Raw genomic sequence first — 72,089 nt, 5'->3', positions numbered from 1 at the left:
GCTAATATGTTTCTCCAGAAAATACACTTGTAATAGCTACAGAAAATACACATGTCATTGCTCACTTATTCCAGTTGATGCTATGATAAAAAAAAAAAATCTTTCATGATTAGCAACCTGGGAATTTTAAAGCTCACCTTATCTCTGAACATTCCTAGGTTTACCTTTATTTTTTTCAACTTAAACCACATGACTTATTTTCTTAATTTTTGTCCCTGCTCCTTTTATTTTAGTTCTCTGCAGATATTCCTGTTTTTCAATACAGCGTCTTTAGAAGTTAAAAAAGTATTTTTTCCAAAATTTTTCAGAAAATAAACTGTATTTGTATTAGAATCTAGAAAGGAAGAAAATGATGCTAGTAGCTTATATAGGCATGAATAAATGCATGGTGGTGAATGGCTTCATTTGAGACATGGTGTGAAGGAAAAATGAAGTACAGCTTAACTTCCTTATCCTTAAAGTGTATGACAATTCTTTTTCATATCTGTATTGTAATAATTATAATGATAATCTTGATAATAATTGCTAATAATTACTTAGTGTTTACTATGTGCTAGTCACTCCTCTAGGTACTTTACTTATGTTAGCTAACAAACTGCATAACAACTCTAAGAAGTTGGTATTGATTATTCCCATTTTAAAGATAAAGAACTGAGGCACAGAGAGATTGAGAAACTTGTCCAAGGCTGCTTGTAATAGTATTATAACCCAGGGAGTTATGCTACAGGGTCTATTTTATATAAATGGAAAATAGAATTAGGAAACCCATTGTTTTATCTATAAGATACAAAATAATTTCAATCTGTGTTTTGTTTTAACTGAATTAAAGTATAAGTAAAATCTAAAAACCAGAGAGATCCAAATGGAGAGTGTTTAATACTACACCTTTGTAGTTTCTAACATATATTTATTCTAATAAAATGCTAAACTTTTTTGAATATTGTCCGATCATAATTTTCAATTAATTATGATGATAGAATATGTATTATATCCTGCAATGATGAGGCCTATTATTACTCTATCCTAGTGATATTCATAGTTATATCACGCTCTCTTATTTAAAAGTCATCTAATACTACAACTTTTGTGATCACAAGGACTAGCAGCTACATAGAGTTGTTCAGGAAAGCAATAGAGGATAGCTGTAAAAAGCATAGCTTCAGGAGTCACGCTGCCTTGGTTTAAACCTTAGATTCACCAAGATCCTAGGAAAGTTAATTTCTACGTGTTTCAGTTTCCACATTTGGAGAATTGCAACCATATTATATACTCCAAAGGGGTGTTCTGAGGAGAAAATAATGCAAACCTTGTAAAGTGCTTAGTTGATACTCACTGCCACAATCAAATGCTCAGTAAATGTTAGCCATTTTAATTATCATTGTGGTATTAGCTATGTGACTTTGGGTAAACTAACATCTCTGGATTACTCCTCCTCTGTAAAATGGGGATAATATCAATGTCCAATATGCAGGGTATTAGAGGAAATCAAGTGAATAGATACATGTAAAACATAAAGGATCTGACACTTAAGATGTCCTCAATAAATATTAGATATTATTTTTTAGAACAATTCACGGTAGGCAAAAGACCATAAATATGGAAATTACAAAGTAGTGAAATAAGATGCAATTAAGGTCAGCTAACATTTGCTGTACCTGTGTAGAAAGAAAGGCACATTGGAATGGATAGTTAAAGTGGTTTACAAAGCAGCCAGAAAAAAGGTTTGATTCCACAAGAATTGGTAGGTCATCCAATGCAGCAATGTTTGTTAGGTATGAAACCGCAGAAGATTGAAAGATCAGCAGGAAATTGTTTTTTATAGAATCTAAATTCTAGTAGAAGAGATAGACACATAAATACATAAATCTTTACTCTGCTATGGAAGATAATTTGGCTTTCAAGACTATGTAAGTACATGGTGTAGACTTGAATTGTGGTAGTGGTAATGGAAATACAGAGAAGTAAAGAAACTCAAGAGAAATTAAGTAGGCAAGATTTGCTCACCATTCAATGTAGGGTGCTGAGGTAGAATTCTGTTAGTAATAACTCCAAGATTTCCAGCTTTTGTGGATGATATAGATGCTGTTCATTAAGATAGTGGAATGAAATGAAGATTGAACACTTAAATTTAAGATATAGAGAGCCTTTATTGGGAACTAAGTTACTAATTCATTCAGACTTTCATTGTCTTTGTAAATAAATTCTATTAATAAGTAGAAATTATTATTCATTAAATCATTAAAATAGCAATACTTGCTTCTCATAGGCCTATTTCTCCATGGGGCATTTTTTTTTCCCTTTAAGAGTTTTATTATATAGTTGAATAAAATAAAATTCTTTTACAAAACAGTTCCTCTACAGGGTATATAAACATAATAAATTAAAAAAAAAATATTTTGATTTGTAACAAACACCAAGAATGGAAAACACTAATGTTTACTGAGAACTCACTACTTTCCAGGCACTATATGGGACGCTTTTAAGAACACACACAACATCTCAACTATCACAGCACAATTAGGGAAGCACAATTGTTATCTTCACTTGACAGATGAGGAAACCAAAGTTTACCAAGTTAAAGAACTTCACAAGGTCAGGTAACTAATAAGTATCAGAGGCAATATTTCAACTTAGATGACTCGTACTCCCACAGTATGTTCACTTAATCATTGTGAACTGCAGACTAATGTTTGAACATGATTTAGAAAAAAATCTGGTTACCTTGGTGAATAGAAAAGAGAAATTTGGTTTCTACAAAGAGAGAAGTTCAATTGCTTGTTCTCATCTCAGATACATTAGCCAGGGGTCACAGTTCTTTTGACAACTCTTTATCTGCAATGAGAATAAATCTAGAGTATCTTAGTACTGTCTGCTATTAAGTATCCATAGTACATTCTTCTGTATTAAGCCCTTGCAATGTACGTGTTTTAGAACTCATATTCCTGGTCAAATGGTATAATTTTGCAGTTTCTTCTTTGTTTAAATGCATCAGTTATGTCGACTGTAATTACTATGTGTAGTCAAGACAGCTACTTTTATATTTAAAAAAACTTTACTGCTCCTTGTGTGTATTTCTTTTAACAAACCGAATCAACGAATATACTAGTTTGAAGCCTAATTCAGATTATATTTCTACTAGGGTGTAATTTCAGGAGGTTTTTTCCTTTTAAAGCTTAGGACAGCAAGCTACTGATGCTAAACATTAAGATGAAAATGTGTAGTGTATTTTAAAGATAAGCATTGGAGAGACCTTCAAGATGGCAGAGGAGTAAGACGTGGAGATCACCTTCCTCCCCACAAATACATCAGAAATACATCTACATACGGAACAACTCCTACAGAAGACCTACTGACTGCTGGGAGAAGACCTCAGACTTCCCAAAAGGCAAGAAACTCACAACGTACCAGGGTAGGGCAAAAGAAAAAAAAAAAAAAACAGAGACAAAAGAATAGGGATGGGACCTGCACCTGTGGGAAGGAGCTGTGAAGGAGGAAAACTTTCCACACACTAGGAAGCCCCTTCACTGGTGGAGATGGCAGGTGTCGGAGGGGGGGAAGCTTCGGAGCCATGGAGGAGAGCGCAGCAACAGGGTTGCAGACAGCAAAGCAGAGAGATTCCCATACAGACAATCAGTGCCGACCAGCACTCACCAGCCCAAGAGGTTAGTCTGCTCACGTGCCAGGACGGGTGGGGGATGGGACCTGAGGCTCCGGCTTCTTTGGAGGAAAAGACCTACAATAACAAACCAAAAACAATTAAGAAAATCGTAATAGGAACATACATATCAATAATTACCTTAAATGTAAAGGGATTAAATGCTCCAACCAAAAGACATAGACTGGCTGAATGGATACAAAAACAAGACCCATATATATGCTGTCTACAAGAGACCCACTTCAGACCTAGGGACACATACAGACTGAAAGTGAGGGGATGGAAAAAGATATTCCATGCAAATGGAAATAAAAGAAAGCTGGAATAGCAGTTCTCATAGCATACAAAATAGATTTTAAAATAAAGACTATTACAAGACAGAAAGAAAGACACTACATAATGATGAAGGGATCAATCCAAGAAGAAGATATAACAATTGTAAATATTTATGCACCCAACATAGGAGCACTTCAATACATAAGGCAAATGCTAACAGCCATAAAAGGGGAAATCCACAGTAATACAATCATAGTAGGGGACTTTAATACCTCACTTTCACCGATGGACAGATCATCCAAAAGGAAAATAAATAAGGAAACACAGGCTTTAAATGATACATTATAAAAGATGGACTTAATTTATACTTATAGGACATTCCATCTAAAAATAACAGAATACACTTTCTTCTCAAGTGCCCATGGAACATTCTCCAGGAGAGATCATAACTTGGGTCACAAATCAAGCCTTGGTAAATTTAAGAAAATTGAAATCATATCAAGTATCTTTTCAGACCACAGTGCTATGAAAGTAGATATCAATTACAGGAAAAATCTGTAAAAAATACAAACACATGGAGGTTAAACAATATGCTACTTAACAACAAAGAGATCACTGAATAAATAAAGAGGAAATCAAAAAAAAAAACCATAGAAACAAATGACAATGAAAACACGACAAGCCAAAACCTATGGGATGCAGCCATATCAGTTCTAAGAGGAAGTTGAGAGCAATACAATCCTACCTCAAGAAACAAGAAACAGCTAAAATAAAAAACCTAACCTAATACCTAAAGCAATTAGAGAAAGAACAAAAAGCCCCCAAATTTAGCAGAAGGAAAGAAATCGTAAATATCAGATCTGAAATAATTGAAAAAGAAATGAAGGAAACAATAGCAAAGATCAATAAAGCTAAAAGCTGTTTCTTTGAGAAGATAAACAAAACTAATAAAGCATTAGCCAGACACATCAAGAAAAAAAAGGGAGAATACTCAAATCAATAGAATTAGAAATGAAAAGAAGAAACAATTGACACTGAAAGGATCATGAGAGATTACTTCAAGCAACAGTATGCCAATAAAATGGAAAACCTGGAAGAAATGGACAAATTCTTAGAAAAGAACAACCTTCCAAGACTGAACCAGGAAGAAATAGAAAATAAAAACACACCAATCACGGGCACTGAAATTGACACTCTGGTTAAAAGTCTTCCAACAAACAAAAGCCCAGGACCAGATAGCTTCACAGGCGAATTCTATCAAAAATTTAGAGAAGAGCTAACACCTATCCTTCTCAAACTCTTCCAAAATATAGCAGAGGGAGGAACACTCCCAACCTATTCTATGAGACCACCATCACCCTGATACCAAAACCAGACAAAGATGTCACAAAGAAAGAAAACTACAGGCCAATATCACTGATGAACATTGATGCAAAAATCCTCAACAAAATACTAGCAAACAGAATTCAATAGCACATTAAAAGCATTATACACAATGATTAAGTGAGGTTTATCCCAAGAAGGCAAGGATTCTTCAATATACGCAATCAATGTGATACATCATATTAACAAACTGAAGGATAAAAACCATACGATCATCTCAATAGATGCAGAAAAAGCTTTTCACAAAACTCAACACCGATTTATGTTAAAATCCCTCCAGAAAGTAGGCATAGAAGGAGCTTACCTCCACATAATAAAGGCCATATATGACAAACCCACAGCCAACATCGTTCTCAATGGTGACACACTGAAACCATTTCCACTAAGATCAGGAACAAGAAAAGTTTGCCCACTCTCACCACTGTTATTCAACATAGTTTTGGAAGTTTTGGCCAGAGCAATCAGAGAAGAAAAAGAAATAAAATTAACCCAAATCGGAAAAGAAGAAGTAAAGCTGCCACTTTTTGCAGATGACATGATACTATACGTAGAGAATCCAAAAGATTCCACCAGAAAACTAGTAGAGCTAATCAATGAATTTGGTAAAGTTGCAGAATACAAAATTAATACACACAAATCTCTTGCATTCCTATGCACTAATGATGAAAAATATGAAAGAGAAATTAAGGAAACACTCCCGTTTACCATTGCAACAAAAAGAATAAAATAACTAGGAATAAACTTACCTAAGGAAACAGAAGACCTTTATGCAGAAAGCAATAAGACATTGATGAAAGAAATTAATGATGATACAAACAGGTGGAGAGATATACCATATTGTTGGATTGGAAGAAACAATATTGTGAAAATGACTACACTACCCAAAGCAATCTACAGATTCAAGCAATGCCTATCAAACAGCTAATGACATTTTTCACAGAACTAGAACAAAAAATTTTACAATTTGTATGGAAACACAAGAGACCCCTAGTAGCCAAAGCAATTTTGAGAAAGAAAAACAGAGCTGTTGGAATCAGACTCTCTGACTTCAGACTATACTGCAAAGCTACAGTAATCAAGATAGTATAGTACTGGCACAAAAACAGAAATATAGATCACTGGAACAGGATAGAAAGTCCAGAAATAAACCCACACATATATGGTCACCTTATTTTTGATAAAGGAGGCAAGAATATACAATGGAGAACAGACAGCCTCTTCAATAAGTGGTGCTGGGAAATCTGGACAGCTACATTTAAAAGAATGAAATTAGAACACTCCCTAACACCATACACAAAATTTAAACCAAAACAGATTAAAGAGCTAAATGTAAGGCCAGAAACTATAAAACTCTTAGAGGAAAACATGGGCAGAACACTCTATGACATAAATCATAGTAAGATCCTATTTGACCCACCTCCTAGAGAAATGGAAATAAAAACAAAAGTAAACCAATGGGACCTAATGAAACTTAAAAGCTTTTGCACAGCAAAGGAAACTATAAACAAGACAAAAAGACAACCCTCAGAATAGGAGAAAATATTTGCAAATGAAGCAACTGGCAAAGGATTAATCTCCAAAATTTACAAGCAGCCCATGCAGCTCAATATCAAAAAAACAAACAACCCAATCCAAAAATGGGCAGAAGACCTAAATAGACATTTCTTCAAAGAAGATATATAGATTGCCAACAATCACATGGAAGATTTGTCAGTATCACTAATCATTAGAGAAATGCAAATCAAACTTTAATGAGGTATTACTTCACACCAGTCGGAATGGCCATCATCCAAAAATCTACAAACAATAAATGCTGGAGAGGGTGTGGAGAAAAGGGAACCCTCTTGCACTGTTGGTGGGAAAGTAAGTTGATAGAGCCACTATGGAGAATAGTATGGAGGTTCCTTAAAAATCTGAAAATAGAACGACCATCTGACCCAGCAATCCCACTACTGGGCATATATCCTGAGAAAACCATAGTTCAAAAAGACACATTCACCCCAGTGTTCATTGCAGCACTATTTACAATAGCCAGGACATGGAAGCAACCTAAATGCCCACTGACAGACGAAAGGATAAAGAAGATGTGGTACATGTATACAATTGAATATTACTCAGCCATAAAAAGAAACGAAATTGAGTTATTTGTAGTGAGGTGGTTGGACCTAGAGTCTGTCATAAAGAGTGAAGTAAGTCAGAAAGAGAAAAACAAATACCGTATGCTAACACATATATATGGAATATAAAAAAAGAAAAAAAATGGTTATAAGGAATCTAGGGGCAGGACAGTAATAAAAACACAGATGTACAGAATGGACTTGAGGACACGGGGAGGGGGAAGGGTAAGCTGGGACAAAGTGAGAGAGTGGCATGTACTTATATACACTACCAAAGGTAAAATAGATAGCTAGTGGGTTGCAGCTGCATGGTACAGGGAGATCAGCTCGGTGCTTTGTGACCACCTAGAGGAGTGGGATAGGGAGGGTGGGAGGGAGACACAAGAGGGAGGAGATATGGGGATATATGTATATGTATAGCTAATTCACTTTGTTATAAAGCAGAAACTAACACACCATTGTAAACCAATTATACTGCAATATAGATGTTAAAAAAAAGATAAGCATTATTTTAAGACTGATTTTAATACTATAAATGAACAGGTGGAATTTCTTACTTTCAGAATTTTTTTGATTCCAAAAGTGAAATATTTTCTGTTATTTCTTACTCTTCAGTTTGTGACAAGATAAAAATTTACTTTACTTTTTTCTTTTATTTATTTTTTTCTTATAGTAGGGGATTATTCCTGCCTAATCAAATGTAGTTCCTACTTAATCAGGTCCTAGGAAAACCAGAGCCATGTCAGTCTGCAATGTTCCTTGACTTTGTCAATAAGGTGGATCTTCCTAAATGACAAAGAGAAAAGGAACAATTAAATAGATTAAGGAAGTTTATATTATTATATGAATCATAGTGAAGTGAGAGAAGGGTGGAGTTAGTAGCCAGGCTGACTTGAAATCCTTACTCTCTATTTACTAACTGTACATACATGGATGAGATAATTTCTGATCCTCTGGTCTGTTATACTCAACATAGAGATAATAATAGTATCTTTTTCATAACGTTATTGTAAAAATAATTTATACAAACTGAATGTCAAATAGTAAGCACTAAGGTAGGGACAAAATATTTTTAATGCTTATGCATTTCTAAGCAGTGTTTATATACATACTACATATATTACTCTGAACCTTCAAATTTACCTCAAGCATGAAGTTGGAAAGCATAAAATTAAATTAAGTTAACCTAGAGCCTTAAGCCATTTCAAAATGCTAAAGATGAAATTCTTTTTTTTTTTTCTCCACCCCCACCCCTCCACCACTTTCCCCCCTTGGTTTCCACACGTTTGTTCTCTACATCTGTGTCTCAATTTCTGCCCTGCAAACTGGTTCATCTGTACCATTTTCTAGGTTCAACATATATGCATTAATATACACTATTTGTTTTTCTCTTTCTGACTTACTTCACTCTGTATGACAGTCTCTGGAACCATCCACATCTCAACAAATGACCCAATTTCGTTCCTTTTTATGGCTGAGTAATATTCCATTGTGTATATATACCACATCTTCTTTATCCATTCATCTGTCGATGGGCATTTAGTTTGCTTCCATGACCTGGCTATTGTAAATAGTGCTGCAATGAACATTGGGGTGCATGTGTCTTTTTGAATTATGATTTTTTCTGGGTATATGCCCAGTAGTGTGATTGCTGGATCATATGGTAAGTCTATTTTTAGTTTTTTAAGGAACCTCCATACTGTTCTCCATAGTGGCTTTATCAATTTACATTCCCACCAACAGTGCAAGAGGGTTCCCTTTTCTCCACACCCTCTCCAGCATTTGTTGTTTGTAGATTTTCTGATGATGCCCATTCTAACTGATGTGAGGTGATACCTCATTGTAGTTTTGATTTGCATTTCCTAATAATTAGTGATGTTGAGCAGCTTTTCATGTGCTTCTTGGCCATCTGTATGTCTTCTTTGGAGAAATGTCTATTTAGGTCTTCTGCCCATTTTTTGATCGGGGTGTTTGTTTTTTTTAAAATTGAGCTGCATGAACTGTTTATATATTTTGGAGATTAATCCTTTGTCTGATGATTCATTTGCAAATATTTTCTCTGATTCTGAGGGTTGTCTTTTCATCTTGTTTATGGTTTCCTTTGCTGTGCAAAAGCTTTTAAGTTTCATTAGGTGCCATTTGTTTATTTTCGTTTTAATTTTCATTACTCTAGGAGGTGGATCAAAAAAGATCTTGCTGTGATTTATGTCAAAGAGTGTTTTTACTATGTTTTCCTCTAAGAGTTTTATAGTGTCCAGTCTTACATTTAGGTCTCTAATCCATTTTGAGTTTATTTTTGTGTATGGTGTTAGGGAGTGTTCTAATTTCATTCTTTTACTTGTAGCTGTTCAGTTTTCCCAGCACCACTTATTGAAGAGGCTGCCTTTTCTCCATTGCATATCCTTACCTCCTTTGTCATAGATTAGATGACCATAGATGCGTGGGTTTATTTCTGGGCTTTCTATCTTGTTCCATTGATCTATGTTTCTGTTTTTGTGCCAGTACCATATTGTCTTGATTACTGTAGCTTTGTAGTATAGTTTGAAGTTAGGGTGTCTGATGCCTCCAGCTCCGTTTATTTCCCTCAAGACTGCTTTGGCTATTCGGGGTCTTTTGTGTCTCCATACAAATTTTAAGATTTTTTGTTCTAGTTCTGTAAAAAATGCCATTGGTAATTTGATAGAGATTGCATTCAATCTGTAGATTGCTTTGGGTAGTACAGTCATTTTCACAATATTGATTTTTCCAATCCAAGAACATGATATATCTCTCCATCTGTTGGTATCAACTTTAATTTCTTTCATCAGTGTCTTATAGTTTTCTGCATAAAGGTCTTTTGTCTCCCTAGGTAGGTTTATTCCTTGGTATTTTATTCTTTTTGTTGCAATGGTAAATGGGAGTGTTTCCTTAATTTCTCTTTCAGATTTTTCATCATTAGTGTATAGGAATTCAAGAGATTTCTGTGCATTAATTTTGTATCCTGCTACTTTACCAAATTCATTGATTAGCTCTAGGAGTTTTCTGGTAGCATCTTTAGGATTCTCTATGTATAGTATCATGTCATCTGCAAACAGTGACAGCTTTACTTCTTCTTTTCCGATTTGGCTTCCTTTTATTTCTTTGTCTTCTCTGATTGCTGTGGCTAATACTTCCAAAACTATGTTGAATAATAGTGGTGAGAGTGGGCATCCTTGTCTTTTTCCTGATCTTAGAGGAAATGCTTTCAATTTTTCACCATTGAGAATCATGTTTGCTGTGACTTTGTCATATATGGCCTTTATTATGTTGAGGTAGGTTCCCTCTATGCCCACTTTCTGATGAGTTTTTATCATAAATAGGTGCTGAATTTTGTCAAAAGCTTTTTCTGCATCTATTGAGATGATTGTATGGTTTTTATTCTTCAATTTGTTATTATGGTGTATCACATTGATTGATTTGCGTGTATTGAAGAATCCTTGCATCCCTGGGATAAACCCCACTTGATCATGGTGTATGATCCTTTTAATGTGTTGGATTCTGTTTGCTAGTATTTTGTTGTGGATTTTTGCATCTATATTCATCAGTGGTATTGGTCTGTAGTTTTCTTTTTTTGTAATATATTTGTCTGGTTTTGGTATCAGAATGATGGTGGCCTCATAGAATGAGTTTGTGAGTATTCCTTCCTTCATGATTTTTTGGAAGAGTTTGAGTAGGACGGGGAGTTAGCTGTTCTCTAAATGTAAATGATTCCCATTGTAGTTACCAAGACACAGACAGTAAAAATGATTTTGGCAGAGAAATATGAAATAATAGCTAACTTTAAAAGTAGAACCCCTATTTAAATTGGTTTTCTAATGAAGTAGGTAATAATCCGTAAGTCAAATTTTAATCCTTTAACTGACTTTTATCATAATCTGTACACTTTATGAAAAGTTTGTCCATAATGTGCTAATGAGTTCTAATAATTAAAGTACTTAAAGGAATAACTGACCTATAATATAAAAGCCCTGCACCCATTTTTCACTATTAGGGCAGAAGGCACAAGGGTTCTGCAATAGAACTTGAATTTTAGTGTATCTCTTGAATTAATTAAACCTTTATATTTCCATTTGGGTGAAAATGGAATATATATGAAATTTAAAATTTTCAATGTAGATACATATAAAATCATTCTACAACTAGTCTGTCAGAAGTTAAGACTTCCCTACTGTCGGGTCTGTCTCAGCTGGAAAAAAAAAAGAAAAAAATCTTTGGTTATCCATTTACCCAGCAACCTAAATGATGATCATATTCTCTTTGGCCTGATATTGTAGAAAGTTTATTGAGAAATACCTATGATCAAATGCTTTTAGAAAAGCTACCTCTTCATCTTATCTGACAATTCTTAATTTTTTTTTTGCTTTGGTAAGAAAATGCTGCTTCTAAGGTGGAGTAAAATTATCTTTCATCAATGAATATTACAATTCCCCTGAAAAGTTTCTATAACTTACCTTGATGACATTATAAGGTTGAAAGCAATCTTTACCATCTTTATTCTTTCAGTGGTAAAATAGACTGATATGTAATTTCCAATTTTCTTCTGTCAACTCCTTTAATGTTTACTCAAAGCTTTCATTTTCCATCTGAAATGGGCTATTAATTTAGAGCCTACCTGGAACCTGGTATCAGCAGGAGCCAAGTCACTATTTTCATATTTACAGGGCAATCTTGTTCATGGAAAATGTAGCAACTGTGTTCTTGCAAGGTATATAGTTGGTACCTCTCTCCAGGCACATGTACACCTGCAACTCAAAAGTAGCATTCATTGATGTCCTTGAGTGTATCAGTAGTACATTCTTTTTATTGTTGACTAGAATTCAATTATATAAATATCTAGCAATTTATTTATCCATTTTCCTAATGAGAGACATTAGATTACTTCCAGTTTTTGGCTACTTAACACAAAGTTTCCATGAACATTCCTGACAAATCTTCGTATAGACATATGTTTCTTTTTCTTTTTCTTTCTTTTTTTACTTTTTGGTAAATACTAAGGAGAATAATGGCTGAATAATATGGTAGGTGTATGCTTAACTTTTTAAGAAATTGTTGAACCATTTCCAAAGTGGTTATATCATTTATATTTCCACCAACAACGTCTGAAATGTCCAGTTTCTCTGCATCTTCACAAGCATTTTCTATGGCCAGTCTTTTAAATTGTAGCTATTCTAATGTGTTTGCAGTAGTTTAAATTTTCTCTCTATGGTTTTAATTTCTATTCTCTAATGACTATTGGTGAAATGTGTTTATTGGCCATTTGTATATTTTCACTTATCAGTGTCTGTTCAAATTTGTTGTCCGATTTTTAAATGGGTTATTTGTCTTCTTATTACTGAGTGATAAGCATTCCTTATATATTCTAGATACAAATTTTTTGTCTTGTTGATAATCCTTTGATTTGATATAATGTTCCTGATTCTATGGCTTGTGTTTTCATAATCTGAGTTTTACCTTTAAAGAGTTAAAAAAAATTACCTTTTAAAGTCCAATTTATTATTTTCTTCTTTTATGGTTTATGGGGTTCTATTTGCTTGCTTGTTTGTCCTAAGAAATCATTACCTACAGCTGACTCTACCAGGTGTTGAAAATTATGTGGAACAACTTGATCCCTTGTACACTGATAGTAGAGGAATAAATTATTTTATCTAATGTTTGGCAGGAGCAAATCAGCTCAGTTAATCTATACTCTATGACCTCAAAATTCCAGTCTTAATTATGTCCAATAGCAATACTTACATACATGCATAAAATACATATACAAGAATATTCTTGGCAACGGTACTTGTAATAACACCAAACTGGAAATAACAATGTCTATTATTAGCATCATTGATATATAAATTGTGTTATATTCATTTAGTGGAATACTATGTAGTAATGAGAATGAATTAAGTACAACTGCATAAACAACATGGGTGAATCTCACATAGTGTTGAGAAAAAAAAGCTAAATTCATAAAATGTACATATTATTTTATACCATTAATATAAAGTAAAAAAAATAAACAGTAGATTAACTGGTAAAATTAATTTATGTGTTAGAAGTCTAGATAATGGTTTTCTTTGGAGAAACAGAGAGTAGAAAGAGGAAAAAGAGGGATTTGAGATGTTGGTAATCTATGGACTGAGTAGTTATATGAGTGTATGTTGTATGAATGATTATATAAGTATATTTACTTTAAAAAATCATAAGTCTATATACATATGATCTATGTACTTTTTTGGTATTTTTATTATACCTGATAACTAGTTTTACATAAAAGTAACAACAAAATTATAATAAATGTATAATATGAACAACTTTATGATAATTAATTTTAAAATTTAGATGAATTCATTATCAAACAGTTTAACAAAACAAGCACAATAAAATTATTACTTTTAGAATAAATTAAATACATAATTTAAAATATTCTCACAAAGTAAACTCCAGTGTCATCTGGCTTTCCTGGTAACCTACTGGTTGTGATATTTTCAAATATATTTGCCTGAGAAATAACATCAATTTGAACCACTCTTATGGAGCATACAGATCAGGAAATCCTTGTGAACTTGTTTTATGAAGCCAAATTAACCCTTATATAAAAACCTTCCATAAACATTACATAAAAGGAAATTCTCAGGCTGAGATCTGTCATAATCACAGATTCAAAAATTCTAAACAAAATTCAGCAAAACATGCAGTAATATGTAAAAAAGCATGAGACATCATGATTACCTACGGTTTGTTGCCAACCTTACTTATTTGGCTTAAGGTTTTGCTACTCTTCCATACACATTTAATCTCTTTCATTCTACACATTCTTTATCGCACTTCAATGTTTATTTCACGTATTTCATTGGGACTATTCTTTTTGATATGTCTTTCTCATCTTGAGTTTACATTACTGAAACTCTACACATAAGTCAATGCTACCTTTATCTTCTCTTGTCAGCAGTAATTGCTCACCTTTTAAAATTTTCAGGTTTTTGCAGGACTGGTGACACATATATTATACAATTTATTAGTTATTGGTGTACACGTACTGTCTCCTGGCTACATTAAGTATACTTTAAGAGCAGATTTGTAAATCCTATAGTATCTAGAAAAGCAGCAAAATGCTTTCACATTGACGAGACAAAAATTATTAAAGACATTAAGTATTTTGATATGAAGAAGTAATTTACTCCCATATTTGTTTTTTTTTTTTTTTCAGATGTGACAAAAATCTTTAAAAACGGGTACATTACCTGCACTGAGAAATCAGTTCAAATGTTTGCAGTTTGTAATGTTGAAAAAGGATTGTGGAAACTTTCTGTTTTAACAATTATTAGCTTTTTTAGTCATGTGTTTTTAAACCGTCCATGGATTCCAGGGAACAACGTCTATTTACTAAACACTTAGGGGCTCAAAATATTGTTCATGCTCCTACTGGTTAGGAAGGATTTTAACATTTTAGCAACCAACAATGCTGATGTACAATGAACAAATATCAGTAGTGCATATTGTTTCTGAAAACATTATTTTATCAATATTAATTTATTGGCAAAACTGACAATGAGAGATATTTGAACAACTTTTTGAAAGGTAAATAGGAGTTTATATTAAGTTAAAAATGGAGATGTGCAGTGGTGACACGTATTTCAAGCAGAGGGAGACATTCATGAATTAGCTTGGCATTCTTGAAGAAATAGTAAAGAGTTTGATAGAGTGTATAGGGAAATGGATATTGTTGGGAGATGACACTCTTTAAAAGTATAAAACTGTTTTATGGAGAGTATATTATAGGCCATGATATATACTTTGGCATATGGCAATGTGGAATTATGTTTTTCTTAGAAGCAGATTGACATGACCGTGTATTTTTTTTTAAGATGCATGTAATTGGTATAGTGTAGAGCACAGATTGGTATAAGAGCAGATTGGAGCTAGGGAAGTCAGGTTACAGTTTCCTATAGTTCATATGAGAGACAGTGATGGCTTGAACTAAGCCAATATATGGAGTGGAAGAGACAGATGGTGAAATGGAACAGATTCAAGAGATATTTAGAATATTAGCATTTACAAGATTTTATAATGAGTTGGATATGGAGTACATGAGAAAAGGAAGATAATTAAATTCTTCAGATGTCTTGATTTTATTGATAATGATGCTCTAAACTGAGATAAGAAATAAAGACAAAACAAGCATTCTTTGAGCACAGCAGCATTCAATAACTATTTAGTGAAGGGAAATAAGGCAGATGATTATTACCTAGCTATAGAACAAAGTGATATGTTATAATATAAAAAAGTGGAAATAAAATGCACGTTGATAGTCATAGTTCTATAATTATTCTGTTATTATAAAGAGCTATGTTTGTATTGACTATTCATCAAGATTGATGAATTTCAAGATACATTTGTATAGGCTAGGAATATACTCTTACGTCAATGGTTCATAGAGTTATCATATAGAATATTATTCTAGTTGACTTCCCAACACTGAAGATGTTCATATTTCATATATTTTATGATCCATTTCTTCCATTTATTTGACTGAAAGCTAGTATATATACATAGATTCCCCCTTCACTCTCTAGTTAGATTTAAAAAACAAAACTACTACTACTAATTGAGTAAGCTTCTGAGGATGAAGATGCAAACTGCTTTCGTCTAAAATATAAAATATTTTCAAGATGAATGAAGCATTAGCAGATTTGATCACAACTTAAACTAGCTCTTTGAACAAGATTATAATTCCAAGTTTGATATGAGGTAAAAATTTATAGCTACTAGTGGAGTGACCAAGATGTTGGAGTAGGAAAACCTTAAGCACACCTCCTCCCATGGGAACACTAAAATTACAACTATTTACAGAGAAACTATTGATGAGAAAAACCATAAGACAAGCAGAAAAGATATCTACAACTAAAGATATAAAGAACAAACCACACTGAACTGTGTAGGAGAGACGAAGATGCAGTAGAGTTAAAACCCATACCCCTGGGTGGGTGACCCACAAATGGGAGGATACTTATAATTGCAGAGTTTCTCCACAAGGAGTGAGTTGTCTGAGTCCCCCATTGGGCTCCCCCCCCAGGGGTCTTGCACCAGCAGGATGATTCCCAGAATATTTGGCTTTGAAGGCCAGCAGGACTTATTTTTAGGAGAACCAGAGAGTTACTGGAAACAGAGACTCCATTCTGAAAGGTGTACATAAAATCTAACATGTCACAGAACCCAGGGCAGAAGCAGTCATTTGAAAGGAGCCTGGGTCAGACCCACTTACTGATCTTGAAGATCCTCCCAGAAAGGCAGAAAGCTGTTCAGGCTCACCATGGGAATGTAAACACTGGCAACAGCCATTTTGCGGAGCTTGTTCTATCACATGGACACTGGTAAATCCTCCCTTTAGTTTATTAGCACCAGGACCTGGCTCCACACACCAGCCTGTTGGAACCAGTACTGGGATACCTCAGTCCAAGCAACTACCCAGGTGGAGACGTGGCCCTACCCATCAGCAGGCCTGCTGCTGCAAGACCCCCTGAGTCCACAGCCACCCAGGGAATGAGCCCTGTCCACCAGAAGGTCCAGGTCCTGACCCCACACACCAGTGTACCAGCACTAGCCTAGAACCCAGTGTGCCCAGCATCCAGAAACACTGAAGCTTGGATTTACCCACCAGTGGGTCAGTGATACCCTGGGAACAGCTACACCCACCAGTGGTAGACATCTGCCCCAGGATCACATGGGACAAAACAGCAACTCCGGGATCTCCAGGTCCTACAGCCAGAGACCCTAGGATGGGCTCCACCCACCTATGGGCTGACACTGGCCCCAGGACCCAGCCTCGCCCACCAGTGTGTGAGAACCAGTTTTGGGACTTGCTGGACTCTAATCCTGCCCACAAGTGGGTGGACACCACCACCAGAACCACTGCAACCCTCACCCAGCCACCATAGCATCTGACACCACCTACCAGTGAGCCAGCACTGGCCCTGGGACCCACCTAGGCCATGACATTGCCCGCCAGCAGGTCGACACAAGCTCCTAGACACGTTGGATCCCTCAGCCAGCTACCTGAGATCCAGCTCTACTTACCAGTGAGCCAACACTTGCTTTGGGAAACCTCAGAATCCAAAGCCAGCTGTGTCAGGTACTGGTCTTACTCACCAGCAGTACGACACTAGATCCAGCACCCCAGTTCCACAACCACTCACTCCAGAACCTGGTTCTGCCTACCAGTGGACTGGCATTAATGCTGGGACTCCTGTCAGGGCCCCACAGCCAGAAGCCTCATGACCCAACCCTGGCCACCAGTTGCCAGCAGCCTCAACACCAGGCAGGGCCTGGCAATCAAAAGAAACTAGAGGACAGTAATGACTACCAGATGATCCACAGTAATCAGCTTGCTACAAAAAAAGGACCCACATAGTCAAAATAGGGAATACAACTAGAGCATATAGCTCCTGTGACCAGAAGACAGTGCACTGCTTGGATGTATAGGAAATCTCCCACAAAAGACCACTTCTCCAAGGTTGGGAAATATAAGCAACCTATCAGACACATACAAATAAAAGCAACAAGTTAGACAAAATGAGGTGACAGAGCAATAGGTTCCATATGAAGAAAGAAGATTAAACCCCAGAAGAAGAACTAAGTGATGTGGAGACAGGAAACATACCTGATAAAGAGTTCAAGGTAATGATCATAATGTTGCCCAAAGAACATGGGAGGAGAATGGATGAACACTGAAAAGTTTAACAAAGAGTTAAAGGATATAAATAAACAAGTTTATTTAATATAAAAAAGTTTAACAAAGAGTTAAAAGATATAAATAAACAACAGAGTTGAAGAATACAATAATCCAAATTAAAAAATAGACTAGAATAAATCAACAGTAGATTAGATGGTATAGAGGAATGGATTAGTAAGATAGAAGACAGAGTAATGGAAATAACTGAAGCTGAAAAGAAAAACAAAAAATAATTTAAAAACTGAGTACAGTTTAAAATTTTTCTGGACAACATCAGCATTCTAACATTCACATTATATTGATTTGAGAAGGAAAAGAGAGAGAAAAAAGGAGCAGAGAATGTACTTGAAGATGTAATAGCTGAAAACTTCTCTAACCTGGAAAGGAAACAGACATCCAGGTCCAAGAAGCACAGAGTCCCAAACAGGATCAACCCAAAGAGGACCACACCAAGACACATTGCAATAAAAATGACAAAAATTAAAGATAAAGGGAGAATCTTAAAAGTAAGGAGGGAAAAGCAACAGTTTACATACAAGGGAATTTCAATAAGGCTATCAGCTGACTTTTCACCAGAAATTGTGCAGGTCAGAAGAGAGTGGCAAGATATATTTAAAGTGATGAAAGGGAAAAAAAAAAACAAAAACCCCAGAATACTCTACTTGGAAAGGCAAGGCTTTTATGCATATTTGATGGAGAGATCAAAACTTTTCCAGACAAACAAAAGCTAAGAGTTCAGCAACACCAATCAAGATTTATAAGATATATCCAAGGGACTTCTCTAAACAAAAAAGAAAAAGTCACATCTAGAAACATAAAAATTATGAAAGGAAAAAGTTTTTGGTAAAGGCAAATATACAGTAAAGGTAGTAAATCAACCACATATAAAGCCAGCAGAAGGTTAAAAGACAAAAATAGTAAAATCTTCTATATTCACAAAAAGAAGTTAGGGATACACTAAACAAAAGTTGTAAAATGTACAGTCAAAACCAGTAAACTTGGAGTGGGAGTCAAAACGCAAGGTTGTTAAAATGAGTTTGAACTTAAGAGATCAGCAACTTAAAATAATCATATATATGTGTATATATATATACTATATTATATATTACATATTAATATATATAAGCCTCATAGTAACCACAAGCCAAAAATCTATAATAGATGCACACACAATGTAAAAGAATGAAATCCAAAGGTAACACTAAAAATAGTCAGCAAATCACAGGGGAAGAGAATGAAAGAAGAAAGGAACCAAAAAGAACTACAAAACAACTCAAAAGCAATTAACAAAATGGCAATAAATACATACCTATCAGTAATTACTTTAAGTGTAAATGTACTAAATGCTCCACTAAAAAAATATAGAGTGGCTGAATGCATACAATAACAAGACCCATATATATGCTACCTATGAGAGACCCACTTCAGATCTAAAGACACACACAGATTGAAAGTGAGGGGATAGAAACATTTATTCCCCTCAAATATATAAAAATATATGGAAATAAAAGAAAAAAAGCTGGAGTAGCAATACTTGTGTCAGAGAAAACAGACTTCAAAACAAAGACTGTAACAAGAGAGAAAGAAGGACATAATGATCAAGGGACAAATCCAAGAAAAGGATATAACAATTGTAAATATGTATGCATCTATTAGGAGAGTACCTAAACACACAAAGCAAATAATATAACATACATAAAGGGAGAAATTGACAGAAATACAAGAATAGTAGAGGACTTTAACACCCCACATACATCAATGGATAAATCATCCAGAGAGAAAATCAGTAAGGAGGCACTGGCTTTAAATGACTCATTAGACCAGATGGAATACACATTCTTTTTTTTATTATTAATTTTTATTGGAGTATAGTTGATTTACAATGTTATGTCAGTTTCTACTGTTTAGCAAAGTGAATCAGCTATACGTATACATATGTCCCCTCTTTTTTTTGATTTCCTTCCCATTTGGTCAACACAGAGCAATGAGTAGAGTTCCCTGTGTTATATAGTAGGCTCTCATTAGTTATCTATTTTATACATAGTATCAACAGTGTATATATGTCAACCTCAATCTCTCAATTCATCCCAGCAACCCCACACCTTACCCCTTGGTAGACATATGTTTGTTTTGTACATCTGTGCCTCTATTTCTGTGTTTCAAATAATATCATCTATACCATTTTTCTAGATTCCACATATATGTGTTAATATACTGTATTTGCTTTTCTCTCTCTGACTTACTTCACTCAGTATGACAGTCTCTAGGTCCATCCATGTCTCTACAAATGATGCAATTTCATTCTGTTTTATGGCTGAGTAATATTCCATTGTATATATGTACCACTTCTTCTTTATCCATTTATCTATCGATGGACATTTTGGTTGCTTCCATGTCCTGGCTAATGTAAACAGTGTTGCAATGAACAATGGGGTGCATGTGTCTTTTTGAATTATAGGTTTCTCTGGGTATATGCCCAGGAGTGGGATTGCTAGGTCATATGGTTGTTCTAGTTTTAGTTTTTTAAGGAACCTCCAAACTGTTCTCCATAGTGGCTGTATCAATTAATTAATACATTCCCACCAACAGTGCAAGAGGGTTCCCTTTTCCCCACACACTCTCCAGCATTTATGGTTTGTAGATGTTTTTGATGATGACCATTCTGTCTGGCATGAGTTGATACCTCATTGTAGTTTTGATTTGCATTTCTCTAATAATTAGTGATATTGAGCATCTTTTCATGTGCTTGTTGGCCTTCTGTGTGTCTTTTTTGGAGAAATGTCTATTTAGGTCTTCTGCCCATTTTATGATTGGGCTGTTTGTTTTTTGATATTGAGCTGCATGCATTGTTTGTATATTTTGGAGATTAATCCTTTGTCAGTTGCTTCATTTGCAAATATTTTCTCCCATTCTGAGGGTTGTCTTTTGGTCTTGTTTATGGTTTCCTTTGCTGTGCAAAAGCTTTGAAGTTTCATTAGGTTGCATTTGTTTATTTTTGTTTTTATTTTCATTACTCTAGGAGGGGGATCAAAAAAGATCTTGCTGCCATTTATGTCAAAGAGTGTCTGCCTTAGTTTTTCACTAAGAGTTTTATAGTGTCTGGCCTTACATTTAGGTCTTTAATCCACTTTGAGCTTATTTTTGTGTATGGTGTTAGGGAGTGTTCTAATTCCATTCTTTTACATGTAGCTGTCCATTTATCCCAGCACCACTTATTGAAGAGGCTGTTCTCTCCATTGTATATTCTTGCCTCCTTTTTCATAGACTAGGTGACCATAGGGGCATGGTTTTATCTCTGGGCTTTCTATCCTGTTCCATTGATCTATATTTCTGTTTTTGTGCCAGTACCATACTGTCTTGATTACTGTAGCTTTGTAGTATAGTCTGAAGTCAGGGAAGCTGACTCCTTCAGCTCCATTTTTCTTTCTCAAGATTGCTTTGGCTATTCTGGGTCTTTTGTGTTTCCATACAAATTTTAATTTTTTTCCTTTTAATTCTGTGAAAAATGCCATTGGTAATTTGTTAGGGATTGCATTGAATCTGTAGATTGCTTTAGGTAGTATAGTCATGTTCACAATTTTGATTCTTCCAATCCAAGAACATGGTATGTCTACCCATCTGTTTATGTCATCTTTGATTTCTTCCAATAGTCTCTCATATTTTTCTGTATACAGGTCTTTTGCCTCCTTAGGTATGTTTATTCCTAAGTATTTTATTTTATTGAAATGGTAAATGGGATTGTTTCCTTAATTTCTCTTTCTGACATTTTGTTGTTAGTGTATAGGAATGCAAAAGATTTCTGCATATTAATTTTGTATCCTACAAATTTACTAAATTCATTGATTAGCTCTAGTAGTTTTCTGGTGGCATCTTTAGGATTTTCTATGCACAGTATCATGTCATCTGCAAACAGTTACAGTTTTATTTCTTCTTTTCCAATTTGGATTCCTTTTATATCTTTTTTTTTTTCTGATTGCCATGGCTAGGACTTCCAAAACTATGTTGAATAATTGTGGTGAGAGTGGGCACGCTTTTCTTGTTCCTGATCTTAAAGGAAATGCTTTCAGTTTTTCACCATTGGGAATAGTGCTTCCTGTGGGTTTGTCATATATGACTTTTATTATGTTGAGGATGGTTCCCTCTATGCTCACTCTCTGGAGAGTTTTTATCATAAATGTGTGTTGAATTTGTCAAAAGCTTTTTCTGCATCTATTTAGACGATCATATGGTTTTCATTCTTCATATTGTTAATGTGGTGTATCACATTGATTGATTTATGTATATTGAAGAATCTTTGCATCCCTGGTATAAATCCCACTTGATCATGGTGTATGATCCTTTTAATACGTTTTTGGATTTGTTTTTCTAGTATTTTGTTGAGGATTTTTGCGTCTAAGTTCATCAGTGATATTGGCCTGTAATTTTCTTTATTTCTGATATCTTTGTCTGGTTTTGATATCAGGGTGATGGCTGTCTCATAAATTGAACTTGGGAGTGCTCCTCCCTCTGCAATTTTTTGGAAGAGTTTGAGAAGAATAGGTGTTAGCTCTTCTCTCAATATTTGATAGAATTTGTCTGTGAAGCCACCTGATCCTGGACTTTTGTTTGTTGGAAGATTTTTAACCACAGTTTCAATTTCATTACTTGTGATTGGTCAGTTCATACTTTCTGTTTTTTCCTGTTTCAGTCTCTGAAAAAAAAGTGAGAGGGCCCAAATTAATAAAATCACAAAGGAAGTGATGTTACAGCTGACACTACAGAAATACAAAGATCATAAGATATTACTGCAAGCAAGTGTACATCAATAAAATAGAAAACCTAGAAGAAATGGACAAATTCCTAGAAATCTACAATCTCCAATGTTGAACCAAGAATAAATAGAAAATATGAACCGATCAATTACCTATAATGAAATTGAAACAATAATTGAAACAACTCCCCCAAAACAAAATTTCTGGACCAGATGGTTTCACAGGTGAATTTTGCCAAACATTTAGAAAAGAGTTAACACCTGCCCTTCTCAAACTACTCCAAAAAATCACAGAGGAAGGAATGCTTGTGAAGTCATTCCAGGAAGCTAGCATTGCCCTAATACCAAAACCAGACAAAGATATTACAAAAAAGAAAATTAGTGGCCAATATCACTGATGAACATAGATGTAAAACTCCTCAACAAAATACTATGTCCACAAATCAATCAATGTGGTACATCACCTTAACAAATTTTTTCTTTTTTACAAATTTTTAAATTTATTTATTTATTTATTTTTACATCTTTATTGAATTATAATTGCTTTACAATGTTGTGTTAGTTTCTGCTGTACAACAAAGTGAATTGGCTATATGTATACATATATATCCCCTCCCTCTTGAGCTTCCCTCCCCCTACCACACTCCCCATCCCACCTCTCTAAGTCATCACATAGCACCGAGCTGATCTCGCTGTGCTATACAGCTGCTTCCCACTAGCTCTCTATTTTACACATAGTAGTGTATAAATGTCAATGCTAGGAATACAGTTGATTTACAATGTTGTGTTAGTCAGGTGTACAACAAAGTCGTTCAGTTATACATATACATATCCATTCTTTTTCAGATTTTTTCCTATATAGGTGATTACAAAATATTGAGTAGAGTTCCCTGTGCTATACAATACGTCCCTGTTGATTATCTATTTTATATGTAGTAGTGTGTATATGTTAATCCCAAACTCCTAATTTATCCCTCCCCCTCACCTTTTCCCTTTGGTAACCATAAGTTCATTTTCTAAGTTTGTGAGTCTGTTTCTCTTTTGTAAATAAGTTCATTTGTATCATCTTTTTAGATTCCACATATAAGCGATATCATATAATATTTGGCTTTCTATGTCTGACTTGCTCCACTTAGTATGATAATCTCTATGTCCACCCATGTTGCTGCAAATGGCATTATTTCATTTTTTTTATGGCTGAGTAATATTCCATTGTATGTATATACCACATCTACTTTAACCATTCCTCTGTCAGTGGACATTTAGGTTGCTTCCATGTCTTGGCTATTATAAATAGTGCTACTATGAACATTGAGGTTCATGTATCTTTTTAAATTGTGGTTTTCTCCAGATATATGTCTAGGATCACCACATTAACAAATTAAAGAATAAAAAATCATATGATCATCTCAATAGGTGCAGAAAAAGCTTTGACAAAATTCAACATCCATTTATGATAAATACTCAACAAAGTGGTTACTAATGGAACCTATCTCAACATAATAAAGGCTATATATGATAAGCCCACAGCTAACATCATACTCAACAGTGAAACGCTGAAATCATTTCTTCTAAGATCAAGAATAAGACAAGGATGCCCACTCTCACCACTTTTATTTAACATACATAGTATTGGAAGTCCTAGCCACTTCAATCATACAAGAAAAATAAATAAAAGAAATCCAAATTGGAAATGATTTGCAGATGACATGATACTATACATAGAAAATCCTGAAGATGCCACCAAAATCTCACCAATTAATTTGGTAAACTTGCAGGATACAAATTTAATATACATCAATCTGTTGCACTTCTATACACTGACAATGAACTATCAGAAATAGTAATTAAGAAAATAAACCCATTCCCAATTTCATCAAAAAGAATAAAATACTTAGGCATAAATCTAACAAGGATATAAAAGAACTGTAGTCAGAAAACTATAAGACTTTAGTGACAGAAATTAAAGATGACACGAACAGGTGGAAACAGGTACTGTGTTCATGGATTCAAAGAAATAATATTGTTAAAATGACCATATCACCAATGCAATCTGTAGATTCAATGCAATCACTGTCAAAATACCAATGGCAATTTTACACAGAACTAGAACTAATAATTACAAAATTTGTATGGAAACACAAAAGAGCCAGAATAGTCTGAGCAATCTTGAACAAGAACAGAGCTGAATATATTACACTTCCTGATTTGAAGCTATACTACAAAGTTAGAGTTATCAAAGTAGTATGGTACTGGCACAAAAACAGACACATAGATCAATGCAGCAAAATAGAGAGCCCAGAAATGAATCCACATTTTTATGGGTATGTAATCCCCCAACAAGTAGGCAAAAATATAAAATAGGGAAAAGGCAGCCTCTTCAATAATAGATGTTGGGAAAACTGGACAGCTACCTGCAAAAGAATCAAACTGGACTACTCTCTCACACCATGCACAAAATAAATTCAAAATGGGTTAAAGACTTAATTGTAAGACCTGAAACCATACAGCTTCTAGAAGAAAACATAGGCAATACACTCTTTGATATTGCTCTTTGCAATATATTTTTTTGGATATGTTTTCTCAGGCAAAGGAAACAAAATCAATAGTAAACAAATGGGACTACATCAAACTAAAAAGGTTTTGCTAAAAAAGGGCACAAATGAACTTATTTACAGAACAGAAGTAGACTCACAGATGTAGAAAACAAACTTATGGTTACCAGGGGATGGGGGGGAGGGATAAATTGGGAGATTGGGATTGACATATACACACTACTATATATAAAATAGATAATAAATTAGAACCTGCTGTATAGCACAGGGAACTTGACTTAATATTTTGTAATAACCCATAAGGGAAAAGACCCTGAAAAACAATAGATATAAAAATATATATAACTGAATCACTTTGCTGTACACCTGAAACTAACACAACATTGTAAATCAACTATACTCCAAAAAAATTTTTTTTAAAAATAAGAAAGAAAACTTTTTCACAGTGAAGGAAACAATCGACAAGATAAAAATGTTACCTACTGAATGGGAGAAGTTATTTGCAAATCATATAGCTGATAAGAGGTTAATATACAAAATGTACAAAGAACTTACACAATTCAACATCAAAGAAACCAAACAACTTGATTAAAAAAAAGGAAGTACATATGAATAGATATTTTTCCAAAGAAGACATACAAAAAACCAAAAGTCACATGATTCAACATCACTAATCATCAGGGAAATGCAATTTTTTTTTTAACTATTAGCACCTTTAATTATTTATTTATTTATTTATTTATTTGGCTGTGGTGGGTCTTCGCTTCTGTGCGAGGGCTTCCCCCAGTTGCGGCAAGCGGGGGCCACTCCTCATCGCGGTGCACGGGCCCCTCACCACCACGGCCTCTCTTGCTGTGGAGCACAGGCTCCAGACGCGCAGGCTCAGCAGCCGTGGCTCACGGGCCTAGTCGCTCCGCGGCATGTGGGATCCTCCCAGACCAGGGCTCGAACCCGTGTCCCCTGCATTAGCAGGCAGACTCTCAACCACTGCGCCACCAGGGAAGCCCTGGGAAATGCAATTTTAAACCACAATGAGATATTACCTCACACCTGTCAGTATGGCTGTTATAAAAAAGACAATACATTTTTAAAAAGACAAGTGTTGGCAAGGGTGTGACAAAAAGGGAACACTTTTGCACTGTTGGTGGGAATGTAAATGAGTGCAGCCATTATGGAAAGCAGTATAGAAATTCCTCAAAAAATTAAAAATAGAACCACCATACAATTCAGCAATTATACCCCTGGGTATTTATCCAAAAAAACCCCACCAAAAGCACTAATTAGAAAATATGTATGCACCCCTCTAGTGAATGCAGTATTATTTACTATAGCCAAGATATGGAAGCACACGTATACATACCCCATTGTTGTTAAGAGTAAATCCTAAGAGTTCTCATCACACACCAAATTTTCTCTATAGCTTTGATTTTGTACCTATCTCTCTATCTATACAGTAGAACATAACTTAGCTATAAAGCAGTATAAAATCTTGTCATCTGTGACAACATGGATGAACCTAGATGGTACTATGCTAAGTGAAATGTCTGACAGAGAAAGACAAATACAGTATGATTTCACTTATGTATGGAATCTAAAAGAGAAACAAAAGGACAAACATAACAAAACCAAAAGAATTATAGATACAAAGAACAAACAGGTAATTGCCAGAGAAGAAGTGGGTGGGAGAAAGAAAAAAAATAGGTGAGGGAGATTAAGAGGTACAAACTCCCAAATGCAAAATAAATGAATCACACGTATGAAAAGTACAGGGTCTGGGATATAGTCAATAACTAAATAGTGCCTTTATTTGGTAACATATCATAACTAGACTTATCATTGCAATCATTTTGAAATGTATAGAAAAAATCCCTATGTTGTATAAAAGGAACTAACATAGAGTTGTAGGTCAATTATATTTCAAATACAAACAAACAAACTCATAGAAAAAGAGATCAGATTTGTGGTTACCAGAGGTGGGGAGTGGGTTGAGGGGGAAACAGTTGAAGGCAGTCAAAAGGTACTACAAACTTCCAGTTTTAAATTCAGTCAGTACTAGGGATGTAATGTACAACATGATAAACATGATATTAACACTGTTGTATGTTATATATGAAAGTTGTTAAGAGTAAATCCTGAGTTCTCATCACACAAAAAATTTCTTTGCTATACCTTTAATTTTTATATATGGTGGTGGATTTCCACTAAACTTACTGTGGTAATCATCTAATGACATTTCTAGATCAAATCATTATACCGAACACCTTAAACTTATACGTGCTGTATGTTAATTATATATCAATAAAACAGGAAGAAAACAATTATGGCTACTAGAAATATTAAACACAATCATTTCAAAATGTCAAATCAATTCACATGCCATTTAAATAATTAGTTATTTCTACATTAAATTGAATGAATAAACTTTGCATAATTAATATGTAACCAATATTCTTCACTCTGCTCAAGTAAACTGAGAATGGAAACATCTCCATTTTATGAAATCTTCTATTAATGTAGTGATAATGTAGTTGCCGAGCTATTGAGTAGTGAGGAGATTTTATGACCAAGAATCCATAAAAAAAATTATATTAAAAGTTTTAAAATTATTTTTAATTGCTTCTTCATATGCTAAGCATTCATTGGCATTCATTTCCATTCTGCATGAAGAAAACTCTTCAGTATCGCCCTTAGTATAAGTTTACTAGTGATTAATTTTCTTAGGTTTTAAAAAATGCCTTTTTTTTGTTTTTTAAGTACATTTTATCTTTGAAATAGTATCAGATTCACAGGAAGTTACAAAAATGGTTCAGTGTGTTCCTTCTTACCCTTCATAGTGCTTAACAATGTCTTACTTCACCATAGTAAATTATCATAACCGGAAATTGACTTTGGTAAAATACCATTAACTTGGATTTTACCAGTTTTTACATACACTTGTGTGTCCGTGTGTTGTAGTCTTATTAAATTGTATCAAATGTGCAAATCTGGATGACCATCACCACAATTAAGATTCACAAATGTTCCATCACTACAGAGAAACACTCTCATTGTAGTCCTTAAAAGTCACACTCATCCCACACATTGTCACCTAATCCCTGGAAGCCACAGATATGTTTTTATGACTAAAATGTAGTCACTTCAAGAATGTTATATAAATGGAATCTTATGGTATGTAATTATTTGATATTGGCTTTTTTTTCATTTATCATAAAGTTCTTGAGATTCATCATATATCAACAATCTGTTCTTTTATATTGCAGAATAGTATTTTATTGTATGATTATTTGACTATTGAAGGACATTTGTGCTGTTTCCATTATCTGGCTATGTCAAATAAATCTTCGAAGAATATTACTGGACAGCTTTTTGTGTGAATATGAATTTTCATTTCTTTAGGGTTAATACTCAAAAGTGAGAATTTTATAAATATATATATATTTAAAAACTGGCAAAATGTGTCTACAATGGTTGTACCCTTTTACATTTCCACCAGCAATATATGAGATCCCATTGCTCTAAATCCTTGCTAGCTTTTGTCATTATCAGGTTTTTTTTAACTTTAACAACTAAAATATGCATATAGTGGTATCTTGTGATTTTAGTTTGCATTTGCTTAATAACTAATGAAGCCAAACATTGTTTTGTGTAATTATTTGCCATCCATATATATAATTTTTATGAAGTGACTGCCTGAACATTTTCCTCAATTTCTAATAGCATTCTTGGCTTATAAATTAATAATTTATTGTTATTATTATTAAATATTATAAATTAATAAATTTAAAATTAATAACTTAGTGAGTTCTCTATCTAGTCTATCTTATATGTGAGTATTCCATCAGATATGTGATTTAGAAATGTTTACTCCAAATCTGTGGCTTGTTTTTCCATCCTCTCAATAGGTATGTTTGCAGAGCAAAACTGTTACATTTTGATAAACTCTAATTTATGGATTTTTCAATGGATCATATAATTTGGCGCCATGTTTAAAAATTATTTACCTAACTCAATGTCACAAAGATTTTACCCTATCTTTTCTCTCCTTTCTAGTTTATTTATACAATACGATTCAGTGCTATGTTCACAATTTGTACAACCGTCACTTGTATCTAATTTAAGAACATTTTCATCACTGAAGAAGGAACCCTGTACCACTAGCAATCCTTCCTCATTCCTGCTTCCTCTCAACATGTTATGGGCTGAATTGTGTCCTCCCAAAATACATATGTTAAAGTCCTTATCCCAAGTATCTAAGAATGTATCTGTATTTGAAGGTATGGTATTTACAGAAGTAATTAAGGTTAAATAAGGTCATTAGGGCAAGCCCTAATCAAATATGACTTGTGTCCTTATAAGGAGAGATTAGGAAACACAAACAGAGAACAAGGGTGACCGTGTGAGGATACAGCAAGAAGGTGACCATCAGCAATCCAAGGAGAGAGGCATCAGAATAAATAAAATCTGCCAATACCTTGCTCTTAGACTTCTAGCCTCTAGAAACTGTGATAAAATTAACTTGTTATTTAAGCCACCCAGTCTGTGATATATTATTATGGCAGCCCTAGCAAATTAATACACAGTCTCTGGTAACAACTGATCTACTTTTTGTCTCCATAAATGTGCCAGTTATGGATATTTCATTAAAACAAAATCATACAATATTTAGCCTTCTGTGTCTAACTTCTTTTGTTGAGCAAAATGTTTTAACCATTCATGTTGTACGTGTATCACTACTTCATTTATTTTTAAGCCTTAATAATATTCCACTGTGGATATATCACATTTTGCTTATCCATTTATCAATAGATGAAAATTTGTTTCCTTTTTCAACTTTTTTGGACTATTATGAATAATTCTTCTATTGATATACATATACAAAGTTTTCTGTGGACTGTGTAGTCAAGACTTTTGGATATATAACTAGGAGAGGAATTGCTGGATCACATGGTAACATTATGTTTAGATTTTTGAGGAAATGCCAAACTGGTTTCCATAGCAGCTGTACCATTTTATATTCTCACAAGCAATGAACGAGAGTTCCAATTTCCCCACATCTCCGACAACAGTTGTTATTGTTCATCATTTTCATTTCAGCTTCCCCCCTCCAGAGGGTGTGAAGTAGTATCTCATTGTGGTATTTATTTTCATTTCCCTAGGAACCAGTGGTGCTGAGTATCTTTATAGGTACTTGTTTGCTATTTGCAGTCTTCTTGGAAAACAGCTATTCAATTTTTTGCCCATTTTTTCATTGATCTGTCTGTTTATTATTGAGTTGTAAAAGTTTTTATATATTTTAGATAAAAATTTCTTGCCAGATATATGATTTGGAAATAGTTTTTACCATTCTGTAGATTGTCTTTCCACTTTTTGATAATGTACTTTGAGGCAGAAAAGTTTTCAATATGATGAACTCCATTTTATTTATTTTTTGTTGCTTGTATTTTTGAACTTATATTTATGAAAGCAATTTCTACCATGTCAAAAAAGTTTACATAATTTTTTTCTAAGAGTTTTATAATTTTAGTTGTTACATTTAAGTCATTGATCTTTTTAAATTAATTATACTAATTAACATATAGTGTAAGTGAGGGGATGGAAAAGATACCCCATGCAAGTGGAAATCAAAAGAAAGCTAGGGAGGAGCGGCAAGATGGCGGAAGAGTAAGATGCGGAGATCACCTTCCTTCCCACAGATACAGTAGAAACACATCTACACGTGGAACTGCTCCTACAGAACACCTACTGAACGCTGGCAGAAGACGTCAGACCTCCCAAAAGGCAAGAAACTCCCCACGTTCTTGGGTAGGGCAAAAGAAAAAAGAAATAACAGAGACAAAAGAATAGGGACGGGACCTGCGCCAGTGAGAGGGAGCCGTGAAAGAGGAAAGGTTTCCACACACTAGGAAGCCCCTTCGTGGGTGGAGACTGCGGGTGGCAGAGGGGGGAAGCTTTGGAGCCACGGAGGAGAGTGCAGCCACAGGGGTGCGGAGGGCAAAGCAGAGAGATTCCCGCACAGAGGCTTGGCACCGAGCAGCGCTCACCAGCCTGAGAGGCTTGTTTGCTCACTCGCCGGGGCGGGCGGGGGCTGGGAGCTGAGGCATGGGCTTCGGTCGGATCGCAGGGAGAGAACTGGGGCTGGCGGCGTGACACAGCCTGAGGGGGGCTAGTGTGCCACAGCTAGCCGGGAGGAAGCCCGAGAAAAAGTCTGCAGCCGCCGAAGAGGCAAGAGACTTTTTCTTGCCTCTTTGTTTCGCGGTGCGCAAGGAGAGGGGATTCAGAGCACCACCTAAACGAACTCCAGAGACTGGCACAAGCCGCGGCTATCAGCACAGACCCCAGAGGCGGGCGTGAGCTGCGGCTAACAGCGCGGAACCCAGAGACAGGCGCGAGCCGCGGTTATCAGCGCAGACCCCAGAGACGGGCAGGAGAAGCTAGGGCTGCTGCTGCCGCCACCAAGAAGCCTGAGTGCGAGAGCAGGTCACTCTCCACACCGCCCCTCCCGGGAGCTGGTGCAGCTCGCCGCTGCCGGGCTCCCGTGGTCCAGGGACAACTTCCCCGGGAGAACGCACGGTGCGCCTCAGGCTGCTGCAACGTCACGCTGGCCTCTGCCACTGCAGGCTCACCCCACCTCCTCCGTACCTCTCCCTCCCCCCGGCCTGAGTGAGCCAGAGCCCCCGAAGCAGCTGCTCCTTTAACCCCGTCCTGTCTGGGCAGGGAACAGATGCCCTCAGGCGACCTACACGCAGAGGCGGGTCCAAATCCAAAGCTGAACACAGGGAGCTGTACGAACAAAGAAGAGAAAGGGAAATCTCTCCCAGCAGCCTCAGAAGCAGCGGATTAAAGCTCCACAAACAACTTGATGTGCCTGTATCTGTTGAATACCTGAATAGACAACGAATCATCCCAAATTCAAGAGGTGGACTTTGGGAGTAGGATATATTAATTTTTCCCCTTTTCCTCTTTTTGTGAGTGGATATGTGTATGCTTCTAAGTGAGATTTTGTCTGTATAGCTTTGCTTTCACCATTAATCCTAGGGTTAGGTCCGTCCGTTTTTTTTGGTTTCTTGTTTTTTTTTACTTAAAAAAATTTTTTTTCCTAATAAATGTTTTCTTAATAATTTTTCCTTATTTTCTGTTTTTAGAAATTAAAAAAAAATTTTAATAAGTTTTTTCATATTTTTTATTTTAAAAAAATTAAAAAATTTTTTTCTTAATAAATTTTTTCTTATTTTTTATTATAAAAAATTAATAAATCTATCTTTAAAAATTAAAAAGAAATTTTTTTCTGAATACATTTACTCTTAATAATTTTTTTTCTTATTTTTTATTATAATAGCTTTATTTTATTTTATTTTAACCTCTTTCTTTCTTTCTTTCTATTTTTTTCTCCCTTATACTCTGAGCTGTGTGGATGAAAGGCTCTTGGTGCTCCAACCAGGCATCAGGGCTCTGCCTCTGAGGTAGGAGAGCCAACTTCAGGACACTGGTCCACAAGAGACCTCCCAGCTCCACGTAATACCAAACGGTGAAAATCTCTCAGAGATCTCCATCTCAACATCAAGACCCAGCTTCACTCAACGACCAGCAAGCTACAGTGCTGGACACCCTATGCCAAACAACTAGCAAGACAGGAACATAGCCCCATCCATTAGCAGAGAGGCTGCCTAAAATCATAATAAGGCCACAGACACCCCAAAACACACCACCAGACGTGGACATGCCCACCAGAAAGACAAGATCCAACCTCATCCACCAGAACACAGGCACTAGTCCCCTCCACTAGGAAGCCTACACAACCCGCCGAACCAACCTTAGCCACTGGGGACAGATACCAAAAACAACGGAAACTACGAACCTGCAGCCTGTGAAAAGGAGACCCCAAACACAGTAAGATAAGCAAAATGAGACGACAGAAAAACACACAGCAGGTGAAGGAGCAGGGTCAAAACACACCAGACCTAACAAATGAAGAGGAAATAGGCAATCTACCTGAAAAAGAATTCAGAATAATGATAGTAAAGATGATCCAAAATCTTGGAAATAGAATAGACAAAATGCAAGAAACATTTAACAAGGATGTAGAAGAACTAAAGAGGAACCAAGCAACGATGAAAAACACAATAAATGAAATTAAAAATACTCTAGATGGGATCAATAGCAGAATAACTGAGGCAGAAGAACGGATAAGTGACCTGGAAGATAAAATAGTGGAAATAACTACTGCAGAGCAGAATAAAGAAAAAAGAATGAAAAGAACTGAAGACAGTCTCAGAGACCTCTGGGACAACATTAAACACACCAACATTCGAATCATAGCGGTCCCAGAAGAAGAAGAGAAAAAGAAAGGGACTGAGAAAATATTTGAAGAGATTATAGTTGAAAACTTCCCTAATATGGGAAAGGAAATAGTTAATCATGTCCTGGAAGCACAGAGAGTCCCATACAGGATAAATCCAAGGAGAAACACGCCAAGACACATATTAATCAAGCTATCCAAAATTAAATATAAAGAAAACATATTAAAAGCAGCAAGGGAAAAACAACAAATAACAAACAAGGGAATCCCCATAAGTTTAACAGCTGATCTTTCAGCAGAAACTCTGCAAGCCAGAAGGGAGTGGTAGGATATACTTAAAGTAATGAAGGAGAAAAACCTACAACCAAGATTACTCTACCCAGCAAGGATCTCATTCAAATTCGATGGAGAAATTAAAACCTTTACAGACAAGCAAAAGCTGAGAGAGTTCAGCACCACCAAACCAGCTTTACAACAAATGCTAAAGGAACTTCTCTAGGCACGAAAACAAGAGGAGGAAATGACCTACAATAACAAACCTAAAACAATTAAGAAAATGGGAATAGGTACATATATATCGATAATAACCTTAAATGTAAATGGATTAAATGCTCCCACCAAAAGACACAGACTGGCTGAATGGATACAAAAACAAGACCCATATATATGCTGTCTACAAGAGACCCACTTCAGACCTAGAGACACATACAGACTGAAAGTGAGGGGATGGAAAAAGATATTCCATGCAAATGGAAATCAAAAGAAAGCTGGAGTAGCAATTCTCATATCAGACAAAATAGACTTTAAAATAAAGACTATTACAAGAGACAAAGAAGGACACTATATAATGATCAAGGGATCGATCCAAGAGGAAGATATAACAATTGTAAATATTTATGCACCCAACATAGGAGCACCTCAATACATAAGGCAAATACTAACAGCCATAAAAGGGGAAATCGACAGTAACACAATCATAGTAGGGGACTTTAACACCTCACTTTCACCAATGGACAGATCATTCAAAATGAAAATAAATAAGGAAACACAAGCTTTACATGATACATTAAACAAGATGGACTTAATTGATATTTATAGGACATTCCACCCAAAAACAACAGAATACACATTTTTCTCAAGTGCTCATGGAACATTCTCCAGGATAGATCATATCTTGGGTCACAAATCAAGCCTTGGTAAATTTAAGAAAATTGAAATCGTATCAAGTATCTTTTCCGACCACAATGCTATGAGACTAGATATCAATTACAGGAAAAGATCTGTAAAAAATACAAACACATGGAGGCTACACAATACACTACTTAATAACGAAGTGATCACTGAAGAAATCAAAGGGGAAATCAAAAAATACCTAGAAACAAATGACAATGGAGACACGATGACCCAAAACCTATGGGATGCATCAAAAGCAGTTCTAAGAGGGAAGTTTATAGCAATACAAGCCTACATCAAGAAACAGGAAAAATCTCGAATAAACAACCTAACCTTGCACCTAAAGCAATTAGAGAAAGAAGAGCAAAAAAAACCCCAAAGCTAGCAGAAGGAAAGAATTCATAAAGATCAGATCAGAAATAAATGGAAAAGAAATGAAGGAAACAATAGCAAAAATCAATGAAACTAAAAGCTGGTTCTTCGAGAAGATAAACAAAATTGACAAACCATTAGCCAGACTCATCAAGAGAAAAAGGGAGAAGACTCAAATCAATAGAATTTAAATGAAAAAGGAGAAGTAACCACTGACACTGCAGAAATATAAATGATTATGAGAAATTACTACAAGCAACTCTATGCCAATAAAATGGACAACTTGGAAGAAATGGACAGATTCTTAGAAATGCACAACCTACCGAGACTGAACCAGGAAGAAAGAGAAAATATGAACAGACCAATCACAAGCACTGAAATTGAAACTGTGATTAAAAATCTTCCAACAAACAAAATCCCAGGACGAGATGGCTTCACTGGCGAATTCTATCAAACATTTAGAGAAGAGCTAACACCTATCCTTCTCAAACTCTTCCAAAATATTGCAGAGGGAGGAACACTCCCAAACTCATTCTACGAGGCCACCATCACCCTGATACCAAAACCAGACAAAGATGTCACAAAGAAAGAAAACTACAGGCCAATATCACTGATGAACATAGATGCAAAAATCCTCAACAAAATACTAGCAAACAGAATCCAACAGCACATTAAAAGGATTATACACCATGATTAAGTGGGGTTTATTCCAGGAATGCAAGGATTCTTCAATATATGCAAATCAATCAACGTGATACATCATATTAACAAACTGAAGGAGAAAAACCATATGATCATCTCAATAGATGCAGCGAAAGCTTATGACAAAATTCAACACCCATTTATAATAAAAGCCCTGCAGAAAGTAGGCATAGAGGGAACTTTCCTCAACATAATAAAGGCCATATATGACAAACCCACAGCCAACATTGTCCTCAATGGTGAAAAACTGAAAACATTTCCACTAAGATCAGGAACAAGACAAGGTTGCCCACTCTCACCACTATTATTCGACATTGTTTTGGAAGTTTTAGCCACAGCAATCAGAGAAGAAAAAGAAATAAAAGGAATCCAAATCGGAAAAGAGGAAGTAAAGCTGTCAATGTTTGCAGATGACATGATACTATACATAGAGAATCCTAAAACTGCCACTAGAAATCTACTAGAGCTAATCAATGAATTTGGTAAAGTAGCAGGATACAAAATTAATGCACAGAAATCTCTTGCATTCCTATATACTAATGATGAAAAATCTGAAAGTGAAATTAAGAAAACACTCCCGTTTACCATTGCAACAAAAAGAATAAAATATCTAGGAATAAACCTACCTAAGGAGGATCACTGAATTAATCAAAGAACACCTAGAAAAAAATGGCAATGAAAACATGACAATCCAAAACCTATTGGGCACAGCAAAAACAGTTCAAAGAGGGAAGTTTATAGCAATACAATCTTACCTCAAGAAACAAGAAAAATCTCAAATAAATAGCCTGAATTCACACCTAAAGCAACTAGAGAAAGAAGAACAAACAAAACCCAAAGTTAGTAGAAGGAAAGAAATCATAAAGACCAGAGCAGAAATAAAAGAAATAGAGACAAAGAAAACAGTAGCCAAGATCAATGAAACTAAAAGATTTTTCTTTGAGGAGATAAAAAAAAATTGATAAAACTTTAGCCAGACTCATCAAGAAAAAAAGGAAGAGGACTCACATCAATAAAATTAAAAATGATAAAGGAAAAGTTACAACTGATGCCACAGAAATACAAAGAATCATAAAAGATTAATAAAAGCAACTACATGACAATAAAATGGACAATGCAGGAGAACTGGACATTTTTGTAGAAAGGTACAACCTTCCAAAACTGAACCAGGAAGTAATAGAATATATAAACAGACCAATCGCAAGTATTGAAGTTGAAACAGTGATTTAAAAACTCTCAACGAACAAAGGAAGAGGACCAGATGTCTTCACAGGCAAATTGTATCAAATTTTGGAGAAGAGTTAAGACCTACCCTTCTGAAACTCTTCCAAAATATCACAGAGAAAGGAATACTCCCAAGCTAATTCTATGAGGTCACCATCACCCTGATACCAAAACCAGACAATGATATCACTAAAAAAGAAAATTACAGGCCAATTACACTGATGAACATAGACACAAAAATCCTCAACAGAATACTAGCAAACCCAACGCAACAACACATTAAAAGGATCCTACAATATGATCAAGTGGGATTTATCTCAGGGATGCAGGATTTTTCAATATATGTAAATCAATTAATGTGATACACCATATTAACAAATTGAAGAATAAAAACCATGCGATCATCTCAATAGATACAGAAAAAGCTTCTGACAAAATTCAACACATTTATGATAAAAACTCTCCAGAAAGTGGGCATAGAGGGAACCTAACTCAACATAATAAAGGCCATATATGACAAACCCACAGAAAACATCATTCTCAATGGTGAAAAACTGAAAGCATTTCCTCTAAGATTGGGAACAAGAAAAAGATATCCACTCTCTCCACTTTTTTTCAACATATTTTTGAAAGTCCTAGCCACAGCAAGCAGTGAAGAAAAAGAAATAAAAAATCCTATTTGGATAAGAGGAAGTCAAACTGTCAGTGTTTGCAATTGACATGATACTATACATAGAGAGTCCTAAAGAAGCTTCCAGAAAACTGCTAGAACTCATGAATTAATTTGGTAAACTTGCAGGACACAAAATTAATACACAGAAAACTCTTCCATTCCTATACACTAGCAATGAAAGATAAGAAAGAGAAATTAAGGAAACAATCCCATTTACCTTCTCATCAAAAAGAATAAAATACCTAGAATATACTTACCTAAGGAGGCAAAAGACCTTTATTCAGAAAACTATAAGATACTGATGAAAGAAATCATAGATGACATAAACAGATGAAGTTATATACCATATTCTTGGATTGGAAGAACCAATATTGTCAAAATGACTATAGAGTATGTACCCTACTTATGAACCTTCAAGTTGCAAACTATCAAAGATGCAAACATGCATTTGCATGTCCAATCATGTAAGTTAGTTCACATATCTGGCATACATTGTCATCCTTTACAAGTGGTTGTGATTTTGTGTACTTCACTGTACAGTACTGTATAGAGTACAGTAGCACAGTATCTTTATTTCAAGCCCAGGATGCCCAGAAGCAAGCATAGAGGCAGAAGTGATGTAGCTGTTACTATTGTACTTTTCAAGATACTGTGCTGTAAGATTAAAAATGTTTTCTTTATTTTTTGATTTTGTTTATTTTTTATGTATTATTTGTGTGAAAAGTATTATAAACTTATTCCAGTTCAGCATTATATTGCTGATTGTGTTAGTTGGGTACCTAGGTTAACTTTGTTGGACTTACAAACAAACTGAGCTTACAAATATGCTGGACTTAAGAATGTGCTCTCGAAATGCAACTTGTTCCTATGTAGGGGACTTATTGTAGTACCCAAAGCAATCTACAGATTCAATTCAATCCCTATCAAATTACCAATGGCATTTTACATAGAATTAGAACAAAAAACTTTACACTTTGTATGGAAATACAAAAGACCCTGAATAGCAAGAGCAATCTTGAGAAAGAAAACCAGAGCTGGAGGAATCGGGCTCCCTGACTTCAGACTATGCTACAAAGCTACAGTAATCAAGACAGTATGGTACTGGCACAAAAACAGAAATATAGATCAATGGAACAGGATAGGAAGCCCAGAGATAAACCCACACACATATGGTCAACTTTGACAAAGGAAGCAAGAATATAAATGGAGAAAAGACAAACTCTTCAATAAATGGTGCTGGGAAAACTGGACAGCTACATATAAAAAAATCAAATTAGAACACTCCCTAACACCATAAACAAAAATAAACTCAAAATGGGTTAAAGACCTAAATGTAAGGTTGTATACTATAAAACTTTTAGAGGAAAACATAAGCAGAACACACTCTGATATAAATAACAGCAAGATCTTTTTTGATCCACCTCCTAGAGTAATGAAAATAAGAACAAAAAAATTAAAAAATGGGCCCTAATTAAGCTTAAAAGCTTTCACACAGCAAAGGAAACCATAAACAAAATGAAAAGACAACCCACAGAATGGGAGAAAGTATTTGCAAACGAAGTAACCAACAAGGGAATAGTCTCCAAAATATACAAACAGCTCATGCAGTTCCATATCAAAAATAACAAACGACTCAAACAGAAATTGATCAGAAGATCTAAATAGATATTTTTCCAAAGAAGACATGCATATGGCCAAAAAGCACATGAAAGATGCTCAATGTTATTAATTATTAGAGAAGTGCAATTCAAAACTACAATGAGGTATCACATCATGCAGATCAGAATGTCCATCATCAAAAAGTCTAAAAACAATAAATACTGGAGAGGATGTTGAAGAAAGGGAACCCTCCTACACTGTTGCTGGGAATTTAAATTGGTACAGCCATTATAGAGAACAGTATGGAGGTTCTTTAAAAAACTAAAAATAGAGCTACCATATGATCCAACAATCCCACTCCTGGCCATATATCTGAAGAAACCCATAATTCGAAAAATTACATGCACCCCAATATCCATTATAGTATTATTTACAATAGTCAGGACATGGAAGCAACCTAAATGTCTAAATGTCCATCAACAGAGGAATGGATAAAGAAGATGTACCTATATACACTGAAATATTGCTCAGCCATAAAAAGTAACAAAATAATGACATTTGCAGCAAAATGGATGGACCTAGAGATTGTCATACTGAGTGAAGTAAGTCAGACAGAGAAATACATATATGATATCACTTATATGTTGAATCTAAAAAAAAAGAAAGGTACAAATGAACTTATTTACAAAACAGAAGTAAAGTCACGGATGTAGAAAACAAACTTATGGTTACCAGGTGTGGAAAAGGGGGAGGGATTAATTGGGATATTAGGATTGATACATATACACTGCTATATATAAAATAAATAACTAATAGTGACCTACTGTAGAGCACAGGGAACTCTACTCAGTACCCTGTAATGGCCTATAAGGGAAAAAAAAATCTAACAAATGTGGATATGTGTATATGTATAACTGATTCACTTTGCTGCACACTGGAAACTAACACAACATTGTAAATCAATGTAAATATATATATTTATATTAAGATAGGGGTCCAAATCTAAACTTTTACATATGGATATCTAGCTGTTCCAGCACCATTTGTTGAAAAGACTACTTATTGCCCACTGAATTGTCTTGGCACCCTAGTTAAAAATCAATTGACCATAATTTCAAGAGTTTATTTCTGGACTTTAAATTCTACTCCTTTCTTCCTTATGTGTAGTCTTATGCTGGTGCCACACTGTTTTAATTATTGTAGCTTTGTAGTAATTTTTTACATTAAAAAGTGTCAGTCTTTCAACCTTTTTTTTCAAGATTATTTTGGCCATTCTGGGGCATTTGCATTTCCCTATCAGTTGTAGTATCAGCTTATAAAATTTTTCAAAATGGCATCTGTAATTTTGACAGGGATTTTATTGGACCTATAGATCAACTTGGGGAATATTGCCATCTTAACAATATTAAGTTTCCCAATACAACAAATATAAAATAATTTTTTAAATGGTTGATATTAATCCAAGTATATCAATAATTATTTTAAATGTGAATGATCTGAATTTGCAAATGAAATTATAAAGATTGTCAAAATGGATAAGAAACCTTCAAGACCCAATTATTAGTCTACAAGATACTCATTTTAATTGTACAGACTCTAAAAGTTTGAAAAACGATGAAAAAAGATATACAGTGATAACTGATCAAAATAAAGTTAATTAGAATTAATCTTAGAAAAAGCTGGCTTCAGAAATGTGAAATTATCAGAAATAAAGAGCAAAACTGCATGATAATAGAAGGGTTGATTCTTTAAAAAGACATAATAATTTTTAATGTGTATCTATCTAAAAATATTAAGTCAAAATATGTGAGGAAAAACTGACAGAACTGCAAGAAAAACATACAAATTCACTATTATACCTGGAAAATTCAACACTCCTTTTTCAGTAATTGATAGTTCAAAGAGAAAGAAAATCAGTAAAGATATAGTTGACCCAAACAGCACTTCTAAGTGGCATTTATAGAATACTTTGCCCCCCCGAAAAAAAAAAAAGAAAAAAAAGAACACTTTACTCAAAAGCTTCACAATGCATCTATTTTTCAAGAGCACATGGATTATTAACCAATATAGACCACATTCTAGGTTACAAAACACATCTGAAGAGATTTAAAATAATACAAATTCTGCAAAATATGTTCTCAGACCATAATGGAATTATAGTAGAAATAAATTACAGAAAGTTATCTTGAAATATTAAAATATATAGAGATTAAACTACACATGCTTAATAACATATGTATCAAAGAAAAAGTCAAGAGAAATTTTAAAATGTTTTGAACTACATGAAAATAAAAACATAACAACAAAATTTGTGGACATAGTCACAGATGTGTTTAGCAGGAGGTATTGTATTGAAAGCATATGTTAAAAAGTATCTAAAATTAATAACCAAAGTAAGCTTCCATCTTAGGAAACCTGAGAAATAAAGAGCAAATCAGCCCAAAGCAAGCAGAAGAGAAAAAAAAAAGCAGAGCAGAAATCACAGAAATCAATGAAATTCAAAATAAAAAAATAATAGAGTATATAAACAAAATCAAAAGGTCAATAAAACTGGCAAACCTCTAGCCAGGCTAACCTGGCTATAAATAGAATAAGAAAGATAATAAAAGAGATAATAATAATAAAACAGAAGATGCAAGGTACCAATATAAAAAATAAAAGAGGTTTCATCACTACTGATTGCATGGGTATTAAAGAGACAATAAAGAAAGTGTACGGACACATCTATGATCACAAATTTGATGACTTAGAAGAAATGGATAAATTCCTTCAAATATAAAAACTACCCATATTTACAAAGTGAAAAATAGATATAGTGGATAGGCCTACATATATTATAAAAGTTGAATCAGTAATTCAAAACTTTTCAAAAAATGAAGCACTTGGTTCAGATGGTTTCACTGGTGAATTCTAAGAAACATTTAAGGATGAAATGACACCAATTCCCCAGTCTTTTCAAGAAAAAGAAGCAGACAGGATGCTTCCTGTTATGGTATAAATTCTGTCACCCAAAAAGATAAGTTGAAGACATAACCAAAGTATATGTGAATGTGTCCACATTTGGCAATAAGGTGTTTGCAGAAATAAAGAAGTTAAAATGAGGTTATTAGAATGGACCCTAACATAATATGCCTGGTGCCCTAAGAAGAGAAGAAGGCAGAGTCACACAGGTATGCTGTGTGACAGGGAAGGCAAAGATTGAAGTTATGATGCCACAATCCAGTGAATGCTTGAAAGTATCAGAAGCTGGAAAAGGCAAAAATGTATTTTCACCAAGAAGCTTTTGAAGGAGCATGACTATGCAAAAACCTTGATTTTGGATTTCTATTCTCTAGAACTATGGGAGAATAAATATCTGTTCTTTTAAAGCCATCCAGGTTGTGGCACTTAGTTACTGAAACCTTAGGAAACAAACACATTTCCTAACTCATTCTGTATGGTCAGCATAATCTAATACTAAAACCAGATGAAGACATCACAAGAAAGGAAAGCTAAAGACCAGTATATATCATTAATATAGTTGCAAAAATGCTCAAGAAAATCCTAACAAATCAAATCTAACAATGTATAAAAAGAATTATACACCAACTGGAGTTTATTGTAGATATGAAAGACTGGTTCATATGATCACGTCAACTGATGTAGAAAAATCATATGACAAAATCCAACACTCATTCATGATAAAAAGTCTTAGCAAGTACTTCCTCAACTTAATAAACTATATCTACACAAACCTACAGCTTAACATCATATTTAACGAGTCTGGCTAAATGTTTATCAATTTTGTTTATCTTCTCAAAGAAAGATCTTTTAGTTTCATTGATCTTTGCTATTGCTTTCTTTGTTTCTATTTCATTTATTTCTGCTCTGATTTTTATGATTTCTTTCCTTCTACAACTTTGGGTTTTGTTTGTTCTTCTTTCGCTAGTTGCTTTAGGTGTAAGTTTAGGTTGTTTATTTGAAATTTTTCTTGTTTCTGGAGGTACGATTGTATTGCTATAAACTTCCCTCTTAGAACTGCTTTTGCTGCATCCCTAGGTTTTGGATTGTCTTGTTTTTGTTCTCATTTGTCTGTAGGTTTTTTTTTTAATTTTATTTATTTATTTTTGGCTGTGTTGGGTCTTCGTTTCTGTGCGAGGGCTTTCTCTAGTTGCAGCAAGCGGGGGCCACTCTTCATCGCGGTGCACGGGCCTTTCACTGTTGTGGCCTCTCTTGTTGCGGGGCACAGGCTACAGACGCACAGGCTCAGTAGTTGTGGCTCACGGGCCTAGTTGCTCCGTGGCATGTGGGATCTTCCCAGACCAGGGCTCGAACCCATGTCCCCTGCATTGGCAGGCAGACTCTCAACCACTGCGCCACCAGGGAAGCCCTGTCTGTAGTTTTTTAAAATTTCTTCTTTGATTTCTTCAGTGACCCATTGGTTATTTAGTAACATAAAGTTTAGTCTCCATGTGTTTGTGGTTTTATACAGGTTTTTTTTCCTGTAATTGATTTCTAATCTCATAGCATTGTGGTTGAAAAAGATGCTTGCTATGATTTCAATTTTCTTAAATTTACTGAGGCTTAATTTGTGACCCAAGATGTGATCTATCCTGGAGAATGTTCTATGTGTACTTGAGAAGAAAGTGTATTCTGGTGCTTTCAGATGGAATGTCCTATAAATATCAATTAAATCTATCTGGTCTAATGTGTCATTTAAGGTTTGTGTTTCCTTATTAATTTTCTGTCTGGATGACCTGTCCATTTGTGTAAGAGGGGTGTTGAAGTCCCCCACTATAACTGTGTTACTGTCAATTTCCCCTTTTATGGCTGTTAGCATTTGCCTTATGTATTGAGGTGTTCCTATGTTGGATGTATAAATATTTACAATTGTTGTATCTTCTTCTTGAATTGATCACTTGATCATTGTGTAATGTCTTTCCTTGTCTCCTGTAACAGTCTTTTTTTAAAGTCTATGTTGTCTGATATGAGTATTGCTACTCCAGCTTTCTTTTGATTTCCCTTTGCATGTAATATCTTTTTCCATCCCCTCACTTTCAGTCTGTATGTGTCCCTAGGTCTGAAGTGGGTCTCTTGTAGACAGCATATATAAAGGTCTTGTTTTTGTATCCATTCAGCCAATCTATGTTTTTTGGTTGGAGCATTTTATCTATTTACATTTAAGGTAATTATCAATATGTATGTTCCTATTGCCATTTTCTTAATTGTTTTAGGTTAGCTTTTTTGGTCTTTTTTCTTCCCTTCCTCTTTTGTTCTCTTCTCTTGTGTTTCTTGCCTAGAGAAATTTCTTTAGTATTTGCGGTAAAGGTGGTTTGGTGGTGCTGAATTCTCTTAGCTTGTCTGTAAAGCTTTTGTTTTCTCTGTCAAATCTAAATAAGGACCTTGGTGGGTAGAGTATTCTTTGTTGTAGGTTTTTCCCTTTCATCATTTTAAATAGATCATGCCACTCCCATCTGTCCTGCAGAGTTTCTGCTGAAGAGTTAGCTGATAACCTGTTGAAAAACTGGAGACTTTCCCTATGAGGTGGGGAACAAGGTAAGGATGTCCTCTCTGACCACTCATATTCAACATTGTACTGGAAGTGTCATCTATTGCGTTAAGAAAAGAAACAAGAATTAATGATATGCCTATTGAAAAGGAAGAAATAAAGTTTTTATTTCATAGATGACATGACTGCATATATTAAAAATTGAAAAGCATCAACAACAACACACGTCCTGGACCTAATAAACATGTGTAGCAAGGTTGCAGGATAAAAGTTGATATACAAAAGCCTTTTTACTTTTCTATATATAATCAATGAATGTCTGGAATTTGAAATTTGAAAAAAATGACATTTATAATAACAATCAGAAAAATGAAATACTTAGGTTAATTCTAACTTAATATTCACAGGACCTATATTTAGATGACTAAAAAACACAGATGAAAAAGTTAAAGAAACTCTAAATAAATGGTGAATATTGAATAGTGATGTCTTAAAACAATTGTTAAGGTACCAGTTTTTCCTAACATGAGCTACAGATTCAATGTATTCCAAATAAAAATAGCAAACTGATTCTAAATTTTATATGGAAATGCAAAGGAAGTAGCATAACCAACACAATACTGAAGAAGAAGAAAATAGTTGGAGGACTCATGTTATATAATTTTAAGATTTTCAATAAGGCTACAGTAATAAATAAGGTGGAATCTTGATGAAAAATATACTTATATAGATAATAAAACAGAATAGCCAACCCAGAAACACACACATGAAAATATAGTCAACCAAGTTTTGACAAAAGAACATAAATAATTCAATGGAGAAAGGAGAGTCTTTCAAAAAATGGTGTTATAACAAAATAATATTCATATGAAAAATTAACCTAGACATGGGTCTTACATCTTACAGAAATATTAACTCAAAATGCATCACAGATCTAAACATAAAATGCAAAAGTATAAAACATCTTGAAGAAAACACTGGAGAAAATCTACACGTCCTTGGGTTTGGTGATTATTTTGTTTTGTCATGAGAAAATCTATATAACATAAAATTTACCATTATTTACCATTTTAAGTGTATAATTCAGCAGCATTAAATACATGAACAGTGCTGTGCAGTTATCACCGCCATCCATATCCAGAACTATCTCATCTTCACAAACCGCAACTCAGTTTGTGCATCAAACAATACATACCTAATCTTCCTCCATCACAGTTCCAGGCAACCACCATTATATTATCTGCCTCTATGAATCTGACTATAGTATGTACCTCAAATAAGTGGAACCATACAATGATTGTACTTTTGTGCTGGCTTATTTCATTTAGGATAAGGTCTTAAATATTATTTCATTTGGTAAAGTATGACAAAATTTCCTTCTCTTTAAAGCAGGCTCAAAAATTTTCCATTGTGTATATACCACATTTTGTTTATCCATTCACCCATTGATAGATACATGTGGGTGTCTCAACATGTGAATCATAGCTTTTTCAAATTTTCTTTGATAGTTCCAACATCTGGGCTAATTCTGAGTTTGGGTCTTTTTAGTTGTTTTTAATCTTGAAATTTATTTTTTTCCTCCTGTTTTTTGTGTGTGTCATTTGATAGAATGCAATAAATCATATCTTTGGCACCAGAGGCTAAGTTATAAAATAGTTATGCCTGAAAATCACTGCTATTGTACAGTAAAAGATTCACCTCACCCAAAGAGAAGGCTAGCTTTTTCCCCTGGCTTCTAGGAGGTAATCTTCAAGGTCTTGGAATGTTTTGCTTAATGACAGTATCTTGGTTTTCCCAGGTACCTGGACCACACCAAAAAGTCTATACTATCAATGCAATTTAAGGAGGGGGCTTTGGGCCATGGGGTATCAGCTCAAGCAGTCAATCATAACTGCATGAATGAGCCCCAATAAAAACTGTGGACGTCAAAGCCTGCGTGAGCTCCTTTGGTTTGCAATACTCTGAATGTTTTGTCATGTATTAATCCTGGGAGAAGTTAGTGCTTTCCACAGTTCTACTGGGAGAGGACTAATGAAAACTTGTACTTTAAACTCTCCTGGACTCTGCCCCTTGTGTCTCTTACCTTGCCTTATTTATTCTGTATTATTTTACTGTAATTAACCTTAACTGTACAGTAGCAATCTGTGAGTATTATTAGTATTTCCAGCAAATTTTTGAACATGAGGGTGGTCATGAGGTTCCCCAATTTTCAATTAGTGTCAGAAATGAGGGTGGTCATGAGATCCCTGGAACTTGTAGTTGGTGTTAGAAGTGAAAGTGGTGCTGGGGACTCCCAAAATTTGTATCTGTTTATTGCTCTTGCTTCACACTGTGAAGGTCTATGGAGGAGACTCTCTGAGTAAGTAAATATTCCACTTGTGTCTATGGTCTGGGGCACCCAGAGGCTATTTGTTTTTACACAATTTTTCATTGTATATCTTTAACCTGATTATATGGTACCCAGAATATCTTCCTACCATGCTTTGCTGTCAGTGAACCAGTGCTCACATCCCATCACTCCTTGAAGGAGTCCCGTGTTTCCTTGGAATCTAGGTTACACAGCTGTACTTCAGTTATCTGATGTGTTCGATATAAGGTATTATTTTGCAGTGTATTGGGCATTTTATTGTTTTCAGAATAAGAGGATCACTCTTTCCAGGTTTCTACATCCTAGGTGGAAGTCAAAATCTACAAAGGGTTTTAAATGACCTGTGCAACATTGATCATGATGAACTATGTGACAGGTCATAAAATAAGTCTCAATATATTTAAATTAATTGAAATCAAATACAGCATATTCTTTGATGGCAATATAATTATATTAGAAATATTAACATTGTGATATGCAGTAAACTGCAAATATTTGAAAATAAAACAAGACACTTCTAAATAATACTAGTCAAAGACAAAATTGTAAGAAATCGGAAGATATTTTAATTAATTTGTAGATACATCTGTAGATTAGTAGAATGCAGCCAAAACTGTGAATATATTGAAATGTATATACTTAAAAGCTTATATTAGAAAATAAAGGTGGAATAAAATCAATGACTTCAAGTTCCACTTTAAGATGCTAGAAAAGAAACAGGGGAGTAAAACCAAAGTGAGTATGAGGAAAAATCAATATAGAATAGAAATCAATAAATACTAAGACAGGTAAACAATGGCTAATGTTTACAAAATCAAAAGTTGGTTTATTGAAAATGTCAACAAAATTGATAAAATACTATATTGATTAAGAAAGAAAGCATAAATTATCAATTGTGGGAAAGACTGGGGAGATACTATATTCTTAAATATACTAAAAGAATATTAAAATAATATTATGAATAACTTTTTGCTAATAATTTTCTCAATTTAAATGAAGTGAACAAGTTCCTTGAAAAATGAAACATAAAAACTGACACAATTTAATGTAGAAAAATACAAATAATATGTATTTACTTTAAAAATTGAAATTGTTATTAAACATTTCTTCAAAGAAAGATTCAGGTCTAAATAATTTTATTGCTGAATTATATCAATTATTTAAGGGAGAAATAAAATATTTAATGTAATCTTTCAGACACTAGAGACCTAGTTAACTCTTTGCAACTCATTTTATTAGGGCAGTATAAAGCTAATAGCAAAACCTGACAAAGGCATTGCCACAAATAATTATAGACCATTCAAAACAAAAACAAAAACACTAACTCAAAAAGATACATGCACCTCAATGTTCATAGCAGCATTATTTGCTATATCCAAGATATGGAAGCAACCTAAGTGTCCATCAACAGATGAATGGATAAGGAAGATATGAAATATATATATGCAAAGGAAGACTACTCAAACATAAAAAAGAATGAAATTTTGCCATTTACAACAACATGGATGGACTTGGAGGTTATTATGCTAAGTGAAATAAGGCAAACAGAGAAAGACAAATACTATATATTATCATTTATATATATAATCTAAAAAATAAAACAAAGTAATAAATATAACAAAAAAGAAACAGACTTACAGATATAGAGAATAAACTAGTGGCTACCAGTGAGGAAAGTGAAGGAGGGAGGAGCAATATAGGGGTAAAGGTTTAAGAGGTACAAACTACTGTGTATAAAATAAATAATCTACCAGGATATATTGTACAACACAGGAGATGCAGCCAATATAATAACTATAAATGGAACATAACCTTTAAAAAGTGTGAATCACTATGTTGTACACCTGAAACTTACATAATATTGTACATCAACTATACCTCAACATAAAATGGTCACGAAGAACCTAGGGGCAAGACGGGACTAAAGATGCAGAGCTACTAGAGAATGGACTTGAGGATACGGAGAGGGGGAAGGGTAAACTGGGCCAAAGTGAGAGAGTGGCATGGACATATATACACTACCAAACGTAAAATAGATAGCTAATGGGAAGCAGCAGCATAGCACAGGGAGATCAGCTTGGTGCTTTGTGACCACCTAGAGGGGTGGGATAGGGAGGGTGGGAGGGAGGGAGATACAAGAGGGAAGAGATATGGGGATATAAGTATATGTATAGCTGATTCCCTTTGTTATAAAGCAGAAACTAACACACCATTGTAAAGCAATTAAGATGTTAAATATATATATATATATATATATATATATATATATACCAATATTCTTTTTGAACATGGATACAAATATCCTTTAAAATATTAGTAAATTACATCCAGCTAAATATAAAAAGTATAATCCACCCTGACCAATATGGGATTTATTCTAAGAATTCTAATCTTATTATTATTTGAATTTTATCAATGTAGTTCACACAAAATGAAAATGAGGTGAAAAATCTACATGATCATTTCTATGAATGCATGAGAATCATTGGAGAAAACTCTATAATAAATCATCATAAAAATCTGTCAGGAAATTAGTAAGAGAAAGGAATTTTGTCAGTCTGTTTAAGGGCATCAACAAACAAACAAACAAAAAACTAACCAAAAAAAAAAAAAAAAACCCAAAACAAACGAAAAAAAACAGCTCCTATGGCTAATATCATTCTTAATGATGCAGTATTGAGCACTGCCCCCCATATATCTAGCATAAGACAAGGTTATTTATTCTATCTCTACTCTCCATTGTAGTAGAGTCCCTATTCAGTGCAAAAAGGCAAGTTAAAGAATAAAAGACAAACAATGTCAAGCAAGAAGTAAAACTGCCTCTATTCACAAATCTCATGATTGTTTATATAGAAAAATTAAAATCATTTATAAAAAAACTATAGACTGTATAAGTTAACTTAGCAAGATCACAGGATAGAAGTTCAATATGCAAAAATAAATGGTACTTTTATATATTAGCTGCAAAATATTGGAATAAAAAATTTAAAAAGTTTCACTTACAGTAGCCTGAAAAACAAATCCAGAGTTAAATTAAAACAATAGTTAAGCTTCTCATTTTTAATAAAATAATCACAACAACAAAAAGTTTATTGAGTTTTAGTAAAAAAACCCAAATAATTTAGAATTTAGTATTCCACTTATGTTATCTATAAAATTAGAAAATCATCCAGAAATCCTCACATATGTTACATAGTAGACAATATGTGGTTGAACAACTATGACAACTCATGTTGTATAGGGTTGCTCTTTGACTTCTCCCGCAGTTTATAATTTTAGAATTCTTGGTTTTCCATCTTTTGATTTCACCTAGGCAAACCTCATCTGTTGTAACTGCATATCAAAAAAGCATGAGGGAAGAAGAAAGGTTTGGATAGAAAAAAAGGAAAAAGGAAGATGCAAAAAGAGTATTATGCAGTACTTTGTGGGTAACAAAAAAGAATAAGGGAAGTTGGGCAGCCAATGGAAATGGGCAGAATTGGGAGTACAGGAGGGAGTAAATGTTAAGAGAGACAGTAGAAAAACCTTCTAGGAAGTGCTGAAGGGCAGTAATGTGAAGAAATACAAAGTAACAGGATTGTCAACCCATAAGATTAAGCAGTTTTCAAATTTTTTTTTTAAATTCATGGTGTGTTCAAATTAAAAAAAAAAAGATTCTGTCCTTGAAGAACTTATAGAATATAAAGAAGGAGAGAGATGATAGAAGGAGACAGAGAGAGAAAGGAAGGAGAGAGGGAAGGAAGGAAGGAAGAAAGGCTGGCAGAAAGGCAGTTTAAGTTGTAAAGAGGCAATAAACACCAGAAAAGTATAATGGACTCAGTTTCTCTTCAAGGCTCTTCCAGACTCTTAAATTCCATGAATCTTAAAACACAAAGGTGGGTTAGTTTAGAAGGCTTCATGAAGCAAATTTTGTAGGAGGAGTAAGGTATATATTGATCAGTATAGGAGCACTCCAAAGGTCCAATAACCAGGAACGCCAATGTCCAGGGGCAGGAGAACATGAATGTTCCATCTCAAGAAGAAAGAGAGAAAATTCACCCTTCCTCTACCTTTTTTTTCTTATTCAGGACTTCAACAGATTTGATGACACGTGTCTACATTTTTAAGGGTGGATTTTCTTCACTTAGAAAAGAAGAAAAAAATTGTCATTATTCACAGATGATATTGCTATCTATATAATAGCTTATCTAGCTACACAATATATTTTCTTTAGAAAAGAAAATTGAAATTGTATGTATCGATACCAACCATTAGAAAATGTGAATTGAGAAAATATATACTATTTACAATGGCAATCAAAATAAAACTTCTGTAGAAATTCATATCACATGTACTTAAAACTTTCTGAATAAAAATATAACATTTTTGAGAGCCACTAAAAAAAGCCAAATAAATGAATAATTATAAGATATTTGTACTAGTTTTCTTTTGTTGCTATAACAAATTATGACAGACAAGTGACTTAAAGTAATACAAATTTATTACCTTGTAGTTCTGTATGCTAGAAATCTGACATAGGTCTCACTGGGCTAAAATCAAGATGTTAGCGAGGCTACATTTCTTTCTGGACTCTCTAGAGGAAAAACAGTTTGCTTGCCTTTTCTAGCTTCTAGAAGCCACCAGCTTTCTTTGCCTTGTGACACCCTTCCCACAGCAATGCACCATGTTTCTGACTCTGCTTCTGTTATTGTAACTCATTCTCTGACTTTTATTTTTCTGCCCCTTTCTTTCACTTTTGAGGACTCTGTTTACTATACCTGGATAATATGAATAATCTCATGATTTTAAGGAGAGTTGATTATAAATATTAATTCAGTATGTAATCTTAATTTCCCTTTGCCATGCAACCTAACATATTCACAGGTTTGAGGGAATAAAATGTGGACGTCTTTGTTGGGACATTATTCTGCTTACCACATGTTCATGGATTAGATGATTCAATATTGTAAAGATATCTTATTTGCCACAAATTTATCTTTAAAATCTGCAATTTAAACAAAAATTCATGTAGCTTCTAAAGAAGTTTCAACCTGATTCTAAAACATATTTTGACGTACAAAGGACAGAGTACAGTCAAGACATTCATAAAAAGAATGAGGTTAAATTGTTTATTTTCACAGTTATAAAGATTTATTACAAAGTCATGGTTAAGAGAACATATTCATGTCATGGGAGTAGAAAATAGATCTCAATGAAATAGAATAGAGAAACCCAGAAATAAATTTAAGCATATATGGAAATTTATTAGTGAAAGACTTAGCATCTAGATCAGTGAAGAAAGGATAGATTTTCAGGAAATAGTTTTGAAAAAATGAGTTTTTCACATGAAAATAAAAGTCTTCACTTTCACACACCATATTCAAAAATCAAGTGCAAGTAAACTAAATGCTTAGACAAAAAATACTGCAAAATTTTAGAGGAAAATAAAGTATTATACTCTTACAACTTGAGGTAACGAAGGCTTTCTCAACATCTTTTTTTCTTAATAAGTTACATTTTATTTTATTTTATTCATTTTATTTATTTATTTATTTATTTATTTATTTAGGCTGTGTCAGGTCTTAGTTGTGGCATGCAAGATCTTCACTGAAGCATGCGGGATCTTTCACTGTGGCACATGGGCTTCTCTCTAGTTGTGGCTCATGGTCTCCAGAGTGCATGAGCTCTGTAGTTCTGGCACATGGGCTCCAGAGCACATAGGCTCTGTATTTTGCTGCATGCACACTCTGTAGTTGATACACGTGGGCTCGGTAGTTGTGGTGCACAGGCTTACTTGCCCCCCCAGCATATGGGATCTTAGTTTTCCAACCATGAATTGGATTTGCCTGAGGGCAAAACCAAAGCTGAACACCAGGAGTTGTGCAAACAAAGAAGAGAAAGGGAAATTTCTCCATGCAGCCTCAGGAGCAGCAAATTATATCCTCAAAATCAACTTGATGTACTCTGAATCTGTGGAATACCTGAATAGAAAACAAAGCATTCCAAAATTGAGGTGGTGGACTTGGGAGCAACTGTAGATTTGCAGTTTGCTGTCTGCAACTGATTTGTTTCTGATTTTTATGTTTATCTTAGTTTAGTGTTTAGCACTTGTTATCATTGGTGGATTTGTTGATTGGTTTGGTTGCTCTCTTTCTTTTTAGTATTATTATTATTTTTAATAATAATTTTTTTAAAATTTATATATTATTATTTGTTTCTTTCTTTCTTTTTTTTCCCTTTTCTTCTGAGCCATGTGGCTGACAAGGTCTTGGTGCTCTGGCCTGGTGTCAGGCCTGAGCCTCTGAGCTGGAAGAACCGAGTACAGGACCTTGAAACACCAAAGACCTCCCAGCCCCACGTAATAGCAATTGGCAAGAGCTCTTCCAGAGATCGCCGTCTCAACACTAAAACCCAGCTCCACCCAACGGCCAGCAAATTCCAGTGCTGGACGCCCCTTGACAAACAACTATCAAGACAGGAACACAACCTCAACCATTAGCAGAGAGGCAGCCTAAAATAATACTAAATTCACTGACACCCCAAAACACACCACTGGACATGGCCCTTCCACCAGAAAGACAAGATCCAGCACCACTTATCAAAAAAAGGCACCAGTCCCCTCCACCAGGAAGCTTACCCAAGCCACTGAACCAACTTCAACTACTGTGGGCAGACACCAAAAACTATGGGAACTATGAATCTGCAGCCTGTGAAAAGGAGACCCCAAACACAGTAAGTTAAACAAAATAAGAAGACAGAGAAATATGCAGCAGATGAAGGAGCAAGGTAAAAACCCACCAGAACAAACAAATGAAGAGGAAATAGGAAGTCTACCTGAAAAAGAATTCAGAGTGATGATAGTACAGATGATCCAAAATCTTGGAAATAGAATGGAGAAAATACAAGAAATGCTTAACAGGACCTAGAAGAAGTAATGAGCAAACAAACAATGATTAGCAACACAATAAATGAAATTAAATATTCTCTAGAAGGAATCAATAGCAGAATAACTGAGGCAGGAGAACAGATAAGTGACCTGGAAGACAAAATAGTGGAAATAACTACTGCAGAGCAGAATAAAGGAAAAGAATGAAAAGAATTGAGGGCAGTTTCAGAGACCTCTGGGACAACAATAAAGGCATCAACATTCAAATTAAAGGGGTCCCAGAAGAAGAAGAGAGAAAGAAAGGGACATGAGAAAATAATTGAAGAGATTATAGTCGAAAACTTCCCTAATATGGGAAAGGAAATAGCCACCAAAGTCCAGGAAGTGCAGAGAGTCCCATACAGGATAAATCCAAGGAGAAACACGCCAAGACACATATTAATCAAACTATCAAAAATTAACCACAAAGAAAAAATATTAAAAGCAGCAAGGGAAAAACAATAAATAACATAGAAGGGAATCACCATAAGGTTAACAGTTGATCTTTCAACAGAACTCTGCAAGCCAGAAGAGAGTGGCAGGACATTTAAAGTGATGAAAGGGAAAAACCTACAACGAAGATTACTCTACCCAGCAAGGATCTCATTCAGATTCGATGGAGAAATGAAAAGATTTACAGACAAGCAAAAGCTAAGAGAATTCAGCACCACCAAACCAGCTATACAACAAATGCTAAAGGAACTTCTCTAGGCAGTAAACACAAGGGAAGGAAAAGACCTACAAAAACAAACCCAAAACAGTTAAGAAAATGGTAATAGAAACTTACATATTGATAATTACCCTACATGGAAATGGATTAATGCTACAACCAAGAGACACAGACTGACTGAATGGATACAAAAACAAGACCTGTATATGAGAGACCAACTTCAGACCTAAGGACACATACAGACTGAAAGTTAGGGGATGGAAAACTATATTACATGCAAATGGAAAGCAAAAGAAAGCTGGAGTAGCAATTCTCATATCAGACAAAATAGACATTAAAATAAAGACTATTACAAGAGACAAAGAAGGACACTACATAATGATCAAGGGATCAATACAAGAAGAAGATATAACAATTGTAAATATTTATGCACAAAACATAGGAGCACCTCAGTACATAAGGCAAATGCTAACAGCCATAAAATGGGAAATCAACAGTAACACAATAATAGTGGGGTACTTCAACACCCCATTTTCACTAATGGACAGATCATTCAAAATGAAAATAAATAAGGAACACAAGCTTTCAAGGACACATTAAGCAAGATCGACTTGTTATTTATTGGACATTCCATCCAAAAACAATAGAATACACTTTCTGCTCAAGTGCTCATGGAACATTCTCCAGGATAGATCATATCTTGAGTCACAAATCAAGCCTTGGTAAATTTAAGAAAATTGAAATTGTATCAAGTATCTTTTCTGACCACAACGTTATGAGACTAGATATCGATCGCAGGAAAAAAACTGTGAAAAATGCAAACACATGGACAGAAAATTATATGCTACAAAATAACCAAGAGATCACTGAAGAAATCAAAGAGGAAAAAAAATGTCTAAGAACAAATGACAATGAAAACACTACGAACCAAAACCTATGGGATGCAGCAAAAACAGTTCTAACAGGGAAGTTTATAGCAATAAAATCCTACTTCAAGAAACAAGAAAAATCTCAACTAAACAACTTAAAATTACACCTAAATCAATTAGCGAAAGAAGAACAAAAAAACCCCTAAAGTTAGCAGAAAGAAAGGAATCATAATGATCAGATCAGAAATAAATGAAAAAGAAATGAAGGAAGCAATAATAAGCATCAATAAAACTAAAAGCTGGTTGTTTGAGAAGATAAACAAAATTGATAAATGACTAGCCAGGCTCATCAATAAAAAAGGGAGAACACTCAAATCAAGAGAATTAGAAATGAAAAAGGAGAAGTAACAACTGACACTGCAGAAATACAAAGGACATGAGAGATTACTGCAAGCAACTATTCGCCAATAAAATAGAAGAGATGGACAAATTCTTAGAAAAGCACAATATTCTGAGACTGAACCAGGAAGAAATAGAAAATATAAACAAATCAGTCACAAGCATTGAAATTGAAACTGTGATTTAAAATCTTCCAAAAAACAAAAGAGCAGGTGCAGATGGCTTGAATTCTATCAAACATTTAGAGAAGAGCTACCACCTATCCTTCTAAAGCTCTTCCAAAATCTAGCAGAGAGAGAAACACTCCCAAATTCATTCTATGAGGCCACCATCACCCTGCAACCCAAACCAGACAAAAATGTCACAAAAAAAGAAAACTACAGGCCAATATCACTGAGGAACATAGATGCAAAAATCCTCAACAAAATACTAGCAAACAGAATGCAACAGCATATTAAAAGGATCATACACTGTGATCAAGTGAGATTTATCCCAGGAATGCAAAGATTCTTCTATATAGGCAAATCAATCAATGTGATACCCCATATTAACAAACTGAAGGATAAAAACCATATGATAATCTCAATAGATGCAGAAAAATATTTTGCCAAAATTCAATACCAATTTATTATAAAAACTCTCCAGAAAGTAGGCAAAGAGGGAACCTACCTCAACGTCATAAAGGCCATATGTGACAAACCCATAGCCAACTTCATTCTCAATGCTGAAAAACTGAAACCATTTCCTCTAAGATCAGGAACAAGACAAGGTTGCCCACTTCACCACTATAATTCAACATAGTTTTGGAAGTTTTAGCCATAGCAATTAGAGAAGAGAAAGAAATAAAAGTAATCCAAATGAGAAAAGAAGAAATAAAACTGTCATTGTTTTCAGATGACATGATACTATACATAGAGAATCCTAAAGATGCAACCAGAAAACTACTAGAGCTAATCAATCAACTTGGTAGAGTAGCAGGATACAAAATTAATGCACAGAAATCTCTTGCATTCCTTTACCATAATGATGAAAAATCTGAAAGAGAAATGAAGGAAAAATTTCCCGTTTACCCCTGCAACAAAAAGAGTGAAATAGCCAGGAAAAAACCTACCTAAGGAGACAAAAGACCTGTATGCCGAAAACTATAAGACACTGATGAAATAAATTAAAGATGATAAAAACAGATGGAGACATATACCGTGTTCTTGGAGTGGAAGAAACAACATTGTGAAAATGACTATTCTACCCAAAGAAATCTACAGATTCAATGCAATCCCTATCAAACTACCAATGGTATTTTTCACAGAACTAGAAAAAAAAACTTTACAATTTGTATGGAAACACAAAAGACCCTGAATAGCCAAAGCAATCTTGAGAAAGAAAAATGGAGGAATCAGGCTCTCAGACTTTAGACTTTAGACTATACTACAAAGCTACAGTAATCAAGACAGTACGGTAGTGGCACAAAAACAGAAATATAGATCTATGCAACAGGATAGAAAGCCCAGAGATAAACCCACACACATATGGTCACCTTATATTTGATAAAGGAAGCAAGATTATACAATGGAGAAAACAGCTTCTTCATTAAGTGTTGCTGGGAATACTGGACAACTACTTGTAAAAAAATGAAATTAGAACATTTCTTAACACCATACACAAAAATAAACTCAAAATAGATTAAAGATCTAAATGTAAAGCCAGACACTATAAAACTCTTAGAGGAAAACATAGGGAGAACACTCTATGACATACATCACAGCAAGATCCTTTTTGACCTACCTATTACAGAAATGGAAATAAAAACAAAAGTAAACAAATGGGATCTAATGAAACTTAAAAACTTTTGCACAGAAAAGGAAACCATAAGCAAGATGAAAAGACAACCCTCAGAATGAGAGAAATATTTGCAAATGAAGCAACTGTCAAAGGATTAATCTTCAAAATATGCAAGCAGCTCATGCAGCTCAATATCAAAACAACAAACAGCCCAATCCAAAAATGGGCAGAAGACCTAAATAGACATTTCTGCAAAGAAGGTATACAGATTGCCAAGAGACACATGAAAGAATGCTCAACATCACTAATCATTAGAGAAATGCAAATCAAAACTACAATGAGATATCACCTCACACTGGTCAGAATCGCCATCATCCAAAAATCTACAAACAATAAATGCTGGAGAAGGTGTAGAGAAAAGGGGACCCTCTTACACTGTTGGTGGGAATGTAAACTGATACAGCCACTATGGAGAACAGTATGGAGGTTCCTTAAAAAACTAAAAATAGAACTACCGTACAACCGAGCAATCCCACTACTGAGCATATACTCTGAGAAAACCATAATTCAAAAGGAGACATGTGCCACAATGTTCATTGCAGCACTATTTACAATAGCCAGGACATGGAAGCAACCTAAGTGTCCATCGACTGATGAATGGATAAAGAAGATGTGGCACATATATGCAATGGAATATTACTCAGCCATAAAAAGAAACGAAATTGAGTTATTTGTAGTGAGGTGGATGGACTTAGATTCTGTCATACAGAGTGAAGTAATTCATAAAGAGGAAAACAAATACCATATGCTAACAGAGATATATGGAATCTAAAAAAAAAAAAAAAAAAAAAAAAAGGTTCTGGTGAACCTCAGGGCAGGACAGGAATAAAGAAGCAGACATAGAGAATGTATTTGAGGACATGGGGAGGGGGAAAGGTAAGCTGGGATGGAGTGAGAGAATAGCATTTACTACCAAATGTAAAATAGATAGCTAGTGGGAAGCATCTACATAGCACAGGGAGATCAGCTCAGTGCTCTGTGACCACCTAGAAGGGTGGGATCAGGAGGGTTGGAGGGATATGCAAAAGGGAGGGGATGTGGGGATATATGCATACATATAGCTGATTCACTTTGTTATACCACAGAAACCAACACAACATTGTAAAGCAATTATAGTCCAATAAAGATGTTAAAAAAAAAGAAAAAAAGAAATTGAACTCTTAATTTAAAACCTCTATTTTACACCCACCATATTGTATAAAATAAATGTTAAGGTATATAATACCCAGTATTTTTGAAGTTAGGGAACCACATAAATACTTTCATACTTCTAGTGGAAATGTGAATTTATTCAACTACTTTGGAAAATAATTTGCACAATTTAGAATTTACATACACTATGACCTAACAATTGCATTCATTGTTATATATTATGGAGAGATCCTTTCATTAGGAGAAATAAGAATATTCAAAATAAGTTTTTTCTAATAGCCAACATCTGGAAACTACTTTTCTCTAAAATACAGTAGATAAATTAATTGTTGTATGGTAAAGAGCATATAGCTGACATTCAATCTCAGTCCCTGTTCTCAGGGTGTTAACAGGACAGTAAGTGAGCCATAAAAATAAGCAATTAAGTGGAATAGATTGTGATATGTACTAAAGAAGCATAAATTCCCAATAATATTAACAATAGATGTATTAAACATATTTCTGTTAAATATTTGATTAGCAGTCCAAGGCAACATATATTACCCACCATACCGCAAAACAAATAAAGTCATACTATGTTTTTGTAGCTATTCCGCTAAGGAGTTTTTAATGACCTTGCCTTTTTTCTCATATTATTTCTTTCCTAAATGGCTAGATGATATTTCTCTTGATATTTTTTTTTCTCTCCATTGACCACATCCACGTAGCATATATAGCAGTTATTACAAAGACACATATATCATGAAGTCTTTACCCGAATGAAAAGATGTAGAATATTGTATTCATTAATTTTTAAAATTTTCGTATTTTGGGGTGTTCTGGGAATGGCCCAAATGAAGGCCAATGGAAGGTAAATTTGTAACAGATAGGTTAGAAAAATAATTTCAGCTGGGCCTAGAACATGTCTAACAGTTTTGAGGGTTTTCTTGCTATTGTTATGTTGTTTTTTCATTAAGTTTAACTCTCAAAGTAAGAGAAACAGACTGACAGGAGTTTAAAGTCATTTGCAACAATGTATAATGCTACTGTAGTGTGACTGATTTCTTTAGTTTTAGCTAATGCCTCCAGATTTTATTTTGCTGTATCCCCAATTGACGGCCTCTCGGAAATCTATCAGCATCTGTATACCAGTTTATTGGATGAAGTGACCTGCCTTGTTAGCAAAGAAAGTTTAGAAATTCCCTGCTGTTTCAGTTATGTTCTATAATCCTCATTAAAATTCAGTTATAATTTAATAAAAAAAAATGTGCCCTAGTGCTTTGGAAAAAGCTAATTCACTTCAATTGAGATTTACAAAGAAAAAGAGGTGCTTTTATCCTCCTCCAATCTTTTTCACTACATGGAACGAGTAACCTATTATGATAATTTTGAGAAATCATAACTTTTTTAGCAATACAGTCTTTGTACAATCTTTTGAGATAAGGATTAACATCTTTTTGTCACTCTAGTTTAGAATATTCATAAAATAAAAATATTTTATACTATTTTACATAAATTTAATAAATTTCCAACTGTGGCTTAGTAATGACTCAGTAAGATTCCTTTATCTTTGGTATAGCCAATAAAAAACTTTATAGTTTTACATTCTTAAACGTTAATGTTAACTATTTATGGACTCTGAAGAAATGTTATCCTTGTGTCAAGCAATTATTTTCTTCTTTTTAAATCATGAGTTTTATCCAAAGGAAGATAAAATTAGAGGGATTGAGTAATAGGTAGTTGGTTGCAAATCTCTTTCTTTTTAAAATCTTCTTCCATTAAAATTATATACAACTGTCATCATTAAGAACTACCCAAATTATGACAAGAATAGATTGTGAATACCATGTTCAATTCATTAAATATATATGTATTAAATACAGATTGAACAGTACATGTATTAAATTCTTGCAAGAATTCAATTTTTTACCATACTTTAGATATCATCTATATTTTATGAAAATGTATTTTATCTATTTTACTGAGAAAACCAGCGTTCACACTCATCCTATATCTCCATATCTTGTCTTCTTTATCCATTCATTCAACTTTCCTTCCATTCCACCACAAGTCATGATGCTATGAGAATACAATATAGTTTCTGCAGGCAAAAATGGATTCAAACGAGTACTATATAAAATACTGAAAAACAAGAATACTCAAGATTCTATTATGTTTGTTCATATGAAAATCTGGACAAAATATTATAATTTTTGCAGCAACATTTTAAAAAATTATACATATATTAATATTTTGTAACTGTGACAAACACTTCAGTTTTTACATATGTAAACATCTAAAGTGAATAAAAATGTTTTCAGGTACTAGATTTTTATTGTCATTGTTCTAAGACTACAAATAAGGGATAAATTGTTAATCCATTCCTTACAGGCAACTTAGCAGAAGCAATATAACAACAATGATAAAATTAGTAGTCATGTCTTATAAACCATTTATTATATACTTGGCACTATTCCAGAGTTTTTAAAATTATTTACTCATTTTATCACACAACAACATTGTACAGAAAATATTATTACAATTTCAGCTTTTACACCTGAGAAAATCGAGGCAGAGAGAGGTTAATGAACTCTTTTAGGACCATGCAGCTAATAAATAGCAAAATTGGAACCTCTCAAATATAACTCATACATATAAGACGAAACATACCAAACATCTGTGGGAAAAGTTCCTTACAATTTTAGATACTAGAAACAGTCAGTGATATTTGTAAATATTTGTGTTGTTGAAGTAGGAAAAAACCTGCCTATTACTGGATACTGATTTAATTTATTTGTATAATAAGAAAAATTGAAGTGAAATGGATTCAAGCCACCTTATTTTAGAAAGAGTAACTCAAATTAAAAGGACAAATTGTATATACTTGAAAAGGTGAAAGATGGTTTGTCAGATATAAAAGACACTAATCTATTTAAAAGCAGAACAAAAATAAGCAAATGGCATTAATTTAGATTCTACTCATTCAGATTTTGTTATAGTTTGGACACAGCCTGAATTGAAGATGGCTTTTGCATTATTTACCAAGAAAGGAGTTTTTAAGTAAGTTATTTTATGAATGCATATGATGTCCCTGTCACATTGGCCAAGTCACATAATTTCTCAGAACACTTATTTACTCATCTGTAAAATGGGGGAAATTATATTAGCTGTATAAGTTTGTAACATGAATTAAATGAGGTAATGTATGTGAAATAAATATAAATGTATGGAATTATTCTTATTCAGCATAAATGACTAAACATTTTTGCAAAATAAACCTTCTTAAAGCCACTCTAAGTATTTTAGAAGCAACAATTTATTATATACATTTGATACAATGATTTTTAAATGATTCTTATCTATTTGCAAGTAAAATCCAGTTCTTCTGAGGAACATTTATTTAACCTAGTTTTTGCTAAGTATACATATTTTTGTAAGCATATATTTAAGAATATGCTCTATAATTAAAATTATCACTATCGCTTCCTGCTTTAGTAAGCCTTTACTCTACTTATTGTTCTGCTAGTAAATAAGAATGGTTACACGCTAAATGCAAAGCGTGTCCTGCAGAATCACTCTATTCCCTGTAATGAATTTGTAGTGTTAGTTTGCATGAAATGTGATTGACTCTGACTTTTCCACTTCTTAGTCAAACTGCCAAACAGTCCTGGAGTACATACAATAACTATATGTGTTGGTACCAATATAATTTTCTCCAAATTTAGCTAATTATCCCCCTACTCTATCTAACACAGTGGCCATTATATTAATTTTCCTCAAGATCATGACAACTATCTCAATCATCAGAGCCTTTGCTTTTCTACTTTACAGAGAGAACAGAGCTATCACATGGAACTCCTTCAGTTTCTTTTCCCCATATCTGTAAGCTTATTTTTTATCTACAACCAAATTTACCAGCTTTCCTCCAGATCTACCCAAAGATTCCTCCTCCTTACTGTCTATACAGTTAATCCTTCTGCCAATGTTTTGTATCCTCAATTTAACCTGATGTATTTCCTTATATATTTCAATCTCTTCCTCTCCAAAGACTTTTTCTCAGCATCTAATGATAATAAACTCTCTCCCTTCAAAGGAATCTTTCCTTAACTCTAGAGTGTACTTAAGATACTGCTGTATCTCTTCTTCTTTTACAACAATCTTCTTTAAGGAACTGGTGTACACTTGTTATCTCTAATTCTTCAGCACTCATTTAGTCCTCACACAATCCAACATGGTTTTATTCCTCCCAGATCACAAAGGATCACCTAATTGTCAAACATAATGTATGATTTTCAGCCCTATTTTGACATTTCTGCACATTTGACACTATTCAGTTTCTCCTATAGCTTTCTCATTGTGTGGTTTTGGGGATGCCTGATTTCTTTCCTACTTATATGACTACTTTTTCTCAATTCTTTTAAGAACTTCACTTTCTTATCTGACTCTTAAATATTATTATTTTCTGACTTTCTTTTCACTCAGTACAAATCTCTGGGTTCATTTTATCCATAAAATTTTCAGGTAACTCCACTCTGATAAAGATGGATTTATCTCCAGACTCTATCAATTTTCCGAATTTCAAGGGGATGCATCTAAGTTCCTGCTGGCTTTTTCCATTTTGATGATCCACAGGGATTCTAGAGTCATCATATTTAAAATGGAACTTCTCATCTTTTCACTCAAACCTCTTTTTCTTAATTATCTACCTATATCAATGAATGACAGTGTCACTTACCCATTTGCTCAATCCAGAAATCTTGAAATCAACATTTAAGCGTCTTGATTTTTAATCCTATAACATAAAATCCATTACCAATCCAAGTTGATTTGATCCCAAAAATGTTTCTTAAATCTGTCTACTCTTAATTCCCATTGCCATCGTCTCACTCTAGACTCTTATGATATTTTGTAATCTTTTAATGGGACTGACATTTTCCAGTCTTCTCTAGATGAAGTCCATCCTCCACATTGTTGCCAAAGCAAAAATTCTAAGCTGATCATATCTCTCTTCTGCTCAATGTTATTTGATAACATTTAATCATTTAAATTATAATTTCAAAATAGTTTAGCATAAAATATTCAACGTAGAAACTTGAACCTTGCTAACTCCTCCCACTTCATTAGCAGACACCCTATATTCAAGCCATGTTGATCCACTTTCAATTGTAGAACTAATCACATCTTGCAATACCTCTGTGACTTCGAATAAGTTATTTCTGCTGCCTGGTACTCTCTTTTTCCACTTTTGAACCTATATGGCTTGCACTCATCCTTTATGACTCAGCTCAAGAGTTTCCTTAGAAGGGTTCCCCAAACATTTGGCCTACTCCTTCCTTTTGGCCCAGGTTACCTTTTCTGTCATTCTACAGCATCTTATGTCTATCTTTCTGTGCTCATCACATAGTATATTATTTAACCTTCTCTACTACTAAATTATGAGATCTATTCATATATGTAAAGGATATTTATCTAGGACCTATTCATTCCAGGCATTTTTCTTAATATTAGGTACAGAATATTCATGAAAGTCATATTTTATCTTCCTAACAGCTTACTGACAGAAGCTGTGCCTTAACTTTATATCAGTTTTTAGCATCAAGCCCCATGCTTGCCCTATGGAAGATACTTGAGAAATGTTTGTGGAATATATCACAAAATAGGTGAACATATAAAGCACTATTTTTGAGCTGTATATACACCAACAGATGCCACCTCAGAATACTACTTTCTAGCCTCTCATGACTACTTACAGAGATTTGCTAACCTCCTTAAATTGTAGACTTAATATTCCAGTTTTTCAAATGGCCTTCATAAATAAAATGCAGTTTCTGACTCCTTTTGAACTGTCCTAAAATAAATAGTAATACCACTTAATGAGAGAACTGGAGTATTTCTGAATCCCCAATGTAACTCTAAATTTTTTTTTTATGCTGAATTTTCCCATTCTATATCCATGTTGGAACTTAATCAAAACTTGTTGAATGAATAAATGAATAAATGTGACCTAACCAGTCCAACAAAACTGTTCATGTCACAATGAATCCTGTTCAACTAGGTTTGCCATTTTCTTCACTCATGAATTTAAACTGTTTATTCAATAAAATAACTACTGAGAGTCTACTATTTGCCAAGAATTGTTCCGATTCCATAAACAGAACAAACAAGATCCCTTCCCTCATGGAACTTGAATTATTTTGAGATTCTTCTACTAATGGTTTTGCATGTAAGCTTATATGCATAAAATATGCATATGACATAACATGTCCTATCACATGTTTATATATCAACTTATATATAACTGACCCAGTTTCCATTTTATTTCTTGATAACAAACCCTTAAAGTCATAATACTGTATGCAGTTATTATATTTTAACTTGTATTTTCTCTATCCTCAAAGAGTTAGTAGTAATCACTTTAAAATTGCTGTAATCTGTGTTTAAGTATAAAGGTAATTGTTACTTAGATTTCATTACAAACAGGTAAATTCTTTGGAATTTTTGTATATGTGATCTTTTAAAAATCGTAAAAACTTTTTTGAATTTTTTAATATAAACAATTGACCTTGAAAACTTCTTTCTTTTCAGTTACAGATTTTTCTTTTGTCTTTAATTACATTTTCTATCTCAAGATCATATTTGACTAAAATCACCAATTGCACACGATTAATTTTCTACTATTTTTTTGTTTTGTTTTGTTTTCCTCAAAATAAAATGTAATACTATACTAAGTAATGTTTCTCCCCCCAGGGAAACATGATAATATATTTACTTTAAAGAGATACATGGTATCTTTAATACAGTTAATGAAAACTTCATCATGGTCTTATCAGACTAATGAAAATTTTAAATGTAGGATTAAAATGCAACAAATTATTTTAAAAATATGTAATTACTGCTGAAATGGGAAATGAAGAGGGACATCCTTCTTCATTTTATGAAGCAAAAACAAACGTTTAATGGTTTCTCATCTAAATTATTTTTAAGATCAGAGTAAATTTATTAAAAAAATTATTACTATGATATTGAACACTTTCGAAAAGGAAAACCAAGAATTATCTACCATTGTAGGCCTTAGATGATCTGTATTAAATAGTCTAAAGAACTCAAATGCAAGTGATGAGAACAGCTTTATGACCTGATTCCATAAGTAGCAATCCCATGGATCTGCACAGAATTATTTTTAAGATGTGTAGTAGATTAATGTTGCCTGTAGTATGGAATGCTTAGGGTTTGGAGGAAAACTGTTTAGCCTCACAATTACACTGGTGTGAGGGGTAAAATTTCTTAGGACAAGTGTTATTTTATTTCCTAACTTAATTTCTACTCATTGATTATCTCTAAGCTACTTTCAAATCATAGATATTTAACATTTCAGAGTTGGTATAATGCTCATATATCTAGAAACAGTATCACAAACGGTAGAAATTTACTTGATAAATTTGTAATTTATTGTAATATTGAAATATTCAATACCTCCCTTCCTTTGCACACATTTACACATGCTTTCTCTCTTTCCTTATGGATCCTAATACCATTTGAAGGCTATTGCTATATTTGTTTTATATTTCAATAAAAAAGGAAAAAGTTATTTTAAAGCTAATTGAATATATTGGAATTTTCCCACAAATTTTATATGGATTTTTACCATTATAGATATTTTATTATGGGTATTCAGGAAATGTATTTATATTATAAACATTTAAGAATCTGAGATTGTTAAAGAAATATGGTATTTGCAATATTTTTGTGTGGAGCTACTTACTCCACCAAATAGTCCAAAATATCTTTCATATTTCTTACTAGTTGTACTTCAAAATATTTTACAAGGTAGAAATCTGGAAATTGTATAGATTTCCTTTCCATCATTAATGACAGCTATTTATTTTCAACAAGTTTGGGTCAGCTGATGGTTAGCTGATTATAAACATTACAGACCCTTTATTTTAGAAAGTTGGCAGTGAAAGAAACACAATTATAGATATTAATCACTAGCAAACATTCATTGCCACCTTTCTTTTTTTAATATCAATACCTCTGAGCCTTGATTCCTCTATACAACATGTGTTAATTCCCACCAAGTACTTACCACACCTTCTTGGTACAGAAATGATCAGTTGATGTATAAAGAGAAATTTAGTCATATTACCTTTCAGGGTTTTATATGGAGGCAAGGATCTTTGAACAGAATTTTTCACATTTTAATGGGTAGGGTTTATATTACTTGAAATAACCAAATGGCTCCACGTATTTCTAAGACAGACGTCTACTTGCGGAAGAATAGACAGGGATTTGTCAGTTGAAACAGGTACTCACTCCCCTTGGAAAGTATGTAATTTTTTTGTATTATATATTTTACAATTACAGATGGAAAAAATGATAAAATAATTATATTATTTAAAACTTTCCACAGTTAGACTATATGGTTATTTACACGTAGCTACCCTAAAGGAATCACTATTTATAAAGAGTAATGCAGTCTATAATAATGGTTAGGGTGTAGTTAAATTTGGAGAAAAATTAGAAATAACTGTAATATGATAATAGAGTAAAAATTTAGAGTGAAGATGGAAATTTTAGTATATTTATCAAGTTTTGGTGCCTTACTAATCAATAACTATTTCATTGTGAAATTTTTAAAAAATTATTTTACCCAACTCATCAATTTCTATGGCTCTGGAAACATACATAAGAGCTACCCAAGCACAACTAAACAGTATTAACTATGAAAACTTCATATTTTACAGATCAGTGGTATATAAATATTATAGGTACAATTGAAGGAATACTCAGGTGACCTCTGATTACCAACTCTTCATAGTTGTTTTGCTATCCTGCTAACTCAGGAAATCTCAAGTTACTCTAACAGAAAAAATAGAAGAGAATGGAAAAGGCAAGCTACATCCCAAGAGAACTTCATCATTAAAACATTTTTTTCTTATTCCTGGAATTCTTCACTATGATGAGAAGTATCAAACAGATGAGCATTTTAAATTAATAATATGTTTAATACTTTATTATAAGATAAAATTGTATTTCCACATTTCCATTAATATCTATTGACATACATCACAGCAAGATCTTTTTTGATGCCCCCTCCTAGAGTAATGAAAATAAAAACAAAAATAAACAAATGGGACCTAATGAAACTTAAAAGCTTTTGCACAGCAAAGGAAACCATAAACAAGATGAAAAGACAACACTCAGAATGGGAGAAAATATTTACAAATGAAGCAACTGACCAAGGATTAATCTCCAAACTTTACAAGCAGCTCAGGCAGCTCAATATCAAAAAAAAAAAACAAAAAACCAAACAACCCATTCCAAACATGGGCAGAAGACCTAAATAGACATTTCTCCAAAGAAGACATACAGATGGCCAAGAGGCACATGAAAAGATGTCCAACATCACTAATTATTATAGAAATGCAAATCAAAACTGTAATAAGGTATCACCTCACGCCAGTCAGAATGGCCAGCATCAAAAAATCTACAAACAATAAATGCTGGAGAGGGTGTGGAGAAAAGGGAACCCTTTTGTACTGTTGGTGGGAATGTAAATTGATACAGCCACTGTGGAGAAGAGTTTGGAGGTTCCTTAGAAAACTATAAATAGAATTATCTTATGACCCAGCAATCTCACTACTGGGCATATACCCAGAAAAAACCATAATTCAAAAAGTCACATGTAACCCAGTGTTCATTGCAGCACTATTTACAATAGCCAGGACATGGAAATGACCTAAATGTCCATCGAGATGAATGGATAAAGAAGATGTGGTACATATATTTAATGGAATATTACTCTGCCATAAAAAGGAATGAAATTGGATCATTTGTAGAGATGTGGATGGACCTAGGGTCTGTCATACAGAATGAAATGTCAGAAAGCAAAAACCAAATATCATATATTAACGCATATATGTGGAATCTAGAAAAATGGTACAGATGAACCTATTTGCAGGACAGGAATAGAGATGCAGACATAGAGAATAGACAGGTGGATACAGGGGGTGAAGGGGAGGGTAGGATGAACTGGGAGATTAGGTGTGACATAAATACACTACCATGTTTAAAATAGATAGCTGTGGGAACCTGCTGTATAGCACAGGGAGCATATCCCGGTGCTCTGTAATGACCTAGATAGGTGGGATGGAGGATAGGGAAGTCCAAGAGGGTGGAGATATATGTATATATATATCTGATTCACTTTATTGTACAGCAGAAACTAACACAGCATTGTAAATCAATTATACTCCAATAAAAGGTAAATTAAAAAATAAAAATAAAAATCTATTCTAAAATGAACAAAAATTAAACTTGTATGTATTTTTAGTTCATGTTTTTTGTCAAACTATCACATTTATTCTAACAAAAGTAAAGCATCTGCAAGAAAATGTACATAGATATTTTTAAAACCAGAGAAAATACTATCCACTTTTGAGTCCAGTAGAGAAAATAACTATTGTAGTACAATACTATGAGAAGGCCCCATTGGAGCAATATTTTTGTTAATGGGTTTTCATACTATTGTTTATGTAAAATAGCTTCTCCATAGAGTTGTTTGTAATATAAATTGAAAATTAATGAGTGGTAATACTATATCATTTATCGACCCTCTATTTTCATTTCAGGTTTTTTAATACTTTCACTACAAACCTGTGATGGTACTGCTGCAGGCAATGGCATAAAAATTTAAATCAAATATTGTGAAAACCATAGGAAAAATGTAAATTAAAAAGGATTTTTTGAGAAAGAAGATATTTACAAAATAGTTTAGTAGCAGTTAGTTTTAAAACTGCACACAAACATGAAGAGATGGAAAAGTGTAAGATTGAGATACAAAAGCATGCTCAATTTCTCTACTCTACCATTTTCCTACCAAAAGTACAAGTGGGTTTCCTTTTCTCCACACCCTCTCCAGTATTTATTGTTGATAGATTTTCTGATGATGCCCAGTCTGACTGGTGTGAGAGTATACCTCATAGAAGTTTTGATTTGAATTTCTCTAATAATTAATGATGCTGAGCATCTTTTCATGTGCCTTTTGCCCATCTGTATGTCTTCTTTGGAGAAATGTCTATTTAAGTCTTCTGCCCATTTTTTGATTGGGTTGTTTGTATTTTTTATATTGAGCTGCATGAACTGTTTATATATTTTGGAGATTAATCCGTTGTCCATTTATTCATTTGCAAATATTTTCTCCCATTCTGAGGGTTGTCTTTTCACTGAAGCACTATTTACAAGAGCCAGGTCATGGAAGCAACCTAAATGTCCATCGACAGATGAATGGATAAAGAAGATGTGGTATGTATATACAACGGAATATTAATCAGCCATAAAAAGGAATGAAATTGGGTCATTTGTAGAGACATGGATGGACCTAGAGGCTGTCATACACAGTGTAGTAAGTCAGAAAGAGAAAAACAAATATTGTATATTAATGCATATATGTGGAATCTAGAAAAATGGTACAGATGAACCGGTTTTCAAGTCAGAACTAGAGACACAGATGTAGAGAACAAACATATGGACACCAAGCAGGAAAGGTGGGGGTGGGATGAATTGGAAGATTTGGAGTAACATATATACACTAATATGTATAAAATAGATAACTAATAAGAACCTGCTGTATAACACAGGGAACTCCACTTTGCTGTACAGTAGAAGATAACACCACACTGCAAAACAACTATTCCCCAATAAATAAATAAATAAATAAATAAATAAATAAATAAATAAATAAATAAAAGTACCATTTTGCAGACACCATAGTACATGTGAGGTAAGAATTTATATTGACAAACCCTTCCAATAGAAGTTTGGTAATAGTTTAAAATACATTAAAATTTTTATACTCTCTTTGGTAGAGATTTGCATAGCTGAATACCAAATTCAGTTGTCCTTCCTCACAGATAGCAAGGCTAAATTTTCCAGTGTACCTTCTTAAGGGGGTACCTTGTGACAGAATTGTGCTGAATAAAATATGTGTGCAATATGCAGGCACTTCCCAGCCTGGCCAAATATAAAAACAAAATTCTGTAACCCTCTATGTCCTTTTCCACTTCTGGCTGTTTAGAATGGAGACAACTTCTAGGACACTGATTGGAATCAAGTGCTGCATATGAAATAAAGAGATTTTTTTAAATATGCCAAAATTGACACAAAATATTAAAGTAGCTTTCAAATTTACAATAATTTAAGGGAATACTTATATAAAATATGAAATAAAATAAAGAAAAAATAGAATACAGGATAATATGAACTTAATACATGATAAGAAAGATAATCAATGGGAAAGGAAATTTTATTCTAAAAACATTAGAAAAATTGACAATTAAAAAAAAATTCCGGGCTTCCCTGGTGGTGCAGTGGTTGAGAATCTGCCTGCCAATGCAGGGGACACGGGTTCGAGCCTGGGTCTGGGAGGATCCCACATGCCGCAGAGGAACTAGGCCCGTGAGCCACAATTACTGAGCCTGCGCATCTGGAGCCTGTGCTCCGCAACAAGAGAGGCCGCGACAGTGAGAGGCCCGCGCACCGCAATGAAGAGTGGTCCCCGCTTGCCACAACTAGAGAAAGCCCTCGCAAAGAAACGAAGACCCAACACAGCCATAAAAATAAAATAAAAATAAATAATAAAATTAAAAAAAAAAAAAGAAAAAAAAAATTCTAAGTATACACTTGCATTGCACTACACACCAAAAGTAATCCTAAATGGATGAAAGAGAGGAAAAATAAAATTATAAAATGAGATATATTGGATAGTAAAATAATTTTTCTCATTTAAAACCATGGGGAAAATGACTGAGAATTATTAATGTACCAGCATTAATATTTCTGAATACAAAACAACATTATTGACCAAAGTGAAAAGCAAATGAACAAACATGGGAAATATTTGCAATATTTTT

The sequence above is a fragment of the Balaenoptera ricei genome, chromosome X (assembly GCF_028023285.1).
Source record: "Balaenoptera ricei isolate mBalRic1 chromosome X, mBalRic1.hap2, whole genome shotgun sequence".
Taxonomy (NCBI): Eukaryota; Metazoa; Chordata; class Mammalia; order Artiodactyla; family Balaenopteridae; genus Balaenoptera; species Balaenoptera ricei.
This window is presented reverse-complemented; position numbering follows the sequence as displayed.